This window comes from Silene latifolia, chromosome X (genome assembly GCF_048544455.1).
Source record: "Silene latifolia isolate original U9 population chromosome X, ASM4854445v1, whole genome shotgun sequence".
NCBI lineage: Eukaryota > Viridiplantae > Streptophyta > Magnoliopsida > Caryophyllales > Caryophyllaceae > Silene > Silene latifolia.
In genome coordinates this window covers 248,454,341-248,526,429 of record NC_133537.1, presented here as the reverse complement: position 1 = coordinate 248,526,429, position 72,089 = coordinate 248,454,341, and the positions used below count along the sequence as shown (strand labels likewise).

General features: G+C 37.2%; 2 non-coding genes across 2 annotated transcripts; one reads left to right on the top strand and one right to left on the bottom strand.

Annotated features, from left to right (window-relative positions):
• Positions 1–33,456: 33,456 nt before the first annotated feature.
• On the bottom strand, positions 33,457–33,563 carry LOC141624334 (small nucleolar RNA R71). Its single transcript, XR_012534141.1, has one exon. It is a non-coding gene; the product is annotated as a small nucleolar RNA R71 (small nucleolar RNA).
• A 26,108-nt stretch (positions 33,564–59,671) lies between these two features.
• On the top strand, positions 59,672–59,778 carry LOC141625715 (small nucleolar RNA R71). The gene has a single exon (XR_012535482.1). It is a non-coding gene; the product is annotated as a small nucleolar RNA R71 (small nucleolar RNA).
• Positions 59,779–72,089: the final 12,311 nt, after the last annotated feature.

Here is a 72,089-nt window from a genome sequence, read left to right as displayed (position 1 = left end):
AAATATCTCTTTATTAGTGCAAAACCCTTTGTCACTAATCAAGCCTTTTCGTTTCGGATTTTCATGGCTCTAAGCCTTGTATTGAGTTGTGACTTTAAACACTCTTATGTAAGTCATATGTTCATTACTTTCTAGAAGTAATCAACTTAAATCAAACAATTACTTTTGTAAGTTATAAGCTCTTTACTTTCTTAAGAGTAGCATGAATTCATCATCTTTAACAAGTGACGAATTTAACCTCCTAGGTTTTAAAGAAACAATGTATAATGTCTTACACAAAACGTCTTATGTAGCCAAGAAAGACCAGTTTCTTGCGACATAACATTCTCTGTGGCATTCTTTGTGGCTCTTGAATAATTTCTCCCACTCTGTCTTCTAAAAATAAACTTGTATTTTAGAAAGACAGCTTCATGAGCCGCAAACCCGTCGTGCTCGTGATAATTGCAAGGGGAAAATGAGCATTTGTTTCTTATGAAAAAACTTACAACCATGGTACCCTTACCATTTCATATCTCATATGATTCGATTTAGTGGAAAAATAATTTAGACAAAAATGATAAAATCCCCAAAAGGATCAAGTAACTCAAAGTAACTTGATTGAAGTCCAAACCATATCAAATAGCGTTTGATTTCTTATCCATCCACACATTATTTCATAATGCGTGCTAAAAGAGATTAACTTGTGATACTATATCACATTTCCTTTGGCTTATATCAAAGTCTTCACTTTGATAATCCCATCACGACTAAATCGTGATTCCTTGAACTCTTGAACTTCTTCAAAGATTTCTCTATTTACCTTATTATGTGAACACACTAGTGTCAACTTAAATCGTTGGTAAAAGAGAATGATCAACCTATTATGGATCAATGATTTATAACCTCGATCTCCTTTTCAACCAAAAGGCACGAGACATCTTGCTTTGAATACAAGATACGCATATACCATTAACAATCTAATGGTTTCAAGAGTACTCGTTAACTCTTTGCGTTCATTATTCCAAAATTTTAAGGTTTAATCTTGGGTTACCAATTTGAGTCTTGCATCATCTTCATGATATATTATTCTAGTTTGGTTTAGAATATAATCACCTTGATGATGGGCTAGCCATACATCAAATCATGGTGTATAGGGTCACAAAAGTGAAACCTCTTTTGTATCTATAACAAATTGTATTCTTATTTAGAGTTTATGTACTTAATAGTCACAATTAAGTACAACTCCAAACCCGAAAACTAGATTTAGTACACAATGACTCTATCTCTTGACTTCATTGTTGCTAGTCTTCATATTCTAATCATCCTATGTATCAAACATAATGATGAAAACCACCACCGGTTTCTAATATTGACGAAGTAATACTAGCAAAATTTGTGTTTAATCAAATAAACATTTAACGAAGAAGGTCCCATTAGATGTCCCACAACTAACTTGTTGATTCTTCAATAATTTGGGGTAGTTTCCTTTCTTGTGTCCAACATTTAAGACAATGGAAACTTTATCGGTCGGGATTGATAGGTTTAGTATCGTCATTCTCAACAACTTTACCTTTAACATTACCTTGTATCAATTCCATTTACTTCTTGAACCTCGTCCTCATCTTAACAGTTTAAGAGAATGCTCCCACTTATTTCAATGAGTCTTTGCTTTGAGAAGCAAAATTGAATTCACGAAGATCACTCTTCATTTGTTCGTTTTAGTCTTAAAACTTTCATTGAAGTGGTTGCTTTATTTTGGTCAATTACGAATTCTGGACAAAACTAATTACCAAAACAATTTATCGCTTCAAGGTACTTAATTCATTTAAGTACATGAAAAACAATCCATTGTAAGTAGATATGTTAGTCTAGAATCAAAACCTGTTTGATAATGACTAACTTTAATCTATACTCTTTACAAGAGATCCTTAGCAATGGTTCATATGAGGTTTTAGAAGCAAATTCATATTGTCTTTAGTTACGATGTTTTAATGGAGTTTTGAATCGAAATGATATCGTATATGAATTGTGGTAAAGAAATAGAACAATATAACAACGGAATAGTAGAAAACTTAACATTTATCGTTTCATTAATACTTGTAAATAACAAGTAAAGCATTTACATAGTGACCTCTACCCAACTATGATAAATGATTCCAAGATCCAAATTCATATTAACTTGGGCACGGTAGGGCCGATTCATCCCTTATCAATATAACTCGGTAGATTAACTCTTTAATCGATTCTACTTTTAGAACTCTTGGTCGATAATATTACATTAACAATTATCTTTAGCCCAAAACACATTCGACAAGGGCACGGTAGGGCCGATACATCCCTTATCAAAAACTTTTGTTGAGTTCAACCCAAATTTCGAATAAATGTGTCCATGATCCAAATCCACATCAACTTGGGCACGGTAGGGCCGATTCATCCCTTATCAACATGAATTCGGTGGATTAACATTCATCACCCACTTCCCCTACGTAACAAGGTTTGTACCCCGGTAGGGCCGAGTGCACTCCCTCGCGAAATAGGTTTTCATGGTTTCTACTTATTTGGTAAGGCTAATTCTCAATTGTTTATTTTAGCGAGAGGTCATGTCAATTTATTATCTATCACGTTTTAAGTGAACTAAAGCGGTGAACTACGATAATTATAATTGACACGGTCGATAAACTCGATAAAATGATAATGCCTGTTTTAGTTATGGCGATTTAGCGATGCATGTGACATAAAATAAAATGCAAGCAAAAAGATAAATAAATCCTAGTATGGCCTTTCCTAAAATAGAAAAACTATTTAACTATTACAAATTCCCTTGAACTTCGGTTGTGGCACGCATCTCGAGATAACACCGTCTTTATGTATCGCCATTCTTGAAGAAATCCGTCTTTGGGAACTCCGGAATGAATAAAATTACATAATAAATTACATAATTTCCTATTATACATTTGTAACTTAAAATAAAATAAATCTATTAAATTACAAAACGGTGATACGAGATCACAATAAAAATTACAACCGAATCGATATTCCCATACATTTCGGGAAATACCAATTAAAATCTAAGGCCATACTAAGTAAAATTACATAAATTAAAATTATGACAATCATAAAGAAAAATGCAGCATTATAATATGTATGAACATGCTCAATTTTATGCTAAATCGCCTTTAATTAGCCAATATCGTATATTACTCGGTTTTTACGGATTTGCGTGATTTCAACATTTTATAATCACAAAAATTACATAAATTCATATTTATGCATAAGTTAATTACCCTAACCTCTTAGGACTCAAAATTTAGTCTTCACTAATAATTTGACCATAATTAACCCATATTTTATAAAATTGTTCATAAATGGACCAAAAATTACAAAAATAAGCTATAAACTTCAAATAAATCACAAAATTTCAAATAAATTCAAAATTTGAGATTTAAACTCATGAACATTCTGGAAAAATACCATGACACTCATAATGTTCAAAATCTTAGGTTAAAAATTTCGAAAAATTTCCGGAAAAACAATGTTGCGGTTTATCGATTTTAACAAAAAATAATCATAAAAACATGGAAAAATTATATTCATAAACTTTTCAATTTTAGATCTGAAAATGATAATAAAAAGCAACATTAGACGTTTTTCCTAAGTCATAGATTATGTTTTTATTAATTTTACACTAATAATGTCACTATTTATGCTATTTTTCTTCAAAAATCCATAAATCATACAAAAAGACTTCGTTATAGCCAATTATTTTACAAACATCTTGTAAAATTGCATGTGACAACATATTAATTTTCTATGACCAGATTCGAAATTTGACTCATATTAACCTATTTTTCACTTAAATCCGAATTTAATAATGAAAAATCCATTTTTCGAGCATAACAAGTCCAAAAATTATGAAAATTTACAGGTTATCTCAAAATAATATATGTGACAACATATCCAAAAATCAACTGAAAATTCGAAGTATAGCTAATTTTAGACCAAAAATGACATTTTTACTCATAAAATCATATTTAAATGCCATTATTGAATTATATGAACAATAAAAATCCGTAAAATTAACCAAAATATCCTAAAACATTTTAGGACCAGAAATATTAACATGCATGGATTAATTTCGTGATATATCATAATAACACAAATTTTACAAGTTTTATTTGTTATTCTTATAACTCGGAAAAACTTTTAACCAATTTGCATGCAAACAACCGTGGCTCTTGATACCGATTGAATGAAATGTAGATCTTTATACATAAACATACTCATATATGTTGTAAATTAATTTGTCATAAAATTAAACATGGATTTTATGCATGCAAACTTTAATAAAAGAAGATAAGAAAACATTTTCTCACCATAATAATTTCGGTCATATTGGACACTAACAAGATCTCCTTCTTGTTAGTTCTTGAGCTTTCCATTAATGGATGAACATTCTTGACTTCAAATTAGAAGCCCTCCAATTAGTTGCACCCAAGACAATCCCTTAAACCCACAAATAAACATTTACTAGATGTTTGCAATGTAGTTTACCTTAAAATCTATTACTAATACTCATATACTACTTCTAGTAATCTTAGTAATTCATATGAACAATTTAGATTAAAATCTCATCCTTTTTGATGAAGATGGAAGAGAGAGAAGAGAGGAAATTATACATGAACATTTTGCATGTCAAAAATTAGAATGAATGATAGTTAAATTGGAGAATAAAAATTCTCTACTAACTCTCCAAAACCGGTTGGAGGAGTCCCAAAAGACCAATGCATGGTCTTTGCTTTTTACCTTTTTGTCTTATCAATATTGTAGGTGTAAGGCTATGTAATAATAGGTATGATTATAATAATTTTAGGCATTAAAATAATACAACCAACATCCTCCACTACCTACAATATTTCGGTCCATATGTAAAATGGACTACCATTTTATTTTGTCAATTTGTTACTTGTCACACAATATGTCACATGTTATGAGAAACATGTTATTAATTAATTTAATGCATATTTATCACATAAATATCATTTCATGAATTAATTAAATTACATACAACAAATTGACTAGTGATACTTGATCACATAAATAAAATGGGTCATATAGTCATAATTCACAACTTCTTGTAATTATAATTAACCATTCATTCTTATCTTTATTGTTTCTCAAACAATAAATAATTTTAGCAACAAAGCATTTTACTACTAAAATAAATCTTATTTAATCCCATTACAATAAGATATCAATATTCTCTTTCTCACAAATCGAATTGTTCAATTTTAAGGAATTAATTAATCTGTATCGGTATACAACTAATTAACCTTTTCAATTAAGGGAATCGTCCTTTAGGTGTGACCTCAAGGGATCAACTGATCACCACCGTCGCACGACAGTAATGTCAAACTCTAGCCAGCCAATCATTACTGATATGTGTGGACCAGTTGACTATATATGTAATGTATCATCCCTTCCGTATTCTTAAAATGAGATTTAATAATGATATTTAAATCATGTGATCGCACTATTGTTGAGGACACATTTCCCAACAGAGTTTGGCCGTGGAATTTTGCCAAGTTGCACTTTCGGCCTATAAACCCTCGTTTCTCAGTTTATCTTGTTGTTTTTTACCTAGACCTTAGTTCAATGGTGTAATACCCTATTCTTACCCGGCCAAAGTAATCGGAGGATGTTACCATCTCGGTTTCCCGAGGCGGTGAATCGGAGTTGCAATTAAGAAACATTTAATATAAATAAAGTATTTAGCAGATTACATAACCATGAATGAATAAATAGAAGAAATGATACAACTCATGACTACTACACTCTTCTAATGAAGTGACACTCGACTCCAAGTCCAAAGCTCATCCCGCCTCCCACGTGACACCAAAACAACCTGTACTCAACCTGCTCCCCATATGATTGGAAATATCATATGGATCGACAAAGGCCACCCCGATAATAGGTGATAATTTACACACAACCCAAACACGTCAGTTTCAATAAATAAACATAGGACACGATGCAATATCTAAGTATGCAATATGCTAATGAAATGCGTAACTCATGATCATACAACACCACGCCGGTAACAAGACACGCTCAGTCGTACCCACAACCAAACCGGTGTCAGGGACACGCCCACGACACCGCACCTCACAAATAGATACTCGGGGCACGCCCATGGTACCGAGTCCGGAAGCCAACTGGATCCCCTGCCAGACGTTGTGCCTCAACCACACGAGTCCCTCTGTACTCAAGCCATTAATGTGCACATCCCTCTTGGAGTGGAAATCTCAAAGAGGCGACTCAAGCGAAAAACGGTCTCTCAACCGTGTTACGTCTCCTCACAACAAGTATCATCATCACAATCCACCATGTCCTCCAATATACATAATAACTAAATAAATGTAAAATACCAAACATTATCCCAATATGTCCATTTCACAATGAATATGCATAACTCTTACCAATTGTTCCTCTTTCTCATATATCATGAATGTTAATCATACCACATAGCCATGTATATCAACAACCACATATTATAATGCAAATCAATGACATTATGAAACCAATATTAATGACTCATAATCATGTTATGAAGAAATCTCAACAATACTATGAGAATAACAACAATTATCCACAACAATAATGTTACAATACAATAACAACACAATAATGATACATGCAGCCATTTATACTTATTGAAACCGAGTAGGATTAACCTACCTTTTAGCAAACTCCAATTAGCACAAGCAAGCACACTAATCCTCCTCTAAGGAGGCACATCCTACAATTAATTAAAGAATATTATCACAATTATATTCTACAACAATTAATAATACTAATTAACCCCCTTAATTACCCCCACTTATTTTGTCAAAACCCTAATAAATTATAAGATAACCTACTAGATAAATTAAGGTCTACTAAATAAGAATAAGGGAGAAAGGTTAAGAATAAACTTACAAATGCTAACAAATGAGCAAGAACAAGAAATAGAAGACAAATCTTCAAATGTGAGAGCTAGATCTTTGTGAATAGTGTTTGTGATGTTTAAATATGTCTCTAGAGAGTAGAAGGAAAAATGCGTGAGTGTTTTTAGGCGAGAAAATCTGAAAAATAAGTATTAGGAAGTAATAGGCCACCTACCACAATCCCGATCAAAAGCTGGACAGCGATAGGGCACTCGGTCGAGTGCCCGCTTCATTCGGTCAAGTGAAGCTCCATTCGGTCGAGTGAACTGCCACTCGGTCGAGTGACTCAACATCGATATGTTTTACAAAGTTACAAGTCTCACTTGGTTCATCACTCGGTCGAGTACTCGGTTTACTCGACCGAGTATAAGTCTTATAAACTATGGGGTATTACAATATTCCCCCCTTAAAAAGAACTTTGTCCCCGAATTTCACCTCACTCTCTCCTTTCCAACCACTCCTTGAAGCCTCATCACCGATTCTCATGCGCTCTATCAAGGTTCTTACCGTCATCATCACCTTGGTTATGCCAATATGATTCTCATCTCTCTCACCAATCCTACACACTATCCTTTATTGTATACCCTCTCTTATACTTATATGCTTACTCATACGCTACTCATATACATACCACGCTCGTTTTCCTTCTTTAAATTCCCAATTGTTAAATTCACTCCCTCTAAAAGAGAACTTCGTCCCGAAGTTCAACGTTCAATACTCATAAAATACACTCAAAGGACTCATCATCTAATGCCACTGTAACACCCCAGTTTATTTAAGAGCCATTAGGCATTCCTCGATCTTGAAGCAGTGATTACTAAGGTAAATGAAACCACAGTACTTTAAATAAATTTAGCGATTAATGGCCTTCATTGCAATGTTCTAAACTTAATAACTGTAAAATAATTTAAATACATCTACAACGGAAATTAAATTTAGCGAATAACAAAATAATAATTGTCCAAGCTGGGTGATCTAGACTCCTAAGCCAACCGGCCATTCTCAAGCCTCCTATGCTCTCATGTCAGTCAACTCAAGTACGTATTATTTAATCCGCTCCCCAATTAACTGGAAATATTAATTGGTTCACCACAGGACGCCATCAATTAAAGCATGTATCATTTTATTTTGACACAACACACAAACGTCAACCAAAGGTCGAGTAGGATATATAAACAGTATAAAACCCGATAGTAAATATGCACGCTTATCACCCGAGACACCCATTCATCCCGCCAATCCCTGGCCCAGGGAAAACCCTTAACCGTCGTTGAGTAAACCAAGATACACCTGAGGACACCAGGGCGAAGTCTGCAGAACCAACCTAGGCCTTAAACTAGAATAAATCTGAGGACACCAGCGATAAGTCCGCAAATGCAGCACAAGCCTGGGCCTAAATCACAATAACTGATAACCAATATGCGTATGACATGCCAATGAATGCAACAATGATGATATAGTTGTATGAAACAATCCATTATAATCTCTCAGCCAAAGTTATAAACCAACAAATCCAATATGCCATATGAATATTACAACCACAAAAGAATACAGTTGAGTAGATACCCTACATGGCAATCAAATCCAATAAAAGCAATCCAAGCAAATCAACTAAAAGTATTCTTTAGTAAACCCGTCACCTAACATAATAATAATTTGCAATTACTAATTATTCTAATTATAAAATAATTAATTACCCATTCTAATTTGCGAAATAACCAAACTAATTATAACTTTACGTAATTTAATATAATTAAATCCGTCTTAAGAAACCCAACAAAACCCCCAAACACCCGTGATTTATACGGCCTAAATGACCACCCATACACACGGCAACAACACCAATCCAGCCCCACTGTGACCACCACCACACCACACCCAGACATGGTGATGCACAGCCCTGACCGGCACCACCAACCACCTACTCACTGCTGCTCAAAACCATGCCCTAGCAACCACAACAACACCAACAACTCGCAAACCCGACAACGCAACCACCCAAAACAGCCGCCAACCACAACTACTGTCCACTAGCTAGTCTCACCGTACCCAGCACCACCGACCATTGTTGTCAGAATCGCGATTCGATCCAACGATTCTACGATTTTACGATCCAAAAATGTTTGACCGATCCTGGATCCTACGATTCTATCATAGTTGTAGAACCTTAAGATCCTATTAATTTGAAAATTTCTAGAGATGGGATCATAATATGATCCTACGATCCAATTCCATAATAAAAAAATTAATATATAGTTTTATATAATGACACCGTAAAACCTAAATTTCGTGTAAGTTGTTCATACAATGATACTAAAATCATTAATTACCAATATTTTATGAATAAATATTAATGAATAGGTGTTTTGATTTTCAATTATATGTTTTTACTAAATAAAAAATTATATTTAGTGAGTTTGTACAATCTTGCGATTCTACGATCCGATTCTACCGATTCGATCCTACCCTCCCTATCGATCCAAAGTAGAATCCCGATCCTGACAACATTGCCACCGACAGAACCAGTCACGGCCAGCCACCATGCCCTAGTCACCTTTCCCTGCTCACGACACCCACAACAACCAACACTCACGACAACATACAACAACATAACCCGTGTACCCACCAAAGGCCACCTCCGTGGTCTCCTCTAACCCATGGTGTGTCCACTGGCAGTGCCACCTGTTGGAATAAGTGTCCTCCGACAATAATGCGATCACAAATGTCGATCATGATGATCACACGTTTAAATCTCATTTTAAGAATACATGTGGGATATAATTTTTTTACAGTCAACTGGTCCACACATATCGGTAATGATTGGCTGACTAGAGTTTGACATTACTGTCGTGCGACGGTGGTGATCAGTTGATCCCCTTAGGTCATACCTATAGGGAAATACTCTTAATTGATTATTTAATTAATCGTATGCCGATACGAGTTAATTAAATTGCTTAAAATTGACGGGTGATTTTGTGAGTAAAGTTAACGTGTCTTATTGTAATTTCATTAAATGAGATACGGTCTAAGTAATCGAATTATTTTATTACTTAGATAAAATTATTGTTTACGAAACAATTGAAATTGAAATTGAATGAATAATTTATTATAAATACAAGACGTTGTGATTTATAATTGATAAACCGTTTTGGTACAAGTAATTACGAATTACTAGTCGATTTTGTATATGACATATTTTATGAGTATGTTGATTTTTAATATGTTAAAAATACATTACAATTTCCCATGTCAAGTAACTTGTCACATATGTCACAATTGACAAATGACAAAATAAAATGGATCTTCCATTTTATATGTGCCGAAAAATTGGAGGGAGTATTAGTGGATAAATTGTGTTGATTATTTTAATAAGAGAAAACACAATGATTAAGCCTAATGACTAGCCATGCATGCCTAGTCTTGTCTTGAGAAGAACACAAGACCATGCATTGGCCTCTCCTTCCCCCTCCAACCGGTTTTCTACATAGAAAAGACAAGGGCTTTTCTTTGATTATTCACATCTTTACTACCTAATTTTTCTAGTGTAAGAAAATTAATTCTCTCTACTATTTGTGAAAATCTTAGAGAAATGAAACCACAAAAATTACTCCCTCTTGGACCGATTTATTCAAGAGCAATTACAAATTATTTTTGTGTCAAATTTTAAGTAAACACTAATATTATTACTAGATCATAATAATATTAGTTATTAAGAGGTTTCCTTAGGTATATACTTTTGGGAGAGGTTCTAATTTTAACCTTGTTCATCCATTTTAAAGAAAGCTCAAGAACTAACAAATAGGTGAATTTGTTGGTGCCCTTTAATCCGAAATCACATAGTAAGATTGATGATTTCTTCTCTTATCTTGTTTTAGTTTGCATGCATAAGATCTAGCATTTATTTTATGACTAAATAAATTATTACGTATATGAATATGTTAACTTAAGAGATTAAGGATTTCTAACAAGCGGTATCATGAGCCTTAGGTTGTTTGCATGCAAATCGGTTTATAGTTTTTCCGAGTTATAACATTAACATACAAAACTAATTAATTTGGATTTATGAAGATAAACCTTAAAATAACTTTGTATGTTAAAATTTTCTGGTCCTAAGTGATGTTTAGGACATTTTGATTTATTTATGGATTTTATTGTTCATTTTATATATTATTGGCATTAAAATGTGATTTTTATGATAAAAATGTCATTTTTGTACGAAAAATAGCTAAACTTCGAATTTTTCAGTGGTTTTTGGATATGTTTTTAAATATATTATATAATGATGGCCTGTAAATTTTCATTTTAAAATGAGTTGTTTTGCTCGAAATATGGATTTTTTAAGATAAAATCGTATTTAAATGGGTAAATAGGTTAATATGAGTTATATTTCGAATCTGGTCATGAAAATTTAGTATGTTGTCACATGAAATTTTACAAGATGTGTGTAAAATATTTGGCTATAATGAAGTCTTTATGCATGATTTATGAATTTTTGATGAAAAATCACATAAATAGTGACTATAATTAGTAATAATGCTAAAACATACTTCATGACTAAAGGAAAAATGTCACATGTTGCATTTTATCGTATATTTCATATCTAAAAGTGAAAAGTTGATAAAAATAATTTTTCTCATATTTTTATGGTCATAATTGTTAAAACCGATAAACCGCAACATTGTTTTCTCGATAATTTTTCGAAATTTTAACCTAAGTTTTGAATATTATGAGTGTCATGGTATTTTTCCAGAATGTTCATGAGTTTAAATTTCAAATTTCGAATTTATTTGAAATTTTTATAATTTAATTTGAAGTTTATAGCATAATTTTGTATTTTTGGGTCCATTTATGAACAATATTAAGAAATCAAGTTTAATTATTGTCAAAATATTATTGGAGACTAATTTTTGAGTCCTAAGATGTTTAGGGTAATTAACTTGTACATAAATATGAATTTATGTAATTATTGTGATTTTAACAAGTTATAATCACGCAAATCCATGAAAACCGATAAATATACGATTTTGGCTCTTAAAAGGCGATTTAGCATAAAATTTAGCATGTGCATACATATTATAATGCTGCATTTTATTTTATTTATGATTGTCATATTTTAATTTTATGTAATTTTTGAATTATGTAATTTTACTTAGTATGGCCTTAGTTTTAATTGGTATTACCTGAAATGTATGGGAATATCGATTCGGTTGTAATTATTGTGATCTCGTATCACTGTTTTGTAATTTAATAGATTTATTTTTATTTTATTTACAAATGTATAATAGAAAATTATGTAATTCATTATGTAATTTAATTATTCCGGAGTTCCTTGAAGACGTACCATTCGAGAAGGCGATCCATCAAAGAAAGTGTTGCCTTGAAATACGTGCCAAGACCGAAGTTCAAGGTGTTAGAAATTATTAATCTCATTAATATAACATATTCATATATGTGACATTTTAATTTAGTCATAAATTAAAACTAGATCTTATGCATGCAAACTAGAAAAAGAATAGAGAAGAAATCGTCTTTCTTACAATGGGAGTTTCGGTTTTGGGCACAAGTGAGTTCCCCTACTCACTTGTTCTTAAGCTTCCTAATATTGGATGAACAAAGATTCAAGCTTAGAATCCCTCCCAAAGATTTATACCTAAGGTGTTACTCTTAAAGATTAGTAATAATATGATCTAGTAATATTAATAATCTAGCTTGAAAATGACCCAAAATATTATTTTTGTCTCTTGTCTATTCGGCCAAGAGGAAGGAAATATATGAGTATTTTTCTCTCTATACTTCTCTAAGTTTTTGGTTGTGTAAAACAATGAATTATACACTAGTCAATATCTTAGTGTATGTATGAATAAAAATTGTAGAAACCCTTGGCCTTTTCTCTAGGGAAAACCGGGTAGGGGGTGGGGGGGGGGGGGGGGGGGGGGGGCAATGCATGGCTAAGATACTCTTCACAAAAGCAACTAGGTGTGCATGGCTATAAATTAGGTTTAATGATTATGCTTCTTATATAATATAAAACATAATACAAACCCCAACCCACCCCATATAATTTCGGTACATTAGTTGTAAAATGGAAAGTCCATTTTACAATTTATTTGTCAATTTGTCACATGTAACATGTTCCATGACATTATGTGTATAAAATGTATTTTTTAACAATTAAAAAATCAACATATTAATAAAATATGTCACTTATAAAATTAACCTAGTAATTCATAATTACTTGTACCGTAATGGGTTTCTAAATCATAAATTACAACATTCTGTATTTATAATAATTTATTCATTCCGTTTCAATTGTTTCCGTAAGTAATAATTTCATCTAAGTAACGAAACAATTTAATTACTTAGTTCGTATCTTATTTAATCGAATTACAATAAGATACGTTAAATATACTCACAAAATCGTCCGTCAATTTTAAGCAATTTAATTAACCCGCATCGACATACGATCAATTAAACAATCAATTAAGAGTGTCACCCTTTAGGTATGACCTAAGGGGATCAACTGGTCACCACCGTCGTACGATAGTAATGTCAAACTCTAGTCAGCCAATCATTACCGATATGTGTCGACCAGTTGACTGTAAAATATTACTTCCCACATGTATTCTTAAAATGAGATTTAAACATGTGATCATCATGATCGACAGTTGTGATCGCATTATTGTCGGAGGACACATATTCCAACAATCTCTAACTTGTCCTCGAGAAGTGTGCGTCACCAATTCTCTTATCCTATTACTATATCCCACTCAATGCAAGGTGTCTTTCAGGTCGTACTTGCAAGTGATCATATCGAGAGTGGTTTCCTCGATCTGGAGAACAACTGATTGACCGGAATTATCTACCATAGATACCTTCCGAGTGTGGCCACGCATTTCCAGTTCATTTCTCCTCGAGTGGCCCTGAGATATTGTTATAACCCTGACAAGGGGTGAACAATTTCTATCGCATTTATTCCCTTTGACTAGCCACAGACATCATAACCCAAAATATGCCCATTTGACCCCATTTACGAAGGTCGTAGTAACATAAATCCAAGTTAATCTGAAATTGTGCCACCTTAGGTGAACAGTCTTTAGTCAAAAGAATCGACTTATTAGAATACTATAGTAACTCTCGTCACGACCAGGCTATATAAATTTGCCAGAACTCTATAAGCGGTCATTAGCCCGACAAAGTGTTCCTAACAGTCTGCCTATGTGATCGACTAGTCATCTCACATGATTCCATGGCACTTGAACTTGCCATCAATCGCATCACACTCTAGTCAATTCGAGACATCATCTCATGTAAGTAACTATGGGCGAATACAATGTTAATCCGTGTTCACTTTAACGGGGTTTAATTGTCTCTACAACCCGTTTGGATGTGACAAAGTATAAGGTGAGTTAATAATAACTCAAACGACAAATGTGGACATCATATTCGGGTAGTCAATACCATATTACTACCTTGTGATGTATATAAGTGTGAAAACACTTGTTGATTGCAATAGAAATTTATCATACCATGTGTCCATGTGTTCATACTTCTTGTATTGCACTTTCCTTTATATTCATGTTATCTCTCATAGCATGAACCTTACCAAGTACACATCTAGGTTCCCAACCTAGGTTTAGGTTCTTTATCTTGAAAGAACTTTCTTATTCTTTATCACATAACCAACAAATTGTGGTGGATGATATAACTCACACGAGTCAAGTGTTCTTCCAACTCATAATGTACCAGGTATATGTTTTGTAGGATCTTGCAACAATTGTCAAAATAATTAGCCTAGTACTTCTCATAAGTCCTAGCAAATTTTGAAAATACTAGTTTTGGGTAACTTCTGACTATAACAAGTATCTTTTAAAATTTCTTATTTCTCTTTTTAGCTTGAAAAGCTTAGGATTTTCATAAATCCTTACGCGTTTTCGAACTTCAATATGTGCAACTTCTTGTCACATAACAGAGTGCTCTGTCAAACACTAGAATAGCTCATTAGTTCTTCTTGAGAATTCATGACAATTCTTCTATGGCTTACCAATGACTCATCATGCTCTTAAGCATATGATTCATTATAGAACATGTGCATGATTATTCTAATGGCGGAAACATTAGTAATTTTTAATCATGTGATCAACCATTCTTAGGTTCAATGAATGACCATGACTGCTTATGGTAATTCCATTTTCATCGATATGAATAACCTACGTTTCTCGTTGATTTGATGTGTATATCTCAATACTTATCCAACATCCCTTGATGTGATTGGATTCATCATAGTCCATTTTCATCCAGAATTGAAAACTCAAATACTTCTTTGTGAAGATAGTACTAGCTCGTCATTCTCAATGAGTAATGAGTTATAAATTCTACAAGATGATTGCTCCCACTAAATTTCATGTCTTCACATGATAATTTCAAACTCCCACTCATTCCACATGTTTTGTAATTGACTACTCAATCGAAACATTTCAAGAATTGAAATACATTTTGCTTTGCCAAGTTATTAAGATTAAATCCATATATGTTCCCAACATATCCTTACAAAATACCTATTTTGAAAAGGTTTCGGTCTTAAACTTTATGGAAAGAGATTTTAATCTCTAACTCATTCATTTTTATAATGATGCGTAGCAATGTCATTATTTAAATGTGAAATTCCATTTAATACACATCCTTCTCAAAATACCCTTTTCCGGATGGAGGTTTAACCACTTTATTTTCATAATGAGGTTAAGTAATGACACTAGCGTGGTTAACAATTAACTTAGCTTTTGTAGATATCGACATATCTTCCTTTGCAACTTTTAATCATAAATTTCATTTATATTCAAGGATGAAACTTTGTTTCATTTAGGCTCTTAAGTAAATATCAATATTGAAACTCTTGGTCATATGTTGTTCATAAACTAGCCAAATCTCTTGTTAAGACTTTTCTTTAGTCATTTTCTTTCAAAACTTTCTTTTGGTCTCCTCGTGTAGTTATCTTGAGAACATGTTCTTTTGATTACTTCACTTGGTCTCTTTTGTCATGTAGATCTCATCTATTCGAGACCATAGATCTCATCTATTTATGTATACTATCTATTTAGGTATACAAATCATTCTTTCTTTCGTAGATCTCATTTACTCAAGCATACAAATTATTCTTTGTATTATTTGTGTCTTCATTTTTCTCCCACTCTATCTTTAGAATAAATACACTAAATATTCAAAGATAGTTTATGAGACACAAGTGATGACTTCGAAGTAGAGGGAGGACTATCTCATAGATTGACTAATAGATTTTAAATTTGATGAGTGTACTTGGTAATTGACATTTCTTTAGGAGAGTTTATCAACTCAACATCATACACAAGCCTTAAGCTTGTGGACTTATAATGAATCCCATCCTTATAGTTGTCTATTGGATCACTTTAAGTAGATGATCATATGTTTCTATGTACAAGCTTATAAAGACGAATTTTTAGAACAAAGAAATACGATAAAAGGGGTGACTTGGGTTGCAAACCAAGCCACCATAATCCAAAATACAACCATTGTTTAGAAAGGATCAACCATTTCCATGTCGAACACGGAAATCAAAATATTTCTAAAAATCCGAAAAAACTTAAAATAAGACAATAATAAAAGCCAAGCTTCATTGGTAGCTATGTTGGAAATCTATATCTCATTATTTAACATATTCATATATGTTTCCAATTAATTTAGTCATAAAATTAATTACAAATCTTATGCATGCAAACAAAAATAAAAGAGGAAAAATCATCAACCCTTAGTATGATAATTTCGGTCTTTATGGGCACCAACAAGATCTCCTTCTTTTTAGTTCTTGAGCTTTCCATTAATGGATGAACATTCATGACTTCAAAATAGAAGCCCTCCAATAAGTAGCACCCAAGACTATCCCTTAATCCCACAAACTAACATGTACTAGATATTTGTAATGTGGTTTACCTTAAAATTGATTACTAATACTCATATACTACTACTAGTATTATTAGTAATTGATTTATACAAATTAAATTCATAAAACTTGATTTTATGATGAACAAAAGAGAGAAGTTTATGATTTCTTTAAACATGAGAGAATAAGAAAAATTGTGAGAAAAATTCTCAATGGTCTAAAAATGACCAAAACCGGTGGGGGGGAGGTCTTTAGGACCCTTTTATTTTTGCTTTTTGTCTTCACAAGACAAACTAGTGTAAGGCTTTGTCCATAGTCATGTCACTATCAAGTGTCATAGACAAATGAATAAGACAAATGAAAAAAGACAAAACTTCTAAACATTGCCCACCAATTTCGGTTTTGATGTGTAATATGGAGTCCATTTTATTTTTATCAATTGTACAATTGTATGTCATGTCACATGTGACATGTCTTATGTCATGTTTTAATTTAAAATGCATATTTAACAAATTAAATATCATTTACAAATTAAATAAATCACATTTAACAAATTGACAAGTAATTCAAAATTACTTTCACATAAAATGGTCATTTAATTACTATTTAGTATAATTCACAATATCTTGTAATTATAACTAACTTATCATTCTCATCTCGCGTGTTTCGCAAACACCGATTAATTTTTGTAATATAACTTCTTAAATTACTAAATAAAATCTTACTTAATCACATTATAATAAGATGTCATTTTCTCTCTTATGATAATAATTTGCTCAATTTTAAGGAATTAATTAATCTGTATCGGTATACAATTAATTAACCTTTTCAATTAAGGGAATCGTCCTTTAGGTGTGACCTCAAGGGATCAACTGATCACCACCGTCGCACGACAGTAATGTCAAACTCTAGCCAGCCAATCATTACCGATATGTGTGGACCAGTTGACTATATATGTAATGTATCATCCCTTTCGTATTCTTGGTATGAGATTTAAATATGTGATCAATATGATCGACAATTGTGATCGCATTATTGTCGGGGACACTTACTCCAACAATCTCCCACTTGTCCTCGACAAGTGTGCGTCACCAATTCTCTTGTCCTATTACTATCTCCCACTCAATGCAAGGTGTCTTTCGGGTCGTACTTGCAAGTGATCATATCGTGAGTGGTTTCCTCGATCTGGAGAATAACTGATTGACCGGAGTTATCTACCATAGATAGCATCCGAGTGTGGCCACGCATTTCCAGTTCATTACTCCTCGAGTGGCCCTGAGATATTGTTTTAACCCTGACAAGGGGGTGGACAATTTCTATCGCACTTATTCCCTTCGACTAGCCACAACCATCATAACCCAAAATATGCCCATTTGACCCCATTTACGAAGGTCGTAGTAACACAAATCAAAGTTAATCTGAAACTATGCCACCTTAGGCGAACAGTCTTTAGTCAAAAGAATCGACTCATTAGAATACTATAGTAGCTCTTGCCACGACCAGGCTATATAAATTTGCCAGAACTCTATAAGCGGTCACTGCCCGACAATGTATTCTTAACAGTCTGCCTATGTGATCGACTAGTCATCTCATATGACTCTATGACACTTGAACTTGCCATCAATCGCATCACACTCTAGTCACTTCGAGACGTCACCTCTTACAAGTGACTATGGGCGAATACCATGTTAATCCGGGTTCACTTTAACGGGGTTCAATGTTGTCTCTACAACGCGTTTGGATGTAACAAAGTATAAAAGGAGTTTTTAGATTTAAAAACTCGAACGACAAATGTGATTATAATATGAATTGTCAATATCTGATTACTACTTCATAATTTTATAATCCATTTTCATCTTATATGTAGTTATTCATCTCAATGCAATTGAAATGACATATGACATGACTCATCATGTTAAGCCCATGAGAAGGCTTTGGTTAGTAGGTTTTATCAACTTTTTGTACCTTACTCAACCTTACTACATACTCGTTTTCCTTTGTAAAGTATACATTTGCATTACAAAAACTTTCTGAGTACGTGTCGAGATCCAATCAAGACATAGGCTTTCATGCCTTAAAATAGCTCCCACTGTTTTCACAGTGTGCGGGACTCATCCCTCTTGCACATCCCATGATTGCAAGTGTACTCAATTTCCGTTGTAAATATTTCTCATTGTTCTTTATTGCTTGGAACGATTCTAGAAAATCTATTTCTTAAATAACATAGCCATAATGTTATCTTAACCATCCTAATGTGTTTTGATTATGGTTTTGTCGGAAACCATGCGCAATCTCAATTGTCAATTGTCACTTGTGTAACACCCTTACACAAAATTGCATCAAAAACACTTTCCATTACATCCTTAATGCTTCTGCAAGCACTTAAGGGTAATCTTTATGGCTTACTTGGTAATGATTACTTAAAGTATATGAAACAATTCATCATACTCAAAACAATTCATCATACTCAAAGTATATGAAGTGTTATACATCATTTCCTATTTAATTGATTCGGCAGCGGAAGCAAATGGAATCAATCAAATATGTTCAACTTGATTGAACTAGTCATGAATCTTATCAACATAAGACTTCTTATTTGACGCTAATATCATGTGGATTTATCTACATAAATCGGGATATTAAAGATGTATTATATTACTCCAAAAGTCTTAAATCATTCCCAATGATCAATATGTCATCCACATATAAGACTAATTAAAATTTCCGTAACTCCCACTAAACTTCATGTATAAACACAACTTCTCGACTTATCGGGAAAATTTTTATACCATGATCAAATCATTGATTCGAACTCATTGATGTCCTACTCAAGACCCTCTCTTAAGTTTCACATTATCTTAGGATTGCAAGAATCTACAAAATTCAAGACATGTATTGAATACATTCCTTCTAATTGAAGAAGTGGGTTTTAGATTCACTTGCTATGTGTATATCATCATAATGAAACACAATCCCTAAGAAGATCCAAATAGACTTAAGTATTTCAACTAGTGCAAAACCCTTGCCACCAATCAAGCTTTGATATCTAACTTTATTAGTGCAAAACCCTTTGTCACTAATCAAGCCTTTTATTTTGGATTTTCATGGCTCTAAGCCTTGTATTGGTTGTGACTTAAACACTCTCATGTAAGTCATATGTTCATTACTTTCCAGAAGTAATCAATTTGAATCAAACAATTTCACTGTAAGTTGTAAGTTCTTTACTTTCTTAAAAGTAACATGAATTCATCATTTTCAACAAGTGACGACTTTAACCTCCTAGGTTTTGAAGAAACAACGTTTTACACAAAACGTCTCATGTAGCCAAGAAAGACCAGTTTCTCGCGACATAACATTCTTTGTGGCTCTTGAATAATTTCTCCCACTCTGTCTTCTAGAAATAAACTTGTATTTTAGAAAGACAGTTTCATGAGCCACAAACTCGTTGTACTCGTGATTATAGGAAGGAAAAATGAGCATTTGTTTCTTGTGAAAACTTACAAGCATGGTACCCTACCATATCATATCTCATATGATTCGTTTTAGATTTAGTGGAAAAATAATTTAGACAAAATGATAAAATCCCCAAAAGAATCAAGTAACTCAAAGTAACTTGATCGAAGTCCAAACCATATCGAATAGCATTTGATTCTTTATCCAACCACACATTATCCCATAATGTGTGCTAAGAGATATTAATTTGTGATACTATATCACATTTCATTTGGCTTGCATCAAGGTCTTAACTTGATCATCCCATCACGACTAAATCGTGATTCCTTGAACTCTTTGAACTTCTTCAAAGATTTCTTTATTTACCTTATTAAGTGAACACATTAGCGTCAACTTAAATCGTTGGTAAAAGAAAATGATCAACCTATTTTGGATCAATGATTTACAACCTCGATCTCCTTTTCAACCAAAAGGTACGAGACATCTTGCTTTGAATACAAGATACGCATATACCATAAGATCTAATGGTTTCAAGAGTACTCGATAACTCTTTGCGTTCATCATTCCAGAATCTAAGGTTTAATCTTGGGTTACCAATTTGAGTCTTGCATCATCTACATGATATATCATTCTAGTTTGGTTTAGAATATATTCACCTTGATAATGGGCTAGCCATACATCAAACCGTGGTGTATAGGGTCACAAAAGTGAAACCTCTTTTGTATCTTAACAAGTTTATATTCTTATTTAGAGTTTATGCACTTAATAGTCACAATTAAGTACAACTCTAAACCCAAAACTAGATTGAGTACACAATGACTTTACCTCTCAACATCATTGTTGCTAGTCGTCATATTCTAATCATCCTATGTATCAAGTACAATGTTGAAAACCACCACCGGTTTCTAATATTGACGAAGTAGTACTAGCAAAATTTATGTCAATCAAATAAACATTTAAAGAAGAAGGTCCGATTAGATGTCCCACAACTAACTTGTTGATCCTTCAATAATTTGGGGTAGTTTCCTTTCTAGCGTCCAACAATTAAGACAATGGAAACTTTATCGGTCAGGATTGATAGGTTTAGTATTGTTATTCTCAATAACGTTACTTTTAACATTACCTTGTATCAATTCCATTCTAATTTTACTTCTTTAAAACCTTATCCTTCTCTTAACGGTTTAAGAGAATGCTCCCACTCATTTCAATGAGTCTTTGCTTTGAGAAGCAAAATTATATTCATGAAGACTACTCTTCATTCGTTTGTTTAGTCTTAAAACTTTCATTGAAGTGGTTGCGGTATTTTGGTCTATTACGATTTCCGACAAATCTAATTACCAAAACAATTTATCGCTTCAAGGTACTTAATTTAATTAAGTATATGAAAAACAATCCATTGTAAGTAGATGTGTTAGTCAAGAATCAAAAACCCGTTTGATAATGAATAACTTTTATCTATACTTTTCACAAGAGATCCTTCCAATGGATAATTCGAGGTTTTTAGAAGAAAATTCAAATTTTGTCTTTAGTTACGATGTTTTAATGGAGATTTGAATTGAAATCGAAATGATATCGCATATGAATTGTGGTAAAGAAATAGAACAATATAATAACGGAATAGTGAAAAACTTAACATTTATCGTTTTATTAATACTTGTAAATAACAAGTAAACCATTTACATAGTGACCTCTACCCAACTATGATAAATGATTTTGAGATCCAAATTCATATTAACTTGGGCACGGGGTAGCCGATGAAAACCTTATCAATATAACTCGGTGGATTAACTCTTTAATCGATTCTACTTTGAGAACTCTCGGTCGGTAAAATTACATTAACATTTATCTTTAGCCCAAAACACATCCGACAAGGGCACGGGGTAGCCGATGAAACCCTTATTAATTACTTTTGTTGAGTTCAACCCAAATTTCGAATAAATGTGTCCATGATCCAAATTCACATTAACTTGGGCACGGGGTAGCCGATGAAACCCTCATCAACATGAATTCGGTGGATTAGACATTTATCACCCACTTCCCCTACGTAACAAGGTTTGTACCCCGGGGTGGCCGAGTGCACTCCCTCGCGAAATAGGTTTTCATGGTTTCTACTTTTTGGTAAGGCTAAGTCTCAATTGTTTATTTTAGCGAGAGGTCATGTCAATTTATTATCTATCACGTTTTAAGTGAACTAAAGTGGTGAACTACGATAATTGTAATTGACACGGTCGATAAACTCGATTAAAAGACAATGCATGTTTTAGTTATGGCGATTTAGCGATGCATGCGACATATAAATAAAATGCAAAGCATAAAATAAATCCTAGTATGGCCTTCCTAAAATAGAAAATCTAATTAACTATTACATATTCGGAAACCAACTCCATTGGTCCCTTGAACTTTGGTTTTAGTACGCATCTCGAGGTAACACCGTCTTTATGTATCGCCTTCTTAAGTGACACCGTCTTTAAGGAACTCCGAAATAAATAAATTACATAACAAATTACATAATTTCCTATTATACATTTGTAATTAAAATAAAATAAATCTATTAAATTATAAAACAGTGATACGAGATCACAATAAATTACAACCGAATCGATAGTCCCATAAATTTCCGGTAATACCAATTAAAAACTAAGGCCATACTAAGTTAAAATTACATAATTCAAAAATTACATAAAATAAAATTATGACAATCATAAATAAAATGCAGCATTAATATGTATGAACATGCCCAATTTTATGCTAAATCGCCTTTAAGGAGCCAATATCGTATATTAATCGGTTTTTACGGATTTGCGTGTTTCGAACTTTTAAAATCACAATAAATTACATAAAATCATATTTATGCACAAGTTAATTACCCTAACCAACTTAGGACTCAAAATTAGTCTCCACTAACTATTTGACTATAATTAACTTATATTTCTTAAAATTGTTCATTAATGGACCCAAAATTACAATAAAGTGCTATAAACTCCAAATAAATCATAAAAATTTCAAATAAATTTGAAATTTAAACTCATGAACATTCTGAAAAAATACCATGACACTTATAATGTTCAAAAACTTAGGTTAAAAATTTCGAAAATTATCAAGGAAAAACTATGTTGCGATTTACCGGATTTATCAAATATTATCATAAAAATATGAGAAAAATTATATTCACCAACTTTTCAATTTTAGATCTGAAAAAGGTAATAAAATGCAACATGTGACGTTTTTTCTTAGTCATGAAGTATGTTTTAGCAATTATTCACTAATTAAGTCACTATTTATGCTATTTTTCATCAAAAATTCATAAATCATGCATAAAGACTTCATTATAGCCTATTATTTTACACACATCTTGTAAAATTTCATGTGACAACATAATAAATTTATATGACCAGATTCGAAATTTATCTCATATTAACCTATTTTTATCTAAATCCGATTTTTATCATGAAAAATCCATATTTCGAGCATAAAAACTCCACAAAATCTGAAAATTTACAGGTCATCTAAAAATAAAACATGTGATAACATATCCAAAAACCACTGAAAAATTCGAAGTTTAGCTAATTTTAGTCCGAAAATGACATTTTAATCATAAAATCACATTTTTAATGTCATTATTATATAAGATGAACAATAAAAATCCACAAATTAACCAAAATATGCTAAATATATTTTAGGATCAGAAACTTTAACATGCATAAATTTATATCGTGATATTTCATAATAACACAAATTTATGAGTTTTATATGTTAATCGTATAACTCGGAAAAACTATAACCGATTTGCATGCAAATAACCAAAGGCTCTTGATACCGCTAGTTGGAAATCAATATCTCATTATTTAACATATTCATATATGTTTCCAATTAATTTAGGCATAAAATTAATTACAAATCTTATGCATGCAAACAAAAATAAAAGAGGAAAAATCATCAACTCTTACTATGATAATTTCGGTCTTTATGGGCACCAACAAGATCTCCTTCTTGTTTGTTCTTGAGTTTTCCATTAATTGATGAACATTCATGACTTCAAAATAGAAGCCCTCCAATAAGTAGCACCCAAGACTATCCCTTAATCCCACAAACTAACATGTACTAGATATTTGTAATGTGGTTTACCTTAAAATTGATTACTAATACTCATATACTACTACTAGTATTATTAGTAATTGATTTATACAAATTAGAATCATAAAACTTGATTTTATGATGAACAAGAGAAAGAAGTTTATGTTTTCTTTAAACATAAGAGAATAAGAAAAATTGAGAGAAAAATTCTCAATGGTCTAAAAATGACCAAAACCGGTGGTGGGGGGGGGGGGGGGAGGTCTTTAGGACCCTTTTCTTTTTGCTTTTTGTCTTCACATGACAAACTAGTGTAAGGCTTTGTCCATAGTCATGTCACTATCAAGTGTCAAAGACAAATGAATAAGACAAATGGAAAAAGACAAAACTTCTAAACATTGCCCACCAATTTCGGTTTTGATGTGTAATATGGAGTCCATTTTATTTTTGTCAATTGTACAATTGTATGTCATGTGACATGCGACATGTCTTATGTCATGTTTTAATTTAAAATGCAAATTTAACAAATTAAATATCATTTACAAATTAAATAACTCACATTTAACAAATTGACAAGTAATTCAAAATTACTTTCACATAAAATGGTCATTTAATTACTATTTAGTATAATTCACAATATCTTGTAATTATAACTAACTTATCATTCTCATCTCGCGTGTTTCGCAAACACCGATTAATTTTAGTAATATAACTTCTTAAATTACTAAATAAAATCTTATTTAATCACATTTTAATAAGATGTCATTTTCTCTCTTATGATAATAATTTGCTCAATTTTAAGGAATTAATTAATCTGTATCGACATACAATTAATTAACCTTTTCAATTAAGAGAATCGTCCTTTAGGTGTGACCTCGAGGATCAATCGATCACCACCGTCGCACGACAGTAATGTCAAACTCTAGCCAGCCAATCATTACCGATATGTGTGGACCAGTTGACTATATATGTAATGTATCATCCCTTTCGTATTCTTGGTATGAGATTTAAATATGTGATCAATATGATCGACAATTGTGATCGCATTATTGTCGGGGACACTTACTCCAACAAGCTACTCCTAGCTCCTTGATGATTTCTCAAGCTTGCTTTTCCTTTCCTTTGTCTTTGCTTGGAGGAGGCCCTATTTACAATAAAAAAGGGGATACATTATCACAACTTTGTATCAAAATACCATAGTTAAATTAGAAACATAAAAGAAAGGATAGTCATTTACCTACTGGAGTGATCTTTCCAGCTTTGATGTCACCAAGGTACTTGGAACAATTCCTCTTCCAATGTCCAACACCAGTACAATAATGGCATTTGTCAAGAGGACCCTTCTTGGTTTTGGAAGTGCTAGCTTCAAAAGTCTTAGCCTTGGTGCACATGGGAGCTTGCCCCTTACCCTTTTTCCCATTCTTTTTGAACTTCCCTTTGCTCTTAGCGCTTATATTAAGCACGTCCTTAGGTGGGTTAACATTTAACCCCATGTCTCTTTCGGCTTGTACACGTAACTTGTGCAACTCTTCAAGAGACACGTCCTTGTCTTGCATGTTAAAATTCACCCGAAATTGAACATACGCTTTGACTTTGGATAAGGAGTGAAGAATCCTATCAACAATGAGCTCCTTGGGGATTTCAACCTTTTGAATTTTCAATGTCTCGACTAGCTCCAACAATTTGAGCACGTGAGGGCTAACCTTTTGGCCCTCCTTGAAATCGAGATCAAAGAATGCCGAGGCCGCCTCATATTGGACAATCCTCGGTGTTTGTGAAAACATTGTCACAAGTTTGGAATAGATTTCATTAGCGGTGCCCATTTTAAAGGCTCTCCTTTAGAGATCCGCCTCCATAGCAAAAATCAACACATTTTTCATAGCGGCGGACTCTTTGTGGTAAGCCTCATATGCTTCTCTAGTGGCGGCACTCGACCTAGCATTAGGTTCGGGAGGAGAGGCCTCGGTGAGGTAACGAAGCTTTTCGTCACCTTGGGCGGCTAGTTTGAGTTGGGCATCCCAATCGTTGAAATTTGACCCATTCTTTTCAAGTTTACAACGATCCATGAAGGATCGGAGCCATGAAACATTAGTGAGAGGTGCGGCGTTGGTGTTTGGTGTGGCCATTTGTTATGAGAAATAAAAGTGGTCTACAAAACAAAAATTAGAAGGAATAAAACATTTGTCGTTTTCAAAATAATAATAATACTCGTAAATTTTAATTTAAACAAGTTTTATAGCATTTATCTAGTGACCTCTACCCAACTTGATAAATGATTCCAAGATCCAAATTCATATTAACTTGGGCACGGTAGGGCCGATTCATCCCTTATCAATATAACTCAGTGGATTAACGCTTTAATCGATTCTACTTTTAGAACTCTTGGTCGATAAAATTACATTAATATTTAGCCCGGAACACATGCGACTACGGTCACGAATACTTCCGTTGAGCTCAATCCAAATTTTGAATAAATGTGTCCATGATCCAAATCCACATCAACTTGGGCACGGTAGGGCCGATTCATCCCTTATCAACATGAATTCGGTGGATAGACATTTATCACCCACTTCCCCTACGTAGCAAGGTTTGTACCCCGGTAGAAATAGGTTTTCATTGTTTCTACTTTTTGGTAAGGCTAAGTCTCAATTGTTTATTTTAGCGAGAGGTCATGTCAATTTATTATCTATAACGTTTTAAGTGAACTAAAGTGGTGAACTACGATAATTGTAATTGACACGGTCGATAAATTCGATTAAATGATAATGCATGTTTTAGTTATGGCGATTTAGCGATGCATGCAACAACATATAAATAAAATGCAAAGCATAAATAAAATCCTAGTATGGACTTCCTAAAATTGTTAATCTAATAAACTATTACAAATTCGGAAACCAACTCCTTTGGTCCCTTGAACTTCGGTCTTGGCACGCATTTCAAGGCAACATTTTTTTTGATGGATCACCTTCTCGAGTGGCACTGTCTTCAAGGAACTCCGGAATAAATAAATTACATAATAAATTACATAATTTCCTATTATACATTTGTAATTAAAAATAAAAATAAATCTATTAAATTACAAAACAGTGATACGAGATCACAATAAATTACAACCGAATCGATATTCCCATACATTTCGGGTAATATCAATTAAAACTAAGGCCATACTAAGTAAAATTACATAAAATTAAAATATGACTATCATGTTGGAGTTAGTGTCCTCCACAATAGTGCGTTAACATAATAAATCTCATTAATAGAATATCATCAGATATTTAATTATTTGATCCTCGTTAGTTAATTAACGTAAATCAATAACGGTTGGCTGACTAGAGTTTGACGTTATTGTCGTGAGACGGCGGTGATCAACTGACCCCTTTCGGTCACACCTAAAGGAACAAACCCCAATTGATTACTAATTAATTGTATGAGATACAATTTGTTTAGTCCCTTGATTTATAGACTAAGAGGTTAGGCGATTATTTTTTAGAGAGATTTCGAGTTGCGAACTCGAGGAGCGGCAGTTATTATTTAATTATGCGATAATTGAAAAATATGTTTTGGGAGACGGGTTTTAGTTAATTAACTTTTAATTTACTAAAATTGTACTAATTGATTAATGTGATTAATATTAGTACGTAAATAATATGTGTAGTGGTACACGTATATTTACGGAGTGAATTAGACGAATTAATTATGAAAGTATTTAAACATGATATGATGTTTAAAATAATAATTACACGGATTTGTGCGACAAATATAAGAACCAACATGGACCCGTAAATGGTCAAGTGGACCGTGTAAAATAAGTGTAGTGGATGATTATTCACATAATTATTTTACCTTATTTTGTATACTACCATAATTAATCTTATACAACATTTTGCATGTGATGTAAAATAAAAATATAAGACAAAATTCTCCACTAACACACTCCACCCACCCGCCTTTTTTCCCCCTATATACTCCATCTATTGTTCACATTTTTACCTACCTTACTTCAACGCTCTGATACCACTTGAAAGATCATATATCCATATTAGACTCTCTAATAAAATTAATTTATCTCATAAATTATCATTTAGGTGATCTATGTAACATGCATGCTAATATGAAAGCATAAAAGGAAAGAACAATTTCCTTACATTGAATTTGTGGTAAAAAGGGCACAAACTAGTTCACCTAACTAGCTTGTTCTTGAGCTTATACCAATGGAAGATCCTCCTTGCAAATCTTCAAAATAGAAGATCTCCTCCTTGTTGCACCCAAGAACTAACCCAAAAATATTAACAAGTATAGAACTAGAACTTATTAATATTGTACCCTTGATTATTATTAGAAATAGAACAAGAGTGAAGCCTTTGACAAGTTCAAAGAGTTTCAAAAAGAAGTAGAGAACCAATTGGATAAAAAGATAAAGACCATATGGTCCGACCGTGGTGGTGAGTATCTAAATATTGAATTTGATTCACACCTAAAAGATTGTGGTATAGTATCACAATGGACTCCTCCTTGCACACCGCAATTAATTGGTGTGGCCGAAAGGAGAAACTGAACTATACTTGATATGGTTCGATCAATGATGAGTCTAACTGAGCTTCCTAGTTCATTTTGGGGTTTTGCCCTCTTGTCTGCAGTATTTTCACTAAATCGAAGCCCGACTAAAGCGGCCGATAAGTCTCCATATGAGATATGGACAGGGAAAGTCCCTCATTTGTCATTCATGCGTATTTGGGGTTGCGAAGCATACGTTAAGATCAAGTCTGACAATAAGCTTGCACCCAGGTCTGACAAATGTCTTTTTGTAGGATATCCAAGGGAAACACGTGGCTATTAATTCTACAATAAACACGAGAACAAAGTGTTTGTGGCTCGTGATGCTGTCTTCCTAGAAAAAGAGTTTATTTCTAGGAGACAAAGTGGGAGAAAATTTGAACTTGAAGAAGTTCGAGAGCCAAAAACCGAGAATGAGGTAGAGGAGAACGTGGAGAATAGCATTCCCTCTTCCTCTGAAACGGTACTTGTTCCTAGAAAGTCAAGTAGGATTTCTAATCCACCTGACCGTTACCTTGGTAACATCGAAGAAGATGGTGTTTTGTTACTTTTTGAAAGTGATGAACCCACTACCTACAAATCAACCATGTCTAGTCCCGACTCCTCGCTTTGGCTAGATGCCATGCGGTCCGAAATGGATTCCATGTACGAGAACCAAGTATGGGACTTGGTGGATTTACCTGAGGGAGTGCGACCCCTTCAGTGTAAATGGATATATAAAATTAAGCTCGGCGTGGATAAACATATGGATGTTTACAAAGCTAGATTGGTGGCAAAAGGTTTCATCCAAGTTCATGGTTTACACTATGACGAAACCTTCGCTCCAGTCGCTATGCTTAGGTCCATTAGGATAATCTTAGCGGTTGCCGCATTTCATGATTATGAGATTTGGCAAATGGATGTCAAAACCACCTTCTTGAATGGGATTCTAGAAGAAGAGGTGTACATGATACAACCTGAAGGTTTTGTGGATACATCTAACCCTAAGAAGGTGTGTAAGCTTAAAAAGTCCATCTATGGTCTTAAGCAAGCATCTAGGAGTTGGAATCATAGCTTTGATCATGTTATTAAACAATACGGTTTCACTAGAAGTGTGGAAGAACCGTGTTTATACATGAAGTTTAGTGGGAGTAAGGTTGCATTCTTTGTCCTATATGTGGATGACATATTGCTCATTGGGAATGATGTTCCATCACTCACTTCTGTTAAGGAGTGGCTAGGGAAACACTTCCAAATGAAGGACTTGGGAGAGGCACAACGAATCTTAGGTATCCGGATCTATAGGGATAGGTCCAAGAGGATACTAGCAATGAGTCAAGAAGCTTATATTGACAAAGTTCTTGACCGGTTCAATATGAAAGACTCCAAAAGAGGATTTATACCTATGGGCCAAGGGATTACTTTGAGCAAGTCACAGTCTCCCTCTACCCCTAAAGAAATTGAACACATGAAGACCGTCCCTTTGCTTCCGCTGTTGGGTCTATCATGTATGCTATGATTTGCACTCGTCCCGACGTTGCGTATGCCTTGAGCATGACAAGTCGGTATCAAGCCAAGCCTGGTGAGAGTCACTGGATAGCCGTAAAGAACATCCTTAAGTACTTGAGAAGGACTAAGGATTCGTTCTTAGTGTTTGGAGGAGAAACTGAGTTGCGTGTAAGAGGTTACACGGACGCAAGTTTCCAAACCGATCGAGATGACATGAAATCCCAATCCGGCTATGTGTTTATGTTAAATGGAGGAGCTGTTTGCTGGAAGAGCTTCAAGCAAAGCGTTTGTAATACTCCGTATTTATAAGTCTTGGGGTACTCTATCGAGTAGGCCTTACTCTGTCGAGTAAGGGTAAGTTGCGAAATAAAATAGTTTCTGACCTGTTGGGTACTCGATCGAGTAGCTGGGGTACTCGATCGAGTACCTTGGGTACTCGATCGAGTACCTTGGGTACTCGATCGAGTGTCTGGTTTTACGGGGAGTTTTCTCGGGTTTTGTTAATTATGCGATTAAGGTATTTAAGTTTCGTCGTCATTGTTTTAAATTACTTTTTGATGTGACCATAATTGGCGCATATTTAGCCCCCGAATTACCATTGTTTCCATGCTTTTTAGTGCCTATTTGGGTCATTTCTTATCTTTAGTTCTTTGTTTTTCATATTCTTTGAGATTTTGATCCCTTGGTAGGAAAGGAGTAAGAATCTTGCATTTTCATGGCAAAACAAGGCTAAATTGATCATATTCAATGACCAAGCATCAAGGAGAGACAAGACTAGAAGGCCTTTGTACATAGCATAGTAGAAGAGCATTGTTGAGAAAAGGATCCTTGAGTCCCCAAGGAAATCCCCAAGGAATTCATGAAGAAAAGGGAAGAAAAAGAAGAAGGAAAGTTGCTGAACTACAATCCGAACGGATTGTAGAGAATCCGTCCGTCCTCGCCAATCTGAGCGTCACGCAAAGGAATCCGCTCGGATTTCCCCTCGCCAATCCGAGCATCTTGCCCAAGAATCCGCTCGGATCCTTCAGCCCAGATCCGGCCGTCCCGACTCCCATCCGCACGGATCGCAGCACAGCACGTTTTCATTCCTCAAGCATCGATAAGAGAAGCCCTTCTCTCGGATAATCCCGGAGGCTCCTTGCTCAACTTAAAAAGTGTAATTACTAGTTTAGCCCTTAGTTAACCCTAATGCATCCTCCCTAATTTTCACTATAAATACCCCATTAGTCTAATTAGAGGAGCATGTTCTTCTTATCAATAATTAGTGTAGTTAATATTAATCAAATCTCTCTTCAATATTGTAATCAAATATTAATCAAGTTTTAATCCAAGTTTTAGTTCTTTAATCTCTCTCTAGTTCTTACTTTATTTTGGGTAATTGAAGATTATTTGGGTTATTATTGGGAGATTGACAACCTCTCAATCTAGGATTCAAGTACTTCTATTATTCTTGCTTTATTATTGGAATCATTAGTAGGTATAATCTCTTAATCCCTTTTTAATTATTGCTAATTACTTTCATTTATTCATCATGTTTCATTATGTTAGTATGATTGACAACCTTTCTAGCATGATCAATATGATAATGAGTGAGTAGTCTCTTAGCTAGGGTTTAATGGGTGATTAGGGAAACCAACATGGGGAATGATTCATGCTTAAATTAATATGCTTCCATATCTTATTTGCTTGCTTGTTTTGATCTTAATACATGCACATGTTATATTTGATGAAATGCTAAGCCTATGAATCCTTGCATTTACTATCATCTTCTATCCTTTCAACTTGACTTGTAAGACATAACCCAACTCGAGTCTTGTTAGACCATGCATGTGTTAAGTAGGGAAGATTAAGTCGACTTGTAGGTGTTGTACAATCCAAGAGATTCGGCTCCAGGACCCAAACTTTCCTAGGATTGTAAGATATAACCCAACTCAATCCATCACAACAATAATTGCTTGCTTATAATTTGAGAGCATGTTTGTATGATCATATCCCATGATTCCCCTATGAACCCATGACACCCTAGTGCTTTTAATCAATTGTTTACACCCCTTATTTTATTTACCTTGTTAGTTTATTTTCATTGCTATCTTAGTTTAGTAACCTTCTACATCAACCCCATTTGTGACACCCCTAGACACCACTAGTTACAATAGAATCTTCATTTCAATACCCGTCCCTTGGGATCCGACCTTTACTTGCCTCTTTACTAATTGTAGAGTTGTTTGTGAAGTATAAATTGTGTTTTGTATCGACCATTGACCAACGACCACATATGCTTAATTGTGAACACGAAATGGCTCCGATCAAAAATGGCGCCGTTCAGGGGGACGGTGTTTAATTGATTTAAGATTTCTTTTATTGTTTTTAGTTGTGTCTTTTTCACCTTGGGGAAGTAAAACTCCTCAAGGTTTGTTCTAATTGTTTTCTAGTTGTTTGATATTTTGCATGTCTAGAAGGTTACAAAGAGATTTGTTACCTTTTGACCGTGAAATCGAAAGAACCTTGACGAATAATAGGAGACTTGTTAGGAGGAATTTGGGAGGTGTTGGTGAAGTTGTTCAACCCACTAGTGAGTTTGTCAATCCTTTCGCAATAGAAGGAGAAGAAAACCCATTAAACAATACCACACAAAATCCACCTACAATGCCTAAATTCTCGTCACACTCTATACCCACCGAGGAGGATTTACCAAATGGTACTCCTACCCCACAACATCTTACCGGAAACTTTATTGCCAAGTCCGCCTTCATTCAACTAGTTGAGAGGAGCCAATTCTGGGGAATGCCTAGTGAGGACCCTCATTCTCATATGGAAACATTTTGTGATTATTGTGAAGCTATCTCTCAAACGGGCGTGACTCAAGACCAAATAAGATGGGTCTTATTTCCTTTTTCGTTAATCGGCACCGCAAAGCAATGGTTTAAGGGCCTTGATAAGGCCACCCTTGGAATAGATTCTTGGAAGAAGCTAGCTCCAGCTTTCTACCAAAAATTCTACCCACCGGAAAAGACCAATATGCTAAGAGCTCAAATTACGGGTTTTAAGCAAAGGGATGAAGAATCATTGTATGAAGCTTGGGAGCGGTTCAAAGGTATTTGTCGCTCATGTCCTCACCATGGACTTAGCGAATGGTTTTTAGTGCAACAATTTTGGAATGGTTTATATGAAGATTCAAGGAACATTCTCAATATGGGATCAAATGGAATGTTCACCGAAGTTGATGACAATCAAACATGGAACAAGATTGAGGAAATGGCGGTCCATAATTCGCAATATAGTAGGCCTCGCAAGGCTACTAGAGGAGGAAAGTATGAAGTGGACACCGTTACTCAATTGGGTGCTCAACTTAGTGCTCACATTGACACAATCAACTTAAAGTTTGAACAAGCTATGGCTAGACTTGAGGAAAACTCAAAATCAACAAAGCATCATGTTAATGCCTTGACGGCATCCTCATCAATCCCAAGCGGGATATGTGAGAATTGTGGAACCTTAGGTCATGACTCAAGTGAATGTAGGGGAACAACCGAACAAGTTAATGCTTTCCAAGCTTACAAAAGTGGTACCCCTTATTCAAATTTTTACAATGAAAACACCAAGTTCCATCCAAATCTCTCATACAAAAGCCAAAATGTCCAAAACCCTCAAACAACATACACTCCACCACCCATGAGAAATCAAAATCAAAGACCCTTTTACAATCAAAACCAAGGTTACCAAAATCAAAATCCATACAATCACCACAATGACCAAGGTTTTGATGTCCAAAAAGCGGTCCTCCAAATGCAAAAGAATCAACAAGAATTTTTCACCCAAATGCAAAAAGATAGCCAAGCAAAAGACACCACCATCAACAACATTCTAGCTCACACCAAGATGTTGGAAACACAATTGACCCAACTAGCATCTTCTAGCTCACAAAGACAAAAGGGGCAATTACCACCTCAAAGTAACCCCCCTAGACATGAAACGGTTAGTGCCATTCACTTGAGAAGTGGTACAAGGTATGAAGCACCGAAGGAGCAAGTTGAGGATGAAGTTGTGAGAGCTAGTGAGAATGAAGTTGTGGTGCAAGGTCCCAAAGAAGGGGAATCATCAAAAGAAGAAAGCTCAAAGAAAAATGAAGACAAAGCCAAAGAAAAGGAGCCCATTGTGATTAGACTTCCTTTTCCAAGTCGTCAAGCCAAGCCTAAATTTGATGATCAACTTGGGAAGTTCATGGAGATTGTGAAGAACTTAGAAGTCTCAATTCCTTTCACGGAATTAATCAATCACGTTCCGGCCTATGCAAAGTACATGAAAGATATCCTCACAAAGAAGAAGTCAATCCGGAAACTTGAGACTATCGCCTTCACCAAGGTGAGTAGTGCAATACTTCAAGGGAGTTCACCTCCAAAATTAAAGGATCCAGGAAGCTTCTCAATACCGTGTACCATTGGCGACACAACGATCAACAAAGCCTTATGTGATCTAGGGGCTAGCGTGAGTGTCATGCCGTACTCGGTAAGTAAAAGGTTGGGAATGGGAGAGCTTAAATGTACCAATATCACTCTTCAAATGGCCGATAGATCGACGAAGACTCCGCTAGGGATATGGGAAGATGTCCCCGTGCGAATTGGGAAGTTTTTCATCCTGGTGGACTTTGTCATAGTTGATATGAAGGAAGATTCCAATATTCCAATCATCTTAGGAAGACCTTTCCTACACACCGCGGGTGCGGTGATTGATGTGAAACATGGAGAGCTCACTCTAGAAGTGGGAGATGAAAGCATAACTTTTAATCTTGACAAAACCATGAGAGCTCCTCGTTTGCATGAGCCATGTTTCATGATTGATCATTATAGCCGGAAAGATGAGAAGAAGAAATTGGAACTCCAATGGAGGAAGAAAATTGAAGATGCTCCATTCAAAGAGCAAGTGAATTGTGACAAAGAGAGCTTGCAAAACTCATCAAAATCAACCAAGGAAGAAGAAGATGGCCTCATTGGCCAAGAAAAGAAATTGGGAGAGTTGTCTCCATCTAAGCAAGAGATTTTCAATGATCAACTCAATGAAGTTTGTGGTCTTTGGGACGACGAATTTGAAGGGATCTTTAATCCCTACATTGGGCATGCCATCGATCATGATCAACAACAAGGGCCACGGTCTATTGAGGACCTCTACCATAACAATGAACAAGCTTTTGACTACTTCTTCAAGGTGTTGAGCAACATCAACAACACCTTGAACATGCCTCCTTGACATCTCATCAAGAATGAGAGTTTGGTGGAGTCCTCCCTAAACCACCACTTGTAAATATTTCTAACCCCCTAACTTACTTTTCAATTTTTGTATTGCATTTTTGTCATTTTTGGATTTATTTTTACTTTGATCAAAATAATTGTCATGTAAGAGAGAAGTGAGGGAGGGACTAATGATTTTAATTGATATGTAGTGCTTTACCTTAGTGTGGGGATGGCAATTGCCTAGGCTATTCATGCCTTAGTAGTGCCCCCACAATGAAGAACACAAGATTTAAAAGAAAGAATGATAAGGGAATGCGTTGGTGCACGGATGGAACTGAATCCGTGTACACAAGGACCAATCCGAGCGGATTCCTGAGAATCCGCCCGTCTGAAGAAGATCCGAGCGTCCTGATGAGAAGACGCCCGTCTTGGGCTGAGCTGAAATTGCAAAAATTCTTGACTGTTGAAGAATCCGAGCGGATTTCTGGCAAGACGCCCGTCTCACAGAATCCGTCCGTCTTTTGAACAATCCGCCCGTCTTGCAGCTGAAGAAAAACAAAGAAAAATCTCTGGACAAGAATCCGTCCGTCCTGCACGAAATCCGCCCGTCTCATCTCAGAAGAATCCGAGCGGATTCCCCAGAATCCGCCCGTCTCTAGGCGGGAATTTTGAAAATTTGAAGCTGAAGAATCCGAGCGGATTGCGCCCAATCCGCACGGATTGCCCCTGCGTCCTAAAATTGTCGAGTTCTTTAAATACCCATCCCACCTTCATTCATTCATTCATTCACTCATAAACACTACCCACAACATCAAAACCCTCATCCTCTCCATCTCAAAAACAAAAACCCTCAACAAAACTCACCAAAATCAAATCAAACCATCTTTCAAATAACAAATCAATCACTCCATCTTCATTAACAATCAAAACCAAGCACAAAATCTTCACCTTTGAATTGATTTTTGTTCTCATAAAGGCAAAGCCTTTCACCTTCAAAATCGATTTGGGCATTCTACAAATTGAAGATTTTTGATCTTTTTCTTGGTTAGCTCATCAAATGGCAAGAACAAAGGGAGCAACAAAAGCAAAAGCAAAGGCAACAAAGGCACCAAAGGCTACAACTCTCTCTCAAAGGCAAAAAGCTCTACAAATGAAGAAAGCTTTGGCAATGGTGGTATCAACACCAAGCTTGGTAGTGCAACAACAACAACAAATTCCTATGGAAGCATCACCCTCTACTCCGGTAATTAATCAACTCTTGCATTACCCGGAGGTAACATTCATTTCCGATTCCCATAGAAATACATTTGTCAAGTTTGCTATGAAACAAATTCAATCCACCAAATTCATATGTCAAGATGCTTTAGAGAAGTTGGGTGTTCTTGAACAAACAAGAGTCTTTTTCAATGCCATGGGTTTGAAGAAATTGTTTGAAATGAAGGAAGTAACATACCCCTCCCTTGTCTTGGAATTCTTAAGTTCTTTAAAAGTGACAAAAGTTGAGAATAGGGAAAATATTGAGTTTCGTCTAGCTAACACTAGTAGACGCATTACCTTTCCGGAATTGGGTGAAATTTTGGGTCTTAGCGATGAACATAAATTTTATAAGCAATATGGGAAGTATGATCCCGAGCCTCTTTGGGAGGCAATCTCCGGGAAGAAATTTGAAGATTTTAAAGCTTGTCGTGCTCTTTTGGTCCATCATCCGGGCATAAGAATATGGCACAAAGTTGTGGGAAATACCATAATTGCTAGGAAAGACACCAATCATTTCACGGGACTCGATTTTATTCTCCTTGAATCAACTTTGAATATTGGAAGAATTCACACCAAGCCTTACAATTCTTTGAGGCTATTGGTTGATAGATGGCTCCATGTAGATAGTGGGAAGAAGGGTCAAACCGTAATTGTTAATGGCGGCCTTGTCACGGTCCTAGCCAAGCACTTTGATCCTAATTTCAATAAGGATAGCAAGTACAAGGCTAAGGATGGTGGCCATCTTATTGATATGTCCATCTTGATTAACAAGTTTAAGTGGGTTGCTCACAATCCCCTTGATACCAAGTATGGGTGGCTTACAAGTGAGGCTCGATCATTCACTTTACCCGCAAAGATTTGCCGTCTTAGTGTCCACCGGACCAACTATTTACTTCCCCTATCCGAAGAAGCCGAGTACATCATTCAACAACAAAAGGGTGATCATGAAACTCCCTCCTCTTCCATTGTTATACCGCCTTACCCTTTTGTGTATGAAGAGTTCAAACCGCAAGGAGTTGAAATTGGAAAAGACTATGTAACTCTTCTTATGCAAGCCATGCACAAGCAAGCTTATGAAGATCGGAAGAATGCATATTTGGCTCAATATCCTCCCCTCCTACATCTAGCTAGGCAAGGACTCCTCGATCCATCTTGTCCTTTGCCTAGTTGGGCGGATAAAGAAGCCTTGTTTCCGGGTGCATCTAGGGACGTGGTGGAAGACAATGAGGTTGTTGGAAATGATGAGGAGATTGATGACAACATTGAGGAAGAAGCAAGTGGAGATGAAGAAAGAGATGGTGAAGATAGTGAAGATGGTGATGAAGAAAGCAAAGAAGAAAGTGCCAAGGAAAGTGGCAATGTGACCACTTCTCATGAGGGAAGTGATGGTGATAGTAGCATGATGGAAGACTAGCCTTGGAGATTCCTACTCTCCCACGGTTTGTCTATATCTCTTTGTATTTTATTTCATTTTGATCATTGTTGGTTTAGTCCTAGCAACATCAAAGGACTCACACCTCGGTTCCTTTGAGGTGTTCTCTATTGTTCCCACATTTGTAAAATCCAAAATGACAATCTAGTTTCATGCATAGCATAGTGTGTGCATGAACTCCCCCATGCTTTGACATTAGCAATAGTGTCTTACTTGGTTTGGGGAAGTTAATGCATACACAACGGGAGGTAATCTAAATTATCCTCTCCGTCATAACAAAAACCATGCATCATGTAGTATAGCTTAGTGTAGAATTGCATTTAGTATAGAAATCATGCATCATCTTTGCATAATTTCCATCATTTTGGCCATTGAGGACAATGCCCATATTAGTGTGGGGATGGGAATTCTAACACTTAACTTTTATTCAAAAACCATAAAAATTGAAAAAAATTTCAAAAATCATAAAAATTTGAAAAATTGAAAAACCAAAAACAAGTTCATTTCCTTTGTATATATTGTCTTGTATATATTGTGTTTGTTTACCCTTGTTCACTTTGATTGACTACGCCACATCCGAGACATGAGGATATTGAAGACCGCATGGTATGATCTTTCCAATCTCCTTTTTCCTCTTTATGTTAATGACTATGTGGCTTTATTTTGATTGATGCGGTAAAAACAATGTGAACTTAGGATTGCATTTAGTTTATTTGGCATATTAGTTGGTAGAATCATATGCATTAGGATGTTTATATGCTAGTTGCATCATGGCATGTAGTTGCATGTTAGAAAATTTTGCGAAACCGTCTACTTGGGAAGCTTGACAAGTGTATATAGGCCCTAGTAGATGCTTTTTATTCTTAAGACTTTGCTTGTTAGAATACTTGTAAAACACCCTAGGATGTGTCATGCTAGTATCCTTTGACCCATGGTTTAAGGCCGAGTCAAGAGTACCTTGTGGTGTGATAACTCCTTGGCTACCGTTTATTCCAAGGTGACCCTTGAAACCATGCATACTTCTACCAATTCATCCATGTTCTACCATATTTTTGTCATCAAAGGGAATGGGCACAAAACAAAAAGAAATCAATTTGAGTTCAATGAAATGAAAAGTGAAAGAAAGTTTGCAAAAATGCATCAAATGAAAAGAGGAGCAAAAATAGACTCCTAAAGCTTCAAATACAAGGCACCCTCGTTACTAATTGGGGTGACTTTGAAAATGTTCAAAAAGAAATGCAAAAAAAAAAGTTGTCAAGTATTGAAATGCCAAAAATCAAAAAGAAATGGCAAAGAAAGTGTTCTCAAATGTTATATGCCACAAGAAATTGGGGGGAAAACAAAAATGAAAGCAAACTCCCAAAGTGAAACTCAAATATCTATCGATCCCTTTATCCATCATATCCATTTTTGTGCATGGTAGAGAGGGGACGACCCTTCTTCTTGTCTAGGCAAGAGGGGGAATTCCGCGATCCTCCAGTGTTTCTAACACCATAGGGAGTCTACTCTTGACAAAAGCATTTAACGATTGAGGACAAAGGTACCCTAGCTTGACACATTTTGGAGGTGATTTATTGGTATCCTTCTAGGCTTAGTAGTTTGAACAAATTGCATCTATGAAGGATTGTGTACCCTTGAATTGCTTCCCTTGTAGATAATTTCCGCCACTTAGATGAGGAAAGTGGCTATTCTTTTGTAGATGCATCCATTATGTGTTTTTGTGTGCTTAATGTTTGGATGTGTCGCCATTTTGGCAAGACCCACCTTGCCTTGCAAGAAGGCGTCCTACCTCATGGTTGTCTTGTTGTGAGTTGAAGGGGCGGAGTGAGACCCGCTAATTGTCTCATATCGGCTATTATTATTAGGTTAGGTTAGTATTGGTCCTAGTCTTTGTCACCTCTTTACCCAGGACGAGCAAAGGTTCGGTTTGGGGATATTTGATGTGACCATAATTGGCGCATATTTAGCCCCCGAATTACCATTGTTTCCATGCTTTTTAGTGCCTATTTGGGTCATTTCTTATCTTTAGTTCTTTGTTTTGCATATTCTTTGAGATTTTGATCCCTTGGTAGGAAAGGAGTAAGAATCTTGCATTTTCATGGCAAAACAAGGCTAAATTGATCATATTCAATGACCAAGCATCAAGGAGAGACAAGACTAGAAGGCCTTTGTACATAGCATAGTAGAAGAGCATTGTTGAGAAAAGGATCCTTGAGTCCCCAAGGAAATCCCCAAGGAATTCATGAAGAAAAGGGAAGAAAAAGAAGAAGGAAAGTTGCTGAACTACAATCCGAACGGATTGTAGAGAATCCGTCCGTCCTCGCCAATCCGAGCGTCACGCAAAGGAATCCGCTCGGATTTCCCCTCGCCAATCCGAGCGTCTTGCCCAAGAATCCGCTCGGATCCTTCAGCCCAGATCCGGCCGTCCCGACTCCCATCCGCACGGATCGCAAAGACAAAGACGTTTTCATTCCTCAAGCATCGATAAGAGAAGCCCTTCTCTCGGATAATCCCGGAGGCTCCTTGCTCAACTTAAAAGTGTAATTACTAGTTTAGCCCTTAGTTAACCCTAATGCATCCTCCCTAATTTTCACTATAAATACCCCATTAGTCTAATTAGAGGAGCATGTTCTTCTTATCAATAATTAGTGTAGTTAATATTAATCAAATCTCTCTTCAATATTGTAATCAAATATTAATCAAGTTTTAATCCAAGTTTTAGTTCTTTAATCTCTCTCTAGTTCTTACTTTATTTTGGGTAATTGAAGATTATTTGGGTTATTATTGGGAGATTGACAACCTCTCAATCTAGGATTCAAGTACTTCTATTATTCTTGCTTTATTATTGGAATCATTAGTAGGTATAATCTCTTAATCCCTTTTTAATTATTGCTAATTACTTTCATTTATTCATCATGTTTCATTATGTTAGTATGATTGACAACCTTTCTAGCATGATCAATATGATAATGAGTGAGTAGTCTCTTAGCTAGGGTTTAATGGGTGATTAGGGAAACCAACATGGGGAATGATTCATGCTTAAATTAATATGCTTCCATATCTTATTTGCTTGCTTGTTTTGATCTTAATACATGCACATGTTATATTTGATGAAATGCTAAGCCTATGAATCCTTGCATTTACTATCATCTTCTATCCTTTCAACTTGACTTGTAAGACATAACCCAACTCGAGTCTTGTTAGACCATGCATGTGTTAAGTAGGGAAGATTAAGTCGACATGTAGGTGTTGTACAATCCAAGAGATTCGGCTCCGGGACCCAAACTTTCCTAGGATTGTAAGATATAACCCAACTCAATCCATCACAACAATAATTGCTTGCTTATAATTTGAGAGCATGTTTGTATGATCATATCCCATGATTCCCCTATGAACCCATGACACCCTAGTGCTTTTAATCAATTGTTTACACCCCTTATTTTATTTACCTTGTTAGTTTATTTTCATTGCTATCTTAGTTTAGTAACCTTCTACATCAACCCCATTTGTGACACCCCTAGACACCACTAGTTACAATAGAATCTTCATTTCAATACCCGTCCCTTGGGATCCGACCTTTACTTGCCTCTTTACTAATTGTAGAGTTGTTTGTGAAGTATAAATTGTGTTTTGTATCGACCATTGACCAACGACCACATATGCTTAATTGTGAACACGAAATGGCTCCGATCACTTTTACAAAACCTAAATCCCTGTTTAAGAGAGAAAGCAACCAGTTCATCTTCCTAATCGCATTCTTAGCAATTCCCGGAGTTCAGACGGTCAGTTCTTGTCGTTATTCGTATCGTTGAGTTCCTTGCGTCGAGGGTAAGATCTGTGTACCCTTTTTATTGTTTTTCCCTTGATTTGGTTAAACCCTAATTTAGAGATTGGAGGTTTTTGTGTGTAGTATGTGACATGTAGCCTCTATGTGTTATATGATAGGAGGAGGGTTCGTAGAAGAGGCTTTTTGATACAGCTGTTGATACCGTCTGACTGTTGTGCTTTCCAGGTAGGATTTCCTACTCAGTATTAGTCCCATAATGGGATATTGGTGATGTGTTGTTTTTGGTTGTTTGATATAATGATTGTACTGTGTTTGTGGTTGTGATTGCTGTTGATGGTTCGCGAGGCGTGTCCTCGGCTGAGTGGGGTCACTTGCGGGAGTGACTTCACGCCCTAGTTTCGCCCTTCGTGGAACCCGCCACGGAAGGGGATGTGCACATTAATGGACAGGGTTATCGCTCACTATGTGGAGCGGGGATTTGGTGGGTACGGTGCGGTCCCCCATCGGCGGGCTGGTCCAAAGTGGACAGTCGGGATTGAGATAATGGGAATTGGTTGGTTGTGTGTGTGTGTGTGTGTGATTTAAGTCGTCTATTTATCTCATTATTGTTATACATGTTGATTGTGTGATTAGTACTGACCCCGGTGTTGTTTTGTAAACCTGCGGTGATCCATTCGGGGATGGTGAGCAGATATTGAGCAGGTATTGAGATGAGTACTGGGATAGCTGGGATGCCACGACATGATGATATGAGTCTTCCGCTGTAGCCTTTAGTTTATTTACATTTCAGTTAGATAGTCAGTTTGAAATCATGTATCGTACTTTTGGTTATGTTTTGAGGATTGTATCTATTCACTAAATTATTTATAATAAACATTGTTTCTTTATTGTTGTTTGATTATCATTGCCTCGGGTAACCGAGATGGTAATGTCTTCATACCTGAGTGGTCCTGGTAAGGCACTTGGAGTATGGGGGTGTTACAAATGGTATCGAGCGACGATCCCAAACCCGTAACCAATGAACTTAATGAACATAGGGAGTCAATTAAAATGAACCCGGGGTAAAAGTTGTGGGAGCTATTGCAAAGGCTTGGGAGACGTCCTAAAGTCGCAGGGGTCGCCCTACAACTTTGAACCGGTCACATGGGGGAAGTGTTTGTCGAGTCGTATGTGTGTTTGGTTAACTTGTTTACGAATGTGATGGAATGTGTTAATTGTTGGATGTTGAAGTAGAAAGTTGAGCATGTGAAAGAAAATGGTGATATGAGGAAACTTGTTGATGAGATGATAACATGTTGGATGATTTACAATGTGGCATTTAATAACATGATGAAATGGTTTCGTAGATAGTAGAAAAGATGCGTAGCATGCTTATTATGATATAATGTGGTTTATAAAGTTTAGCATGTTAGCATATGACGTAACATGTGGGTAGCTTCTATGAATTAGTGTTACTCGATCGAGTGGGACTGACTCGATCGGGTGGGTTTTTGGCGATTTTGAGTCCAGAATCGAGTTTTGGGGCACTCGATCGAGTAACTAGGGGTACTCGATCGAGTAGGGGGTCACTCGATCGAGTAGCCTAGATACTCGATCGAGTAGGTAAGAGATCAGAAGGTCTGTTTGGGGTCTGAAGTTTGGGTACTCGATCGAGTACGTGGGGCACTCGATCGAGTCGCCCGTTACTCGATCGAGTGTGTTTGGGAACTCGATCGAGTGGGTTCCGGGCAGCGTGTTTTCGTGTTTTGAGGTTTAGTACGTGTGTTTATATTTACCCTTTCTTATATAGCTTCAAGATGCCGCCCAAGAAGACTGCTTTGTATGCGAGAGCTGAGCTCATGACCATGGATGACATCGTTAAGATGTTAGAGCACCAAAGATGCTCTTCCGAGACCCCGAATAGAGTGAATGAGGACAAGGATAAGAATAAAGAGAAGGAGGTTGATCATTCTAAAATCAGCCTCTATATTGCGAGGTTTAACCCGAAAGAGTACAAGGGAGTTGGGGAGCCTAATCTGCTTGATAGTTGGCTGAGAGAGATGGAGAACATCTTAGACTTGGTTCATTGTCCTGATGAGATGAGAGTGGAACAGTGCGTTCTATCGAGGGAGGCGCGGGCAAGTGGTGGGATTCAGTGAAGGTGAGTGCTAAGGAAATATATACCAACCAAGGCTTACCTGCTATACCTTGGGAGGAGTTTCGTAGGGCTGTGAGAAAGGAGTTTGTACCGGAACATGTGAGGAGTAAGTTGAGAGAAGAGTTTGATGGTTTTAAGATGACTGCTGAGATGTCTGTGGCTGAGTACTACAGGCTATTCAATGAGAAGTCTAGGTATGCTGAGGACATGGGTTTGAGTGAGGAGAATTTGGCATTGAGGTTTGAGAGGGGGTTGACCACCAAGATTATGGATAAGTTACCCGTGGGGATCCTTACTGATGTTAAGGAAGCTTATGAGAGGGCTGGGAGAGCGAAGAGGTTGGTGGAGATGGCTCAGGAGAGGTCAGGTGGTGAGAAGGGGAAGTCCGAGAGCGAGGGTGGTGGCCAATCGAATCACAAGAAAGGCAACCACAATCAGTCTAAAGGATTTTCTTCTGGGTCTGGGTTTAGTGTTGGGGCTTCCTTTGGGCGTGGCCGTGGAAGTGTGAGTAATAGTTAGGGAGTGACCTGCTATGGTTGTGGTGGTGTAGGCCACAAGAGACATGACTCGCACGAGTGCACCGAGATCTTTTCGAGAGACTGCACGAGCTTCGCGAGCAACGAGACCGGTGGATCATGGCCAAACCGGGAAGTCGAGTTACAGTGGAGGCAACCGCAACGGCGGTAATTCTTATCAAAAAACACCGACGAACAACAACAACAATCAAGGGTCGGGTGCTAAGCCGACCGCATCGGCCAAGATCTTGTCCGGGAGGTGGACGAAAGACCAATGGCAAGTTATTCATGATGGAGAAGAAGGCGGTGAGGAAGACGCGCACGTTATCACCGGTACATTCCTTGTTAATGGTATTCCTACCTTTGTTTTGTTCGATTCGAGGGCTTCTCGATCGTTCGTGTCTTGAGTCATGTTAAACAGTTGGGTTTGAGAGTATATGAGTCTATTAGTGAGCAAGTTTTCATACCTTCGGGTGAGTCTGTATCGTGTGGGAGATTGTTTAGAGATGTATCTTTGATAGTTGGGCAAGTTGATTTCCCTGTAGACTTGCTAGAGTTTCCTTTTAACGGTTTTGAGATGATAGTTAGGATGGATTGGTTAGGAAAGTATAAAGCTAAGATAGACTGTCATCAAAAGAAAGTGTCCTTAAGAGGTCCAAAGGGTGTTAGTGTGTCTTATCGTGGGTTTCTAGTCAAACCCAAAGTTAAGTTGATTGCAAATTACCTTGAAGTCTTATCCGAGGAAGGGATGTCCTTTGATCCTGTGCCATGTGAGAGATGACCGGATAGAGATTCGACGATTAATGAGATACCGGTGGTGGGAGAGTTTGCGATGTTTTTCCGAGAGGAGATTCCGGTTGCCACCGAAGAGGGAGATAGATTTCACCGTTGAGTGGAAGCCGGGGGACGGGGCCAATCTCTAAGGCACCGTACCGTATGGGTCCTAAGGAGATGGAGGAGCTTAGGAAGCAGTTGGATGATTTGATAGAGAAGGGATACATTAGACCAAGTGTATCGCCTTGGGGAGCACCAGTTCTTTTCGTGAAGAAGAAAGATGGGAGCTTGAGGTCGTGCATAGATTACGAGGAGGTGAGAACCGTGTGACGATAAAGAACAAGTACCCTTTGCCAAGGATAGATGACCTGTTTGATCGGTTGAGTGGTGCAACAGTCTTTTCTAAGATTGATTTGAGGTCGGGGTACCATCCGGTGAAGATTAGAGAGGTGGACATACCAAAGACAGCTTTCACGTCGAGGTATGGCCATTACGAGTATGTGGTGATGCCGTTCGGGTTGTCTAATGCGCCGGCAGTGTTTATGGATTTGATGAACAGAATCTTCAGACAGTTTTTGGACCAGTTTGTAGTGGTATTCATCGTCGATATCTTAGTCTACTCTAAGACTAAGGAGGAGCATGAGGAGCATTTGAGGATCGTGTTGCAGACTTTGAGGGATCATGAGTTGTATGCCAAGCTGTCCAAGTGTGAGTTCGGTTAGAGAAGTTGCTTTTAGGGCATGTGATCTCTAAAGATGGGGTAGTTGTGGATCCGGCGAAGATTGAGGCAGTGACAAAGTGGGAAGCACCAAAAAATGTTGCTGAGGTTAGGAGTTTCTTGGGTTTAGCTGGATACTACAGACGGTTCGTGAAAGATTTCTCCAAGATAGCTAGACCGATGACAGCGTTGATGAGGAAAGAGAACAGGTTTCGTTGGGATGAGAGTTGTGAGACGGCGTTCCAAACATTAAAGGAGCGTTTGACCACGCTCTGTCCTAGCATTGCTGAAGGGAGCGAGAATTTGGAGGTTTATACGGATGCCTCGAAGAATGGGTGGGATGTGTGTTAATGCGAATGGTAAAGTGATTGCCTATGCTTCTAGGCGATTTGAAGCCTTATGAGGAGAATTACCCTACCCATGATCCGAGTTGGGTGCGGTGGTGTTTGCTCTCAAGATTTGGAGACATTACCTTTATGGAGCAATCTTTAAGGTATTTTCTGATCACAAGAGTCTTAAGTACATCTTCACGCAGAAGGAGTTGAACATGAGATAGAGGAGGTGGATGGAGTTGTTTGGCGATTACGACATGGAAATCATCTACCATGAAGGGAAGGCCAATGTTGTTGCTGATGCTTTGAGTAGGAAGAGTGTACATTCCTTGTGTACAGCTCTATCTTTGATGAGGTTGAGGGATGAGGTAGCGAGCTTTAGGATACATATGATGCAGAAAGGAGATGCCATGGGTGATATGACAGTACAGCTTGAGTTTTACGATGATATTCGAGGTAAACAGGCTTTGGATCCTAAGATAGTTGAGTGGAGAGCTGGAGTAGAGAAAGGGACAGTGTCCCGCTTTTCTATTCATACAGATGGTAGTTTGAGGTTTGATGGTAGGTGGTGTGTTCCTAATGATGAGGAGTTGAAAAAGACGATCATGACAGAGGCGCATTGCACACCATATTCAGTTCATCCAGGTGGAGACAAGCTATACAAGGATTTGAAGAAAACGTTTTGGTGGCCTGGGATGAAGAAAGAGACAGCTGAGTTTGTGTCCCGTTGTTTGACATGCCAGAGAGTTAAAGGGGAACAGAGACGACCACAAGGTAAGATTCAGTCTTTAGAGGTGCCTGAGTGGAAGTGGGAATCCATTTCCATGGATTTCATTGTGGGTTTGCCTAAGAGTCAACAAGGTAACAACAAGATTTGGGTGATAGTGGATCGTCTGACCAAGTCAGCTCACTTTGTTCCAATGAAAGATACATGGACTAAGGCACAGTTGGCTATGGCCTATCGAAAGAACGTGCTTAAGTTACATGGAGTTCCTAAGGACATAGTGTTTGACAGAGATGCGAGGTTTATATCGAGGTTTTGGAAAGAGTTGCAGGAATCGTTGGGAACAACTTTGAAGATGAGTACAGCATTTCATCCCGCGACAGACGGGCGGACGAGAGAACAATCAAGACTCTTGAGGATATGTTGCGAGCTTGTGTGATGGATTTTGGTGGTAGGCTGGGAGCGGAGGTTGGACTTGATAAAGTTTTATTACAACAACGACTATCACACCGGTATTGGTATGGCACCGTTTGAGGCCTTGTATGGGAGGAGATGTAGGAGTCCAATCTTTTGGGACGACATCTTGAGGCGATGGTTTTAGGACCAGAGATGGTGCATGAGATGGTGGAACAGATTAAGATGATCGGGGAAAGGATGAGAGCGACTCGGACGACAAAAAGAGTTATGCGGATCTACATCGCCGGGATATAGAGTTTCAAGTTGGGGACAAGGTTCTTTTGAAAGTTTCTCCTATGCGCGGAGTTATGAGATTTGGGAAGAAAGGCAAGCTAAGTCCGAAGTTTATAGGGCCTTATGAGATCTTAGAGCGAGTTGGGAAGTTGCTTATCGCCTGGCTTTACCAAATGCGTTAGAGAGAGTGCATAATGTGTTTCATGTATCGCAAGTGCGGAAGTATGTGAGTGACCCGTCACATGTGTTAGAGGCAGAGAGCTTAGAGCTAGATGAGTCCTTATCATATCTTGAGGTGCCTAAACAGATTCTAGACCGAAAGGTTAGAAAGACTAGGGGTGGTGAGACAGTTTTGCTCAAAATCCTTTGGTCTAACCACGAGACCGAGGAAGCTACATGGGAGCCAGAGGAAGCTATGAAAGAGCGTTACCCTTTCCTCTTTGATCAGGTATGTATGGTTACGGGGACGTAACCTTGTTTCTTTTAGGGGGGTAGGAGATGATCGCGAGCAGTTTTAAGAGTTTTATACACCTTTTATATGTAGTGTCGGTATGTTTGTCGGGATGAGTTGGGTTAGTATCATGTTTTATGTTAAATTTTGCTTGGCTTTTGAGTCGGGAATGTTGTGGGAGTACCTTTGTTTAGTAGTGGTTTGAACTTCCGGGACGAAGTTCCTTTTAAGGAGGGAAGACTGTAATACTCCGTATTTATAAGTCTTGGGGTACTCTATCGAGTAGGCCTTACTCTGTCGAGTAAGGGTAAGTTGCGAAATAAAATAGTTTCTGACCTGTTGGGTACTCGATCGAGTAGCTGGGGTACTCGATCGAGTAAGGGGGTACTCGATCGAGTGTCCGGTTTTACAAGGAGTTTTCTCGGGTTTTGTTAATTATGCGATTAAGGTATTTAAGTTTCGTCGTCATTGTTTTAAATCACTTTTACAAAACCTAAATCCCTGTTTAAGAGAGAAAGCAACCAGTTCATCTTCCTAATCGCATTCTTAGCAATTCCCGGAGTTCAGACGCTCAGTTCTTGTCGTTATTCGTATCGTTGAGTTCCTTGCGTCGAGGGTAAGATCTGTGTACCCTTTTTATTGTTTTTCCCTGGATTTGGTTAAACCCTAATTTAGAGATTGGGGGTTTTTGTGTGTAGTATGTGATGTGTAGCCTCTATGTGTTATATGATAGGAGAAGGGTTCGTAGAAGAGGCTTTTTGATACTTTGTTGATACCGTCATTGTTGTGCTTTCCAGGTAGGATTTCCTACTCAGTATTAGTCCCATAATGGGATATTGGTGATGTGTTGTATTTGGTTGTTTGATATAATGATTGTACTGTGTTTGTGGTTGTGATTGCTGTTGATGGTTCGCGAGGCGTGTCCTCGGCTGAGTGGGGTCACTTGCGGGAGTGACTTCACGCCCTAGTTTCGCCCTTCGTGGAACCCGCCACGGAAGGGGATGTGCACATTAATGGACAGGGTTATCGCTCACTATGTGGAGCGGGGATTTGGTGGGTACGCAGCTGCGGTCCCCCATCGGCGGGGTCCAAAGTGGACGTCGGGATTGAGATGATGGGAATTGGTTGGTTGTGTGTGTGTGTGTGTGTGACGCTTAAGTTTGTCTATTTATCTCATTATTGTTATACATGTTGATTGTGTGATTAGTCGACCGGTGTTGTTTTGTAAACTGCGGTGATCCATTCGGGGATGGTGAGCGAGATATTGAGCGGTATTGAGATGAGTCTGGGATAGGCCGGGATGCCACGACATGATGATAGAAGTCTTCCGCTGTAGCCTTTAGTTTATTTACATTTCAGTTAGACAGTCAGTTTGAAATCATGTATCGTACTTTTGGTTTGGTTTTGAGGATTGTATCTATTCACTAAATTATTTATAATAAACATTGTTTCTTTATTGTTGTTTGATTATCATTGCCTCGGGTAACCGAGATGGTAATGTCTTCATACCTGAGTGGTCCTGGTAAGGCACTTGGAGTATGGGGGTGTTACAGCGTTACTGCGGATTCTATAACTGAGGCTGAGTACCTTGCAGCGTCTGAGGCTGCGAAGGAAGCTGTTTGGATTAGGCAATTCATGGAGGGGCTAGGAGTAGTCCATTCCGCCAAAGATCCTATCACTCTATATTGTGATAACAGTGGAGCTATTTTTCAAGCAAAAGAGCCTAAGTCTAGTAACAAATCTAGACACATTGAAAGGAAATACCATGTAATTAGAGATTATGTGGAAAGGAAGGAAATTGACATTTGTAATGTTGGGACAGATGATAATATTGCTGATCCTTTAACCAAGCCTTTATCAAAGGCTAAGCATGATGGTCATGTCGTCGCTATGGGATTGAGACGAGTACCATATTTTCTTTAGATTATGGATATGTATTAATTGGACAGTGTATCTTTTATTATATATATGATAATCACATTCATTGTTTTCGTATTCATTCTTTTATGAATCTTTTATTTAGTGTGACTAAATTTTAATACCTTGTTTATCTGAATAAGTTGTGGAGACAATGTTGAACACTATTCAAGTGAATAAGATGAACATTGTATTTTGTCCCTAGTCACTTAATGAGGTGACGTCTCGGAGTGACTAGATTGTAAGTCGATTGATGGTTGTTCAACACCATAAGGTGATATGCGATGACTGGTCGATTATATAGGCAGAGAGTGTGACACTTTGCCGGACAGTAACTGACACGGCTATCGCAACCCTATCAAAGATAAAACCTAATGGTCTCAACTAAAATGTAGCAGAGGCAGTCGAGTATCGAATCCACAGGGAGGTAAAGTAATTATCAGCTGTCTAATTCTAGTCCTAAAGTAACAATTGGGGGGGGGGGGGGGGGTTGTTGAATTGATATCTAAACTACGAGATTTAGAGGAAAGAGAAATAAAAGTAAGAGCAATAAGAGCAGGAAAATCGGTTTAAACTATCAAGAAGAGAGGGACATGTCGGGATTTCGGTTCACTACGGTAGTCCAGTGACTCAGCTGTAAATGATTCAGACGAACTAATGTGAGACGGATGTTGAAAGGTCCTTTCGGTCCGCTTTCTATCCTAAATTACCACTAACTTAACTTTCATCCTCATTAAGGTAGTCTACTGTTCATAGCAGGCCTATTTAGTCTAATCTTTCGATCTATGATTAATTTTAGCCAGATTAAAGGGTGACATAGAAGCGTGCACTCAACTAAGTCGAATAAATACAATTAAATTGCTATGGGGACATGGTCTCACAACTAATTCATCTAATTCATTTACTACATCATCACATTTCTACCGCAGATCCCCTAATCCCAACATGAAAGGGGTTTAGCCACTCATATTACTAATTAAACTAACAGCAATTAAGTTCTCAGCAGTAAACATTATGAAATAAGCGATAAATTGCATAAAAGAAAATTAGGGCAGAAGGATAATCGAAGTAAACAAACAATTAAAAGCAAACAAATGATTAATTATTATTAAGAAGGAGAAAGGAATTACAATCCAAGCGAATGCGGCGTAAAGAACACAAAATCCGAGTGAAAACAATCCCAAAGCAAGGTTACAGTGAAGAGGAATGATGTACGTAGCAAGGTTTAACAGTAGAGAGTTATATAAAATAAAAGATGATGAAAATTAACCTAGTAAAGCGTGCTTAAATAGCAAAATAATTAAGTTTAGCGAAATAAACACTCACGTGGGCTGATTAAAGCCCATAACCATCAAAACCACTCGATCGAGTGGATTAAAACCACTCAATCGACCAAATCCTCAGCCAAATCTACTCGATCGACCAGAAAGTCACTCGATCGAGTAGATGGCCTTTCTGCAAGCTAAGGGTCGAGTACAAAAGTGCTCGATCGACCATCTTGGGGTGTAGAAACCACTCGATCGAGTGGAAAAACTGCTCGACCGAGTGCTTCATCTTCTTTTCAGCTCAAGTCCGCCACCGAATGCCTCTTAATGCGTGCCACGACACTTCCAAATATAGTATCTCACTCTAGAACAATCCTGTCTCCTCTAAATGCATGCAAAAAGGACGAAAAAGGGTACGATTCCACTACTTTCGCGTTCATTTCTACAAAATGGACAAAACGAACCAAAGTAGCCAATTCGGGGCAAAATACCATAAAAACAGTATGAAAATGCATAGAAATACGCGCTGGAATAGGCTAAAAAGACTATACAATAGGCACGTATCAAATCTCCCCAAACCGAACCTTTACTCGTTATCGAGTAAACTCAAAACTAAACTAATGGAACGGAAATGATAACTCAGAGCTAGCTTAACTTGTCTACTTGAACCAATTTAATGCAACAAAAACTAACAGTTAAAGCTAAGCAGTCAATATGCAAACGAGTTATAAGTCATTCGTAAATATAGTGACCTATCGACCTTGCAAGACCAACAAAATCGGACTCTCTCGTGGTCACTCTTCTCTCATGAAGCAAAGGGTGAATGTTATATGTAAAAGAGAAGAGAAGAGACAGTCACTCACCTAACTGCGACCTACATAGCATGCATGCAACAAAAATGAAAGACAATTCAAGTACTAATGCACACACTCCAACCAATAATGTCCGTCACAGCCGAGGGCTTACAAATAGTTTGGGAATAGTGAGGTTCAGGTGAGAAAAGGCAAAACATGTTATGGAAATGTGGAGGTAAAAGCGTCAAGCTAGTTCCTAACAGGACCATAATGAAACCATCCAAATCTCAACTGACTGAAAAATAGAATGCAAGTGCCTTTCATTTGGCACACAACTCACTAAACTCAAACACACTCTCCTCAAAAATATGGAATAAAGCGGAGGAGTCAGACGGTCACAAACTTCCCTTTTTTAACACCGTCTGAAATAGCTAGCTGAAACAAACAACCTTTTTTTTCTTCTTTCTTTCTTTTCCTGTTCACGTTCCAGCCTCTTTTTTTTTTTTTTTTCATTTCATTTTTTTTTTCTTTTTTTTTTCTTTTCACTTTCACGTTTTTTTTCTCTTTTTTTTTTCAATACTCTTTTTCTTTTCTTTTCCTCCTTCCATAATACTTACACCAACTCCGAAACAAGAAACACGGACCAAACTGCAATGGAAAATATACCGCAAAAGAACATACTAACTAGCTTGACTGGGCAGGCTTAGTTTGGAATGTAGCTAATGGGTCAAAAAGGCAAATTTGGCTAATGTGGAGCTAGATGGGTGAAAAATATAAGGGAAAGGGAAATTTGCAAGCACCTCCCTACATGTGACACCAACCACAAACCCGAATATGTGCATTTGACGAGAAATTGAATGTTATAAATGTGCAAAAAAAGACGAACATGCTATGCAAGGAGTACTACTCAAAATTCCTAATGAACTGGTCATGAATGTCACCAGTTATGGGCTCTAATATCTCAGAATTTTTAAGTAGGTTGCCAATTTATCAGGTCAAGTCTAAACAGTCAGCTATATTTGAACAAAAACTCGTAGACTATGCGTATGACAAAGCTAATAACTATCAATAAAAGTGCAAGGCTCAAGCAAAATGACAAGTTATAGTGCAATTTCATCACGGAAATCGACCGTTCCGACTCAACCTATATGCAAAAATAAACGTGAAATTTTTGAATTTTTGAAATTTTCTAATTTTTTGGATTTTTGATGGAAAATAAAGAACAATGCAAGCTGAAAAGTAAACGTGAATGCAAAAACAGATGCTGATGCAGACTCAAAAGGATGCAATACCCTCCCCAAACCAAAACGGACAACGCCCTCATTGTCCTCCAGCATACACCAGCAGATATATACAGGGGAACGGGAATATACAACCAGCAAAATAAAAACCATAAAATAAAGGAGACAAAATAAAAGAGTAAGAGATACATACAAAATACGAACTTCCCCAAACCAGCCAGAAAACTGGGGAAGTGAGTAGACCAGTAGCTACTCGTCGTCGTCGTCACTGCTCTCACGGCCAACCTCCGCCCTGTACTCCAGGTCTCTCTCCTCTTCTCTCCTCCTCCGCTCCTCAGCGCGAGCTCTCTCCACTACCACCTCTGGGTCCTCCTCTTCCTCCTCGTCAGAAACCGGGTACCCCTCAGGTGGGTACCGGAAGAAGGAAGGGTGTGGCCAACCCTCCGGGATTGGTCTGTGTCGCCGCAAGTGGTACTTGTACAGAGGGTGTAAGGCAAGAGCCATGTCCCTCTCCATACGAGCCTGACGCTCTGCAATCTCACACAACAAACCGTAAACGGCGCCCCCTTGGTCCAGGACCGCGGGCGCCACAAAGGGAGGAGGTAGTCTAAAAGTAGCCGGTAAAACCGGCTCAGTCTGTGTCTTGTCAGTGGGGGGTGGAGTAGGAGTGGTAGTAGTAGTGGGAGTAGGGGTCGGATCGGGAGTAGCCGTGGAAAGCTGGGTACTCCCGGAAGGTGTGGACCCCTCTCCAGTCTCAAGTCGCCGCTTCTTGGCGGCAGGTGCATCAGGAGTAGGTCTGGGTGGAAGGTGAAGGAGAGGTAGTGGTGACAGACGGTGGCCCTTTGCAACAGTAGGCAAGGGCTCAAGATGGGGGAGAGTCGACAGGGTAAGTCAACAGACAAGGAGCCGTCTATCTTCCAAGTCTGGTAGTCTGGGGTGAGCCAATGCTGAGAGAGCATGGCATCCAGACTCAGTAGCCTCTCTCCAGCGAGGTACTGTAAGTCACGAGGCCAAACGGGGAAAAGGCGACGGGCAAGAATGGTGGCTATGCCACCGCAGGCAATGGTCCCCGCCTCCTTCTTCCCCTGGCTCAGAAGGTACTGGGCGGTCAAGTAGGCAATGTTGAGGGTGAAGGGACCCTCGCAGTCGACGTTCAGGTAACCGCCCAGGATGGAGAGCTCGCTGTTGGTAATGTTGTTCGGCTCCTTTCGGCCGAAGATAGTGCTCCCCATCAGTCTAAGGAAAACACGGATAGGGGGTAGGTGGACCTGATGGAGCTTTCGCTCCTGAAAAGTGGTCTGGGCCAGACACCGCCAAAGCTTACGGTAGACCTTCCTCGAGGCAGCGGTCAAGCCCCTAGAGGAAAGGTCAAGTAACCTACCAAACTCCCCTAGTGTCATCGGAAAGGTCCGGTTAAACAACCGGAAGGACACTGAAAGGCTCTCGGGGTCAGTCTCGTGTGCCCCGGGGGAGAAGGTAAAAGAGCTGAGAAACTCGAGGCTCAGCTCTAAAAAGGTACGGCCTCTCATAGTGATGAGGCCAGGCATCCCCGTGGCCCGTAATAAGTCACAAACCGACTCGTAAATACCGAGTCTCGTAAGCGCCTATTCCTCTAGAAATCGGGAAGGTACATGCACACACTTAAGCAGGTTATAAAATTTTGTACGGTGTAAAGCGTTGACGAATAATACCTGCGGATAATCTGGGTGAGGGTCGAGGGAGGTGTCCCCTCGGACCGTAACAGTGCCAGAAGTAGAAGTTGAAGCAGAAGCAGCAGCTTTTGAAGTGCTAGGAGCGGAAGTAGAGGTAACAGGAGCTGGCGTAGCTCGAGACTGTCTACGACCCCGGCCTCTGGAACTCAAGGCAAAAGCTCGTGAAGCGACGGTGTGAGGAACCAGGGCTGCTCTGAAGGCAGCTGCGACTGCTGGCGAGTCCGCCACAGGTGTAAAAACAGGGGGTGGTGCAGAGGTAGTGGCTACTGTGGTCACCGCTGAAGAGGAACTAGCAGCAGTGCTAGCTGTGGTGGTGACCGTAGAGGAAGAGGTAGCCTGAACTGTGCTAGCAGCTGAGCTAGCTGGAGTAAAAACCGTCCCTGCAGCTGAAACTAGGAACACAGGGGTTGTAGTGGTCACTAAAGTGGAGACAGTGGCAACAGCAGGGGCCACTGTCTCACTCGAGGACGGGCTAGAAGTGGTACTAGTAGAAGGTAAAGTACTGCTAACCGTGGCTAAAACAGCATGTAAAACCAGCATGTGGCAGCATATAAATCCCCTAAAAGTCGAAAAATTCGACTCTACAGCATTGAATTCCCAACAATCCTCAAACAAATTCGAATTACAGCATGTAATGGCGATAGGGGACGGGAGTGGTAGTTAACAATAGCATCAAGTGAGAACAACTGAGGTTAATCAAAGCAATGCAGCATATAAATCGTATGACAGTCGAAAAATTCGACTTAAACAACCCTAATCGCAGTTTCTGTACAAAGGTTCAGTGAAAACATATCTAGGCATCGACGGGAGTGCGATTTCAGTTAACGATCAGCAGCAAAATCGCAACAAAGATGCTAACTAGGCAAGTTACAGCAGCAAACCCGAAGTGACAGTCGAAAAATTCGACTGTCCTGAACTCAATCACAGAAATCATGTGAAATTCGAAAAGAATACAAATAACAGCGAGGAATTGGGAATTATGATCATCAAGCAGGAAAGATAAGGGCAACAAACACAATCAAGTCGAAAAGAATCGACTAAACAGGGATTTCGAACCCCTCTTTCAATTTCACCTCATAAAATTAGAATTAATCGAAATTAAAATGCAAGAGGAAGGAAGAAACACTTACTTGATGATAAAAGACCTACAAATGCAATTAATCTTCAAATAAACAAGCAACAATAGGCGATTTTTCGAGCTAAAACCGCAAACCCTAAAACCCTCTTAAAAACGAGAAAATGAACACAAATTAAAGGGAAAATAAGGGGCTTTTGACGATTAATATGCAAACAATGGAATGTAGGAAGCGGATTTGGTGATTTGGGCAAGCAATTGGGGATTTGGGAGAGTTGAATCGCAATTTAGGGTTTGTTAGACGAAAATTTAGGGGAAAATGAAAGTTAGAACAAAACAATAGAGTATAAGGCGAAAAACTCCCTGTGTCCTGTTCATTTCACTCGCTCGAGTGGTTTTAAACCACTCGATCGAGCACTTTTATGCTTCAGTTGCTCGATCGAGTAGAATTCTACTCGATCGTGAAGTCTCCCTTTTTGCTTTACTCGATCGACCTGCAGGAGTGCTCGATCGACCATATTTGCACTCGATCGAGTACAAGAAGTACTCGATCGAGTTCTTTTCTCGCGTAATGCTCTTTAATTTCGTCATTTCTTCCTTGGAATGCGTAAAACTTCCCCAAACCTGCATAAGAACACGTGCAAAAATTTCCCAAAATACCAAATACGCATAAGAACAGTCTATAGTCTTACGTCTATGCTAAAAACTGTCTAAACTAATTGTCCTAATTAATACGCAATAAAACAAATTCAAAAGAAATTCAAAAATTATCTATTACAAAGTGTTACACGGGGCATTTCCCCGCTTAATTCCCAACAAATTTCAGCAGCCCCTCGGAGGGCTCCTGACTGGAGGACGTCATCTCAGCAACATTGACTATCCTCTTCAACTTCCATGAGCATGAATTATCACTTGAAACGGTAGGAGGAGAGTAGTTCACATCCACATAAGCGCGAACTTTCCTCGTCCTTGCTCCTTTATCACCAGCTTTAGCGTCATCATCTTCAATTTGATTGATAATAATTACACCATGTCCTTTGACAGTTCCTTCATTGCTTTCATCTGTACTTGCAGCGAGGAAAACAGACGAACTTTCCTCCTTTTTGCTCTCAGTCTGAGGCGGAGGGTTAACAATAGCAGCACAATTATCCAAATTTTCATCTGGAGTGTCAATAATAGGATCAATAGAAGAGACAGCATTGCAAGGCTGGGCTTGCATGGGAGCTCTCCGGAACTTGGACTGATGAAAAATCAGCTCCTCATCCCCTACCTGGAAAGTCAAAGTCTTCCCCCCGACGTCTATAACTGCACGGGCAGTAGACAAAAATGGTCTCCCTAAAATGATAGGGGTGTGTGCATCTTCGGAGATGGCTAAGACAACAAAATCAACGGGAATAAAGAACTTCCCGATCTGAACAGGTACGTCTTCTACTACACCTAGTGGCCGTGATAAACTACGGTCGGCCATCTGGACAGTCATGTTGGTGCAACTCAGCTTTGTCAAACCGAATCTCTTAGCTAGAGACAACGGTAAGACACTCACGCTAGCGCCTAAATCGCATAGCGCGTTATCAATCAAATGCATACCGAGATGACAAGGGATCGAAAAACTACCCGGGTCTGATTGTTTAGGGGGTAACTTGTTTTGAAATAGGGCTGACCCCACCTCAGTCAAAGCTACTGTCTCACTATCATTAATAGTCCTCTTACGCGATAAAATTTCTATCATAAACTTTAAATAAGAGGGTACCTTTGTCAGCAATTCAGTGAATGGCACAGTGACTTCCAAGCTCTTCAGAAGTTCGACAAATTTGCCGAATTGTTGATTAGCTTTAGTATTCTGCAGCCGCCTCGGGAAGGGATTCGTGATAGTTATCTCAAGTCCCTTGTTTCTCGCTTCCAATGTATCTTCCAGTGCAAGTTCTGTATCATTTGGACGCTTCTTACCTCTCGAAAGAGGTCTTTCCGGTGATATCTCACTTAAACGAGCACTAGCAGGCTCTCGAATAAGCTTCCCGTCATCAATACTACTTGATCGACCAATTTCCTCATTCGATCGAGCAGTTTCTCCTTCAGAATCAGTCGATGAGTAAAATTCCCACTCGATCGACCAACTCCACTTTCTGCTTCACTCGATCGAGTAGAATAACTACTCGATCGACCAGTCTGCTCTTCCTGTTCACTCGATCGAGTGGAAAAACCACTCGATCGAGCACTTTCGCCTTCAGTTCTGCTCGATCGACCACCTGTAATCAGTCGATCGAGCACTTGCTTTGCCGTGACCTTATTTTCTTCGTCAGAACACTGTTCACCATCAGTTTTAGCCTTCCTCGGGTCTGATTTCAACACTTTCGGTCCCTCATAAGAAAGACCGCTTCTCAATTCTATCAGATTTACCGTCTCATGTGGATTCTTCTCATTTTGAGTCGGTAAATGGCCCTGCTTTCTCGAGGATTGATTCGCGGCTAGTTGGGCAACTTGAGTCTCAAGTGCCTTTATGGACGCGTCCTTCTGTTGATCGCTTGAGTTTCTTTGTTGATCACTCAGCTGAAACTGCTTTGTAAGGGCTTGCATCATGGACTTAAGCTCACCAATTTCACTCACCGCGCCGGAAGATGATGCACCATGATTAAGAGGATTGAAAGACGGAGGCTTCTGAAAGCCTTGTTGATTCTTGTGTGGAGGAATATACGGCTGCTGCTGGTTCGGAGGAGGAGTAGGATTGAGCACATTTTGACTACTCCACCTCAAATTGGGATGGACGTTCGGCTCGTAATAAGTGTTTGTCTGCCTGTAATGTTGAAAGGCAGCACAAGACTCATAGGAGTTGGGACAATGATCTGAAACATGTCCCTCTCCTCCACATCTTCTACAGACGAAAGGACCGTCTGACACAGCATTCACCTGATACATCCCTCCTTTGGAAACTCCTCCCAATTCATACTTATCAAACCTCGCCGTGAGAGCTTCAAATGCAGCTACAGAAGAAGATTCAGCAGCTCTCCTTTGATTTCCCCTTGAATTCCCATACTCAGCTTTATGGGTGGCTAAGTCATCAATGATCTTCCACCCCTTAGTCTCTCCCATGTTCTCAGCAAATCGGCCATTGGCTGCAGCATCCAAAATAGCCCTCTAATCGTCATACAGCCCGTTATAGAACTGATTGCATAAACTCCACTTTTTGAAACCATGGTGCGGAATGGTTCGCACCAGCTTCTTGAAACGGACCCATGCTTCATGAAAGTTCTCATCAGGTCCCTGTTTAAAGCTCGTGATCTGAGCTCTAATGGCATTAGTCTTCGATGCAGAGAAGTACTTCCTGTAAAATGCTAAAGCCGGAATTCCGATCGATTATCCCATGAGCGGCTCGGTCCGGATCCCTATACCACTCCCTTGCAGCATCGCGGAGTGAGAAAATAAACATGGTTTCTTTTATCTGATCCTGAGTCACACCAGTCGGCGGGGGTATAGAGCAGCAATAATCGATAAAAATCTCCATATGCTTGGCTGCATCTTCATTTGCAGCTCCCCCGAATTGGTTTCTCTCAACCAAGTTAATATAGGAAGGCTTTGGCTCGAATTTTCTTGCCTCCCCTGGTAGTTCGAACCCTTTGTAGAGATTCGCAGCTGTCGGCTCAGAGTGACTGGTAATAGTTGCTTCTTCGGCCATTTCTGGAAAGTCCGGAGAAGTGACGGTTTAAACTGATGAAGTAGAAACTGGAGAGCAAGGTGGATCCTCCTCGAAAAGCTCGTTCTCGTAAAAGCTAGAATGAGAACTAGGCTCTTCCTCTGACTGTTGGTCTTGAAATAATCTCCTCTTTGCGCGCAAGGTTCTCTCAATCTCAAGATTGAATGGTAGTAGTTCACCACCCTGTGACCTGCGCATAAGAAGAAACTACAAATAGAATATAAGGATAGTTTAAGGAACGGATGCCCCTTAAACTAAAAGAAAGACTAAAAATAAACCACTAATAATTTAAACAATTGCCTCCCCGGCAACGGCGCCAAAATTTGACACGGCTATCGCAACCCTATCAAAGATAAAACCTAACGGTCTCAACTAAAATGTAGTAGAGGCAGTCGAGTATCGAATCCACAGGGAGGTAAAGTAATTATCAGCTGTCTAATTCTAGTTCTAAAGTAACAATTGGGGGGTTTGTTGAATTGATTTCTAAACTACGAGATTTAGAGGAAAGGGAAATAAAAGTAAGAGCAATAAGAGCAGGAAAATCGGTTTAAACTATCAAGAAGAGAGGGACATGTCGGGATTTCGGTTCACTACGGTAGTCCAGTGACTCAGCTGTAAATGATTCAGACAAACTAATGTGAGACGGATGTTGAAAGGTCCTTTCGGTCCTCTTTCTATCCTAAATTACCAGTAACTTAACTTTCATCCTCATTAGGGTAGTCTACTGTTCATACCAGGCCTATTTAGTCCAATCTTTCGATATAGGATTAATTTTAGCCAGATTAAAGGGTGACATAGAAGCGTGCACTCAACTAAGTCGAATAAATACAATTAAATTGCTATGGTGACAGTGTCTCACAACTAATTCATCTAATTCATTTACTACATCGTCACATTTCTACCGCAGATCCCCTAATCCCAACATGAAAGGGGTTTAGCTACTCATATTACTAATTAAACTAACAAAGAATTAAGTTCTCAAAGAAACATTATGAAATAAACGATAAATTGCATAAAAGAAAATTAGGGCAGAACGATAATCGAAGTAAACAAACAATTAAAAGCAAACAAATGATTAATTATTATTAAGAAGGAGAAAGGAATTACAATCCAAGCGAATCCGGCGTAAAGAACACAAAATCCGAGTGAAAACAATCCCAAAGCAAGGTTACAGTGAAGAGGAATGATGTACGTAGCAAGGTTTAACAGTAGAGAGTTTTATAAAATAAAAGATGATGATAATTAACCTAGTAAAGCAGGCTTAAATAGCAAAATAAATAAGTTTAGCGAAATAAACACTCACGCGGGCTGATTAAAGCCCATAACCATCAAAACCACTCGATCGAGTGGATTAAAACCACTCGATCGACCAAATCCTCAGCCAAATCTACTCGATCGACCAGAAAGTCACTCGATCGAGTAGATGGCCTTTCTGCAAGCTAAGGGCCGAGTACAAAAGTGCTCGATCGACCATCTTGGGGTGTAGAAACCACTCGATCGAGTGGAAAAACTGCTCGATCGAGTGCTTCATCTTCTTTTCAGCTCAAGTCCGCCACCGAATGCCTCGTAATGCGTGCCACGACGCTTCCAAATGCAGTATCTCACTCTGGAACAATCCCGTCTCCTCTAAATGCATGCAAAAAGGACGAAAAAGGGTACGATTCCACTACTTTCGCGTTCATTTCTACAAAATGGACAAAACGAACCAAAGTAGCCAATTCGGGGCAAAATACCATAAAAACAGTATAAAAATGCATAGAAATACGTGCTGAAATAGGCTAAAAAGACTATACAATAGGCACGTATCAGTAAGCATTTAGAGAATCCCTAAGTTCTATTATAGACGCCTGGTCGTGGCGGGGATCTCTAAGATGTTCAAATGAGTCGATTCTTTTGACTGGAGACTATTATCTGAGCAGGTGCAGTTTCCGAGTGACTTTGGTTTTTGTCCTAGGTCGTGCCGTAAAAGGAGGCCAAAAGGGCATTTACTAGGTCATGGTGAGCTGTATTGTGCAATAGGATAGATAGGGCATACTGGAATTGTCCACCCACGTTGGGTAACTATATCTCAAGGCCACTCGAGGAGTTAATGACTACAAATGCGTGGCCACGCTCGGAAATAATCTGTGAGAGATTTTTCCGGTCAGGTAGTCACACTCCCGATCGAGAAAACCACTCGCGATGTGTTCATGTGCAAGTGCGACCTGAAAGACACCTTGCATTGCGTGGGAGATTAAAACGGACAAGAGAATTGGTAGCGCACACCTTCTGCCGGACAAGTGGGAGATTGTTGGAGTTAGTGTCCTCCACAATAGTGCGTTAACATAATAAATCTCATTAATAGAATATCATCAGATATTTAATTATTTGATCCTCGTCAGTTGATTAACGTAAATCAATAACGGTTGGCTGACTAGAGTTTGACGTTATTGTCGTGAGACGGCGGTGATCAACTGACCCCTTTCGATCACACCTAAAGGAACGAACCCCAATTGATTACTAATTAATTGTATGAGATACAATTTGTTTAGTCCCTTGATTTATAGACTAAGAGGTTAGTCGATTATTTTTTAGAGAGATTTCGAGTTGCGAACTCGAGGAGCGGAAGTTATTATTTAATTATGCGATAATTGAATAATAAGTTTTTGGAGACGGGTTTTAGTTAATTAACTGTTATTTTACTAAAATTGTACTAATTGATTAATGTGATTAATATTAGTACGTAAATAATATGTGTAGTGGTACACGTATATTTACGGAGTGAATTGGACGAATTAATTATGGAAGTATTTAAACATGATACGAGGTTTAAAATAATAATTACACGGATTTGTGCGACAAATATAAGAACCAACATGGACCCGTAAATGGTCAAGTGGACCGTGTAAAATAAGTGTAGTGGATGATTATTCACATAATCATTTTACCTTATTTTGTATACTACCATAATTAATCTTATACAACATTTTGCATGTGATGTAAGATAAAAATATAAGACAAAATTCTCCACTAACACACTCCACCCACCCGCCACTTTTCCCCCTATATACTCCATCTATTGTTCACATTTTTACCTACCTTACTTCAACACTCTACATACTTGCATGTGAACTATTTTCTTCCATCTCTCTAAAAATAATAATCATCTCTACTAAGTTGTTAGTATACATAAATAATAGGGTTATTTAATGGGGATACTATAAACTAGGTGAGTCCTTCTCAAAATACTCTAACCTATAAATTAACTATGAATATTACCGACTAATGTACAATTCGCCTCATAATAGAACAACGGGAAGGGCAACCTGCTAATCCGGTTTCCTTTGCTTAAAACACATAAATTAACCTATTTCTTTCTTTTTTTCTTTCTATCTACCTTACCTTATTACCTTCTGATCTCTTTCTTTTATCCTTTTTTTTCCTTTCAGCTACTCTTCCTTGCTTCTATTGTACACTATACTGACGCCATTATAAATGTGATTACTGAAAATCAAACTCCATCAGACTGAATGTCAGGGTGAGCGATAACCTTTATAAACTTGGCAGTTCTATAAATTCTAACAACGTAGCAGAAATAACAAACCAAATTTCAAGTTGTAATCAAATAATTAGAATTCATGGAACTAATACAAGCACAAATTATAGTTTGAGTGTGACTGACAATCATTAAATTTACAAATAAATAAATTAAAAGATTGCGTCTTTAATCTTTACAACAAAATTGATCAAATCCAACTCCAAATTTGTTAAGAATCCTCCAAAAAAAAAGACCCCTTTTGTGTTATATGTTAATCAATGCCTCCCTCCGTCTCCAATGCCCTTTCTTCCAACGCCATCCCATCACCAACTGCGTCATCTCTCCTCCACGTCAGCCCTCACTTTTCCTCATCCACTCCTCTCCTCATCTCCCTCACTGCCACTTCCGCCTCTTCTTTCTCATACACCGCCTTCGTCCGTCGCGTCAACTTTCTCGTTCGCGCCTTCTCATTGACGTTCCTCCACGCGCCGTCGCACGTGTATGGTTATGGTTGACGGTGATTCCGCCCCTTAATCGGCTTCAGAGCGTTGATGCTCACAGATAGACGTGGGTTTAAAGTGGTGGGGGAGTGTTATGGATTCACGCAGTCCACCTAAAATAGCCATGTTTGATGATGGTTCACTGCAAGCTATTTTTTATTGGGATTTTGTATAAGATAAAAAAAAATGATAGAAGAGAAATTGGATGTATGGAGTTAGAATTTAAAGGGAAGAGGAGTTGTAAATAAAAAAAATGGGCCCCACTGCTAAGATTACCTGATACATCAGGTAAACAAGAGGGGGATTCTATTATAAGTGAGGGGATGCATTAGTTGGTAATATTCTTAGTTAATTCGTAGGTCAGAGTAATTTGAGAAGGACCATCATAGTTTATAGTATTCCCATTAAATAACCCTAAATAATATTACTAATATTAGTTAGTAATATTTCTAATAATAATCAAGGGTACAATATTAATAAGTTCTATTTCTATACTTGTTAATATTTTTGGGTTAGTTCTTGGGTACAACAAGAAGGAGATCTTCTATTTTGAAGATTTTCAAGGAGGATCTTCCATTGGTATAAGCTCAAGAACAAGTTAGTTAGGTGAACTAGTTTGTGCCCTTTTTACCACAAATTCAATGTAAGGAAATTGTTCTTTCCTTTTATGCTTTCATATTAGCATGCATGTTACATAGATCACCTAAATGATAATTTATGAGATAAATTAATTTTATTAGAGAGTCTAACATGGATCTATGATCTTTCAAATCATAAATAAAATGCAGCATTATAATATGTATGAACATGCCCAATTTTATGCTAAATCGCCTTTAAGGAGCCAATATCGTATATTAATCGGTGTTTACGGATGTGCGTGATTTAACATTTTGAAAATCACATTAATTACATAAATTCATATTTATGTACAAGTTAATTACCCTAACCATCTTAGGACTCAAAATTAGTCTCCACTAACATTTTGACAATAATTAAACTTGTTTTCTAAATATTGTTCATAAATGGACCTAAAATACAAAATTATGCTATAAACTTCAAATTAAATCATAAAAATTTCAAATAATTTCAAAATTTGAAATTGAAACTCATGAACATTCTGGAAAAATACCATGACACTCATAATGTTCAAAAACTTAGGTTAAAAATTTCGAAAATTGATCGAGAAAAACTATGTTGCGGTTTATCGATTTTAACAAATATGACCATAAAAATATGAGAAAAGTTATTTTTATCAACTTTTCGCTTTTAGATCTGAAATATATGATAAAATTCAACATGTGACGTTTTTCCTTAGTCATGAAGTATGTTTTAGCATTATTACTAATTTTAGTCACTATTTATGTGATTTTTCATCAAAAATTCATAAATCATGCATAAAGACTTCATTATAGCCAAATATTTTACACACATCTTGTAAAATTGCATGTGACAACATACTAAATTTCCATGACCAGATTCGAAATATAACTCATATTAACCTATTTACCCATTTAAATACGATTTTAACTTGAAAAATCCATATTTCGAGCATAGCAACTCATTTTATCATAAAAATTTACAGGCCATCACTAGATAATATATGTGAAAACAAATCCAAAAACCACTGAAAAAATCAAAGTTTAGCTATTTTTAGTCCAAAAATGACATTTTTATCATAAAAATCACATTTTAATGCCAATATTATATAAAATGAACAATAAAATCCATTAATAAACCAAAATATCCTAAAATCACTTAGGACCAGAAACTTTTAACATGCAAGGTTATTTTTAGGTTTATCTTCATAAAACCAAATTAATTAGTTTTGTATGTTAATCATATAACTCGGAAAAACTATAAACCGATTTGCATGCAAACAACCTAAGGCTCTTGATACCGCTTGTTAGAAATTATTAATCTCATTAATATAACATATTCATATATGTGACATTTTAATTTAGTTATAAATTAAAACTAGATCTTATGCATGCAAACTAGAAAAAGAATAGAGAAGAAATCGTCTTTCTTACAATGGGAGTTTCGGTTTTGGGCACAAGTGAGTTCTTCTACTCACTTGTTCTTGAGCTTCCTAATATTGGATGAACAAGTATTCAAGCTTAGAATCCCTCCCAAAGATTTTTACCCAAGGTGTTACTCTTAAAGATTAGTAATAATATGATCTAGTAATATTAATAATCTAGCTTGAAAATGACCCAAAATATTATTTTTGTCTCTTGTCTATTCTGCCAAGAGGAAGGAAATATATGAGTATTTTTCTCTCTAAACTTCTCTAAGGTTTTGGTTGTGTAAAAGAATGAATTATACACTAGTCAATATCTTAGTGTATGTATCAATCAAAATTGTAGAAACCCTTGGCCTTTTCTCTAGGGAAAACCGGGTAGGGGGGGTGGCAAGGGCCAATGCATGGCTAAGATACTCTTCACTAAAGCAACTAGGTGTGCATGGGTATAAATTAGGTTTAATGATTATGCTTCTTATATAATATAAAACATAATACAAACCCCAACCACCCCATATAATTTCGGTACATTAGTTGTAAAATGGAAAGTCCATTTTACAATTTATTTGTCAATTTGTCAGATGTAACATGTTCCATGACATTATGTGTATAAACTGTATTTTTTAACAATTAAAAAATCAACATATTAATAAAATATGTCACTTATAAAATTGACCTAGTAATTCATAATTACTTGTACCGTAATGGGTTTCTGAATCATAAATTAAAACATTCTGTATTTATAATAATTTATTCATTCCGTTTCAATTGTTTCCGTAAACAATAATTTCATCTAAGTAACGAAACAATTTAATTACTTAGTCCGTATCTTATTTAATCGAATTACAATAAGATACGTTAAATATACTCACAAAATCGTCTGTCAATTTTAAGCAATTTAATTAACCCACATCGACAAACGATCAATTAAACAATCAATTAAGAGTGTCACCCTTTAGGTATGACCTAAGGGGATCAACTGGTCACCACCGTCGTACGACAGTAATATCAAACTCTAATCATCCAATCATTACCGATATGTGTGGACCAGTTGACTGTAAAATATTACTTCCCACATGTATTCTTAAAATGAGATTTAAACATGTGATCATCATGATCGACAGTTGTGATCGCATTATTGTCGGAGGACACATATTCCAATACAAGGGACCAAAGGAGTTGGTTTCCGAATTTGTAATAGTTTATTAGATTTACTATTTTAGGAAGGCCATACTAAGATTTTATTTTTATGCTTTGCATTTTATTTATATGTTGCATGCATCGCTAAATCGCCAAAACCAAACATGCATTTTAAATCGAGTTTATCGACTGTGTCAATTACAATTATCGTAGTTTACCGCTTTAGTTCACTTAAAACATGATAGATAATAAATTGACATGACCTCTCGCTAAAATAAACAATTGAGACTTAGCCTTACCAAAAAGTAGAAACCATGAAAACTTATTTCATGAGGGAGTGCGCTCGGCCACACCGGGGTACAAACCTTGTTACGTAGGGGAAGTGGGTGATAAATGTCTATCCACCGAATCCATGTTGATAAGGTATGAATCGGCCCTACCGTGCCCAAGTTGATGTGGATTTGGATCATGGACACATTTATTCGAAATTTGGGTTGAACTCAACAAAAGTATTCTCGACCATTGCCGGATGTGTTTTGGGCTAAAGATAACTATTAATGTAATTTTATCGACCAAGAGTTCTAAGAGAATCGATTAAAGAGTTAATCCACCGAGTTATATTGATAAGGGATGAATCGGCCCTACCGTGCCCAAGTTAATATGAATTTGGATCTTGGAATCATTTATTATAGTTGGGTAGAGGTCACTATATAAATGCTTTACTTGTTAAATTATTTACAAGTATTATTATAACGATAAATGTTTTGTTTTCATTATTCCGTTATCATATTGTTCTATTTATTTACCTCAATTAATATACGATATCATTTAGATTTTAGTTCAAATCTCCATTAAATCATCGTAACTAAAGACAAAATTTGAATGTTCTTCTAAAAACCTCGTATTATCCATTGTAAGGATCTCTTGTGAAGAATATAGATGAAAGTTATTCATGAGCAAACGGGTTTTTGATTCTTGACTAACATATCTACTTACAATGAATTGTTTCTCATATGCTTAATTGAGTTAAGTACTTTGAAACGTTAAATCATTTTGGTAACTAGATTTGTAGGAAATCAAAATTGACCAAAATACCGCAACCACTTCAATGAAAGTTTGAAGACTAAACGAATGAATTGAAGAGTAGTCTTCATGAAATTCAATTTTGCTTCTCTAAGCAAAGACTCATTGAAATAAGTGGGAGCATTCTCTTAACCGTTAAGAAAAGGACGAGGTTCAAAGAAGTAAAATTAGAATGGAATTGATACAAGGTAATGTTAAAATTAAAGTTATTGAGAATAACGATACTAAACCTATCAATCCCGACCGATAAAGTTTCCATTATCTTAAGTGTTGGACGCTAGAAAGGAAACTATCCCAAATTATTGAAGAATCAGCAAGTTAGTTGTGGGACATCTAATGAGACCTTCTTCTTTAAATGTTTATTTGATTAACATAAATCTTGCTAGTACTACTTCGTCAATATTAGAAACCAGTGGAGGTTTTCATCATTGTATTCGATACATAAGACGATTATAATATGACGACTAGCATCAAATAATGTCGAGAGATAGAGTCATTGTGTAATCAATCTAGTTTTGGGTTTATAGTTGTACCTTAATTATGACTATTAAGTGCATAAACTCTGAATAAGAATATAATCTTGTTAAGATACAAAAGAGGTTTCACTTTTGTGACCCTATACACCACGATTTGATGTATGGCTAGCCCATTATCAAGGTGAATATATTCTAAACCAAACTAGAATGATACATCATGTAGATGATATAAGACTCAAATTGGTAACCCAAGATTAAACCTTAAATTCTGGAATGATGAACGCAAAGAGTTATCGAGTACTCTTGGAACCATTAGATTGTTAATCTTATGGTATATGCGTAGCTTGTATTCAAAGCAAGATGTCTCGTGCCTTTTGGTTGAAAAGAAGATCGAGGTTGTAAATCATTGATCCAAAATAGGTTGATCATTTTCTTTTACCAACGATTTAAGTTGACGCTAATGTGTTCACTTAATAAGGTAAATAGAGAAATCTTTGAAGAAGTTCAAAGAGTCCAAAGTATCATGATTTAGTCGTGATGTGATTATCAAAGTGAAGACTTTGATATAAGCCAAAGGAAATGTGATATAGTATCACAAATTAATCTCTCTTAGCACACATTATGGGATAATGTGTGGTTGGATAAAGAAATAAAACGCTATTTGATATGGTTTGGACCTCAATCAAGTTACTTTGAGTTACTTGATCCTTTTGGGGGTTTTATCATTTTGTCTAAATTATTTTTCCACTAAATCTAAAACGAATCATATGAGATATGAAATGGTATAGTACCATGCTTGTAAGTTTTCACAAGAAACAAATGCTCATTTTTCCTTAATATAATCACGAGTACAACGAGTTTGCGGCTCGTGAAGCTGTCTTTCTAGAATACAAGTTTATTTCTAGAAGACAGAGTGGGAGAAAATATTCAAGAGCCACAAAAGAATTGTGTCAAAAAGTGTATGTCGCAAGAAACTGGTTTTTTCTTGGCTAAATGACGTTGTATCTTCGAAGCCTAGGAGGTTGAACTCATCACTTGTTGAAGATGATGAATTCCTGTTACTTTTAGAAAGTAAAGAGCTTGCAACTTACAAAGAAATTGTTTGATTCAAGTTACTTCTGGAAAGTAATGATCATATGACTTAAATAAGAGTGTTTAAGTCACAACTCAATACAAGGCTTAGAGCCATGAAAATCCGAAATAAATTCCAAGTGGAATTGTTGGATATCAAAAAGAGATATCGAAGCTTGATTGGTGGCAAAAGGGTTTTTCACTAGTTGAAATGCTTAAGTCTATTTGGATCTTCTTAGGGATTGTGTTTCATTATGATGATATACATATAACAAGTGAATCTAAAACCCACTTCCTTAATTAGAAGGAATGTATTCAATACATGTCTTGAGTTTTGTAGATTCTTGCAATCCTAAGATAATGTGAAACTTAAGAGAGGGTCTTAAGTAGGACATCAATGAGTTGGAATCAATGTTTTGATCATGTTATAAAACTTTTCTCGATAAGTCGAGAAGTTGTGTTTATACATGGACTTTAGTGGGAGTTACGGAAATTTTAATTAGTCTTATATGTGGATGACATATTGATCAGTGGGAATGATTTGTCACTTATGGAGTATTATAATACATCTTTAATATCCGGATTTATGGAGATAAATCTACATGATATCAGCATCAAATAAGAAGTCTTATGTTGATAAGTTCATGATTAGTTCAATCGAGTTGAACATATTTGATTGATTCCATTTGTTTCCGCTGCCGGATCAACTAAATGAGTAATGATGTATAACATTCCATATACTTTGAGTATGCTGAATTGTTTCAAAATCGAATTTAAGTGATAGTTACCAAGTAGCCATATAGATTATTCTCAAGTGCTTGAGAAAGCATTAAGGATGGAAAGTTAAGTGTTTTTTATGCAATTAACTAATTTGTGTAAGAGTGTTACACGAATGACAATTGAGATTGCGAAAGGTTTCAGACAAAACCATATTCAAAACACGTGAAGATGGTTAAGGAACCATTGTGGCTATGTTACTTAAGAAATAGATTTGCTAGAATCATTCTAGGCAATAAAGCAAAATGAGAGATATTTACAACGGAAATTGAGTACACTTGCAATCATGAGATGTGCAAGAAGGATGAGTCCCGCACACTGTGAAAACAGTGGGAGCTATTATAAGGCTAGAGGGCTTATGTCTAGATTGGATCTAGACACGTACTCAGAAAGTTTTGTAATGCAAATGTATACATTACAAAGGAAAACGAGTATGTAGTAAGTTTGAGTAAGGTACAAGAAGTTGATAAAACCTAATAACCAAAGCCTTCTCATAGGCTTAACATGATGAGTCATGTCATATGTCATTTCAATTGCATTGAGATGAACAACTACATATAAGATGAAAATGGATTATAAAATTATGAAGTAGAAATCAGGTATTGACTATTCATATGTGATAATCACATTTGTTGTTCGAGTTTTTAATTCTAAAAACTCCTTTTATACCTTGTTACATCCAAACGGGTTGTAGAGACAATCCTGAACCTCGTTAAAGTGAACCCGGATTAACATGGTATTTGCCCATAGTCACTTATATGAGGTGACATCTCGAAGTGACTAGAGCGTGATGCGATTGGTGGCAAGTTCAAGTGCCATAGAGTCATGTGAGATGACTAGTCGATCACATAGGCAGACTGTTAGGAATGCTTTGTCGGGCCTTATGACCGCTTATAGAGTTCTGGCAAATTTATATAGCCTGGTCGTGGCAAGAGCTACTATAGTATTCTAATGAGTCGATTCTTTTGACTAAAGACTGTTCGACCAAGGTGGCACAGTTTCAGGTTAACTTTGATTTATGTTACTACGACCTTCGTAAATGAGGTCAAATGGGCATATTTTAGGTTATGATGACTGTGGCTAGTCGAAGGGAATATTGCGATAGGAATTGTCCACCCCCTTGTTAGGGTTAAAACAATATCTCAGGGCCACTCGAGGAGTAATGAACTGGAAATGCGTGGCCATGCTCGGAAGGTATCTATGGTAGATGATTCCGGTCAATCAGTTATTCTCCAGATCGAGGAAACCACTCTCGATATGATCACTTGCAAGTACGACCTGAAAGACACCTTGCATTGAGTGGGAGATAGTAATAGGACAAGAGAATTGG